Source organism: Megalops cyprinoides, chromosome 20 (genome assembly GCF_013368585.1).
Source record: "Megalops cyprinoides isolate fMegCyp1 chromosome 20, fMegCyp1.pri, whole genome shotgun sequence".
Lineage (NCBI taxonomy): Eukaryota > Metazoa > Chordata > Actinopteri > Elopiformes > Megalopidae > Megalops > Megalops cyprinoides.
Genome location: NC_050602.1, coordinates 7885603 through 7946550, shown reverse-complemented (window position 1 = coordinate 7946550; position 60948 = coordinate 7885603). Strand labels below are relative to the sequence as shown.

Sequence of the window (60948 nt, the reverse complement as noted above, 5' to 3'; positions counted from 1 at the left end):
CGCTTTGAATAAAAGTGTCTGCTAAATGAATAAATGTAAATGTACTGTCCATAAGCTGTTTGCTCCCCACAAAATCTGAATGATACTTTTATTTTGTGATCAAATTTATAATGATTTCTCACATTCAAACACATAACAATTTCACATTTTCAAAAAATGCAAGGTATACCAAAGTCATTATAAAAATAAACACAGGAAATATATCATGTATGTCTCCCCTTCTTCATGTGAAATTGTATGTGCATAGTGTGTACAGAGAAGGTACTTGAATACATAAACAGTGTAATATATCCTATTTTATGACATATTATAAACAATATGCTTGGAAATCACATGACTGCAGGACTGTGCTCACAAACTGCCTGACAAAATGCACAGCAGTGAAAAGACGCCAGTGAATCTATACTGATTTACCTGAAGTGCAGTAGCAACAGACCTCCCCCCACACCCCTCCAGTCTACATTTGGCCTTTGTAGAAAAATAGATTCAGTGGAAGCTGCCTGGTGACCTTTCACCCCTCCTCTGGGTTTTTACAAAGCCCCAGGGATAAGCAGAGGTCAGATCGCGTGTGATTAATGAGGTCCCTGAAAATATACAAGCCCTATATATCAAAAGAGGCCGCCCTGGAATTAAACAGCAGAGGAGCTGCACAACCTAATCTAGGACATACAACGATCCTACTAAACACTGGCATTCATGCTGACATCCAGGGGTGGTCCTGGGTTATCATTTGTTACGTAAAGAGCTTGCCTCCAAAACTGACCTTAGACCAATACCAATACCTCAGACCGATACACATTAGCCCTTGATGAAATCCTTTCACAGAACATCTACTGCCACTGGACCCTGTGAAGGCATGCAGCATGTATTCATTCCCCTTTGCAGCCTGATTTCTTTCCTCTTGGAAAGAGATGGAGATACATTCATATAATCTGGGACATTCTTTTTTGTTTGGTATAGTAACTGAACACAGGGAACTCTTAAATTACATTCCATATTTTATATGTCTAAATTATATCCTATATATTACATCTAATATTACATATATATATGCATTATATTCTATATATTACATGCTCAATTACAAATATACACATTGTATCTTATTTATTACATCAAATATTATACATAAACATTTTAACCTATGTATATTACATCCAATATTATGTACATACGTATTAAGCTCTATATACTACATCCATTATACCCTGCAAAGGGCTTTTGTGTGTTCTTAAGTGGATGATGCATAGTCTTCCTCAGGAGTCCTTTATCTGTATTGTATATTTGCCCCTGTTAATATGGAGTGCATCCTTGTTGAGTGTGTGCGTGTGTGTGTGTTTAGGTCTGATATGTGAGTGTGGTCTACATGTGCAGTGCCCTCCATATTTACCGTCTTATTTAGCCAGGGGTATAAATAAATATGGAGAGTGCTCTACATCTGTACATTTGTGAATGTGCATAATATGTGTGGTGTTTGTGTAAATGTGGATGTGCATATGTGTGTGCATATGTGAGTGTGTGTGTGGTGTGGTATGGTATGGTGTATGTGTGTGCATGTGTGTATGATTTGGTGTGGTGCGGTGTGTGTGTGTGTGTGTGTGGTGTGTGCATATGTATTTTTTATGTTGTGTGGTCTGTAAGCATATATCTGTGTGTGTGTGTGTGTGTGTGTGTGTGTGTGTGCACATGTGTGTGCATGTGTATATGCACGCATATGTGTGTGTGATGTGGTAGGTTGTGAATGTGTGTGTGCATGTGTGTATTGTGTGGTGTGCGTGTGTGCATCTGTATGCTTGTGTGCTTTGTGGTACGCTGTGAGTGTGTGTGTGTGTGCACGTCTGTGTGTGCTTGAGCGGATAGTGTGTGAGCATACATGTATACGTGTGCATATGTGTATGGTGTGGTGTGTGAACATACATGCATTGGTACATGTGTGTGTGAATGTACATACATGCACTGGTACGTGTGTGTGAGTGTACATACGTATGTAGGCATGCATGTATGGTGTGGTGTGTGAGCACACATTCATCGTTTGCATTTTGATGTTTCTTTGTGTGCTGGAGCTTACATCAGTACTGTGCTCAGTGGGAGATTCTCCCGCAAGGCTCATTGTCCTGATAAAGTGGAATGAAATTTCATCTTCCTCTCGAACCCCCCTCCCCTTACTCCCCCCCCCCAATCCGACCCCCCCCCCCCCCAAACAGCAAGTGGGTGGCTGGAATTCATCACTCAGGCGAGACGAGTGACTCACAGATTGAGTCTGATTCAGCTGATGAAAGAAACAGCGATGCTGCCTCTGAACCGGGCCGTCGCCGGCTTGAGCCTCCGCCTCACAGAGAGCGGAGCGACGTGCCAACGCGTCTCCATGGTGATGGTGCATTCGCCGCTCCGCGATCCTCACGAATTCTTACGCGGTCTCAGCTGAGCGTCCCCAAAACGGTGTGACTTACATCAAGGTAAAAATCCACCTCTTGGGACAAAAAAAATCACTGCATTAGTTAAAATGTATCTCTCAAAATCGGAGGAATTTTTGAGTGGAGAATTTATAACACATATCTAAAAATACTGCACATATTAGACACTGACATCATCACAGACACTGACATCATCAATGATTTTATGTAACTGTACAGGCATATTGTAAAATCAACAATATAGCCTTAAAAACTACATAATTGATCCATTTATATGTTACATGAAAGTGGCAAGAACTGATGTATTATAAATCATCAATTGATGATAACTGTTAATGATAAATACATAAAATTTTGACATAGATGTTAAAACCAGTTTACTGCATTTTGAATTTGACCTTTTCCGTTATAATGTAACATGTGTTACTGCTCCACATGGGCTCTTTTCTCCCTGGCCGTGTGTTCCTCCCACAGGAGTGACCAGGCGAGGGTTTTACAGCCAGCAGCACTGGGGTGTCGGGGGCCCAGGGGAAATTGGAGAGCTCCCACTTCTGACAACCACGATCCATCTGTGCCGTCGCACTAAAGCGGAAATAAATCACGAATTTTGTGTCCTTTTCCTGAGAGTTACGAGCCCAGGGGGGATTGCTGCGCAAACATGCCGATGTTAAAAATGTAGCAGGGCCTCCTAAAATATTGAGAGGGAGCTATGATCAAAAGCAGGTGGCACCACATTTAATAAAAACTGCACCCCCCCCCCCCCCCCACTGAATTCCCAATGTGATTTCCATAGCCTGATGAATGCTGGTGCCTTTTTTCAACCTGGGGGGGGGGTGCAAAACATGGGGGGCCCACGTGTCCCCGTTATGCAAGCTTGCCACCGATGACTCCAGAAATTTAATTAGTCATCCAGGAGGACCCGCGTGCATACAAAATTCATGTTCGCTACGGAATGAGCGAGGTCCTCTGCTGAAATTCGTGCCAGCGGAGTCTGCATCCTAAAAGAGCCGAATGCATTCTCTCCCGACGCGTGGTCTGCATTGCTCCCTAACGGACCCTTTTCATGTCGCCCGGGGGCACTAAAATCAACCTCCCATTTCTCACTGGGGACGTCACCCCCTGACGGACAAACGCCCCCGCGGGCCCCCTCTAGGAAGGTCGTTGCTGTCACGATAATTAATGGGGCACTTTTTTCTACCGAATCAAACGGCTGAATTAAAGGAGAAATCCACAGCACTGGAACCCCCACTCCCCCTCCCACCCCGCAGTCCCCCCAAGCATTGATCGAGAACTGAACAGGCGCTTCTTTGGACTTTTCACCACAAAGCAGTAAGATGCTGTTACTGTTATTCGCTGTTCAGTCAGTGAGTGGGGGGGGGAATCAATCAGTCACCAAATGTATTTGTTACAGGGTCTGTTTATAATTGTATTGCCTCAAAGGCATGGACGCTGGATAGAGTATGTTTTCCGGGGGGAAAAAAGAAAACCCAGGGAAAAAAATGGAAAACCATTCTCTGAAACCAGGGAAAAGCAGTCAAGACAGACTCCTGAAGAAGAATGAAAAAGAAAACAAACAGCCCAAGGGCTGGGCTGCAGGTGCATTTATCGCTCATATGGCACTAGGGAGAAGGAGAGAAATAGAAAAGGGAGGAGGAAGGAGTTGACAGAATAGGAGGCAAGGCAACTGACATTTCACCATTTATACGGATCCTTCAATCTGGTTGCATTAAAAAAAGTAAACCCCAATTTGAGAGGAAGTGCTCAGCATTCTGCAGGATTTTTTGGAATACGCCGCGGGGTGCTGTGTTGCTGGGCCGTCGGAATTTGTGGCATCAGTGAACTACAGACAGGCTAGCGCTAGCCCCTGCGAAAGGTGCTATACAGCCTGAAACCCGACTGAACCTTTCTCGTACAAAGAGCAGTTTGTGTATATTCATAGCTTGGGATGTGGAAAACCAAATTACAGATTGCAAACAAACTGCAATTGCAACAAATTACAGAAAGAGCCAAACAATTTGTTCTTTCTTTCGAAAAAGGTTTTTAATTGAAATCTATATGTGTCCGATTGGATGAGGGCAATCTGCACTCAGCCACCCACAGCATGCAACCTGGAAAAGTGGCTATATCTCCAACCCTCCACCAAACACTTTCAGATAACACATTCCTCTACTGACTAAACAGGATACAAGAATACACAGGCTTTAAATATAGCATATTGTTGCATGACTAAGGTGCACATCACAAAGTATTCAGTGCCTTCTGTTCATAACTTCAGCACTTTCAAAAATGGCAGTATACCCTGTTGGCAGGGATGATGCAATATTATTCATCTGAAAATGAAACTATTTCTCTGGTGTTGTATTAGGTGAAGAAGAATACTATTGGTTGTGATCTGTTGATGTTCATGATCCACTGTTAATGATATTTTCAGTTTATTGACAACATCATATTAATTAGGGTGACCATATGTCCTCTTTTTCCCGGACATGTCCTCTTTTTGGGACCTAAAAAATGTGTCCCAAAAAGTGGACATGTCTGGGAAAAAGAGGACATATGGTCACCCTGTTTAATGTTTTTTTTTTTTTTTTTTTTATGCACAACTATCCCCACAATATTCTAGAGGATTACCTAATATTGAGGTTAATGGGCAGATAACCCCCTGAACAAAACATAAGTTAATAATGCCACATAATCATTACAAAGTTTAAAATGCAGTATGTAATACACGCAACAAAAAGAGCAGTCACTATGATTATCATGAATCATTGTTAGCCATGTTAGCTCTAACGTGAATTGTTTCCTTGTGCGCTTTCTGCTCTGAGAACCTGATAATGGATCACAATACATTTTTACACTAACTTCTTGTTACCTTGTAGGTAATCTTATATGTATTGTTAAAGACGAAACGTACCCCAGGGCGCTTTCCACGGCCTATCTTGAGCCAAAATGGTTACCTTTTGTCTAATGAGATGCCTGCGTAAGACCTGAAGTTTCTTTCGCCGGTTTAAGTTGTCTGCTTATTTAAGACAAAGTATTAAGCTGGACTCATGAATCTTGAAAATATACATTCGATAAAATGAAGAGCAACGCGTTTCTCAGATTTATTTTTTTTTTCAACCGGCAAAACTAAACCACCCAAATCGTAGACGTAGGACCTCTCCGTATCTCCCAAACATGTCTGCCCTCGGAAGCGGGGAAGCCGGTTTTGGTAAGAGACAGTTTTATCATCCAAATGCATGATGTTTTGCATTTTCCACAGTGAGAGATATGGTACAAGGCTTGTTCATGTGTGTAAAGCCTTCAAGAGAAACAGCAAAATTTTGGTTTCACGTTGCTAAGTATCATGGTGTTATTTGTTTCACTTTCTTAAGCTTCCCAGGTAGCGACCATAGCTAGTTTCGTTTAACATATATTTCCTTCGTGTTATCTTACTTCTTTAAAGGGCTTCGTAGTATATTTGCTAGCTAACAACATTATCACTTAGGTAGCTAGTTGTTGTGGGGGAATCTATCTTGTTAGTGGGAGTGGAGACATCAGTAGCTAGCTAGCTACCTGGCGTCAGCAGGTTACTTAACTAGCTAGCCAGCTAGCTCGATGTCTTACCAAAACTGTTGGTTCAACACTGACACACGTTTAATATTGTTCTAGTGAGCTGGAAATTGCACACTTAATTTGAGCTAACGAGCCATCTCCGCTTTCTCAGTTTACCAACTAGTTAGCTTATTCATGTAAATCATGTCGCAATTCAGGATGTGCTGTCTTTGCGCTCATTGGATGAGCCCTCTACCAAAGAGCCACGCTGAAAGCGCTAATTGGTTAGGATTCACGCCATTATTTTTACTCTCAGGTCAAAGCAGGTGTGACACTTGACGGAGGGCGGAGATGACATGTACTTTACACAGCACGTCGCTAAAATAAATGTTGATACATGAAACTGATGATTTTGTGATGATATCTGGCGAAAGATCAGTTTCATGTTTAAGTTGACTGGAGGCTAATAATCTCCATCACAAAGTTAGTTGGTCGTAATGACGTGACCCTACCAGATATTCTGTTTGTGATGACTAGATATTCAGCTCTGTGTGCTTCACATTGAAAATTCTGTCTCTGCTGTTGTAGAATCCATATGAGAATCTATGTAAGTGTTCTAATTTTGCAGACCCCTTGTGAACGTTGGTCTAAAATGGGTGTGGTTTAAATCTATTGCTAGCCTATAAGAGCAGCAGACAGTGCCAGAACCTCCAGGATAAGGAAGTACAGAGGATTATGGGAACACAGAAGCTGAATACCTGGTCATAGTAAATTGATTATCAATACTTCTGCTGTGGTTGCCAGTGATTCTGTAGCTAGTAACCTCCCCATCAGGAGGAATATTTACTGTGAGAAAGGCAGTAACTCTTTCGAACTTGTGTCTCAGGCCCTGGTCATAGGATGTGGATCTTAACTGCAGTACTCCTGGCTGGGGTGTCTGTGGCCACAGTCAGCGGCGATTCAAAAGCCGTGACGACAACGCTCACCACAAAATGGCCGTCCACCCCTCTTCTCCTGGAGGCCAGGTAAGGCCCTTGGAATGCTGACACTGCCCTTCGCGCACAGCTGCTGTACTGTATTTTGATTCTGTGTTCTAGGGAATGTTGTATCGTAGTGTACTTGGTTTCTGTCAGATTGCACTAGTTAACATGTAGGGCTTCAATAGCGTTATGCTCACACTCACTGGTCTGGGAGTGTTGTAAGCCTGGTCTGTCAGTGTTGCTCATTTACATTAAATGGATACACTTATGTTCTATTGTGCTGGAAGTCACTCTGGATAAGAGTGCCTGCTAAATGCATGTAATGTAACGTAAATGTAAATGAATCCTGCAGTGGGTTCTGTTACCATGTGCTGTCAATCACTGACCCACATGAACCAATCAAAAGGTATTGCTCTCCATAACAGAGCATGAGGTTCGGTACAAATCAGTGACCAGTACATCCCTCACAATATGTGGTAGTGCTACCCATTTTGAGGTTCATGCAGCCTCTCTCCCTATCTGTGATATCGGGTGGCTTTTGAGGCAGCGGCGAAGGGCTGGGAGCTGCCACCGCTGTCATGATAAATCATACCAGCAGAGCGCAGCGATTGCGCTGTAGTAACATGCACAACGCTCATCTCTTTTGCCCTTGTCTTGCAGCGAGTTCTTTGCAGAGGAGAGCCAGGAGAAGTTCTGGGATTTCGTGAATCTCAACCAGGAGATTGGAATGGATCACGATGGTGAGATTTTATCATTTTTTAAATCATCACTGATTATTTGCATAGTCAGCACCCTTGTTGAGGGTGAAGTACATATTTAAATATTATGTATTATGCAGCTGGATGTTTGCTTAAGTTGTTCAGATTAAGCACGATACCCAAGGGCAGAAAACGTGTCCCACTAGGGAATCAAACCTGCAGCTCCCACAATGCCCAGCTGCTTAAACGCACCTCCGTAGCACCGTGTTGCTGTGCTGCTGTGTTTGTTATTTGTGTGTGTATCTGGGAGAAGCTCCCTGCCCGCTCATTCATATCATTAAAGTCACTCTTGCATGAAGGCATCTGCTTCCCGAAGCCTTACATCAGCTGTCATTGCACTCTGGAGGAAATCTGAGAGTCGGCAGCATTTCTCCACTGAGCAGATTTCGATTTTCCTCATCCGCTCATTATAATAAGACCGTTATGCTTATTTTCCTGGATTGGCAATTAAGAAGCGGCGTGTCTTTCAGCACCCAGTGGGGCTTCTCTGTTTCTCCATTGACATTTCGCAGTCGATTAAAGCACAGTTATGATTATTTAAAGGGCTTCGATTTGCCACTCACGACGACACGCCCTTACAGGTTTGTTGATTTGTAGTGTGCTGTCATTCCTTTCGGTGGCTTTAAATTAAGTCCAGCACCTGAGCTGAAGGATGTTTGCCTGATTTTGAGAGGGAAAGTGTGTGTGAGAGAGAGAGAGAGAGAGAGAGAGAGAGAGAGAGAGCGGATGTGTTTGTGCTCACGCCTGATGGCTGCCGCTGTCTAACAGCTTGACGTCTCCCCCTCCCCCGCAGACACGGATCTGTCCTACTACCATCTGATCCTGAAGAGGGCCAGCCAGCTCCTGAGCCCCGTGCAGCTCAACCTGCTCAAGTTCGCCCTGTCCCTGAGGGCCTACTCCGCCACCGTGCACTCCTTCCAGCAGGTCAGGTGACCCCCAGGTTACAGTGCTCATAGCATGAATGGCACAGTTTGCACTCCACGGTCACGCTTTTTAAGGGCCTAAAGCAGGTGAATGTGTTGCAGCGTATTACCCCTTTCACTCATATGCTCACACCGGTGTGATTAGCTGTTTAGTGCGTTCGGTAAAATTGGTGCAATTAGAACACTACATTGGAAAAATACTAGCTAATGTTAGCTTTGAGGAAACAGCGATTTAACGTTAAAAAATATAGCAAATGCGGCGGTGAAAACTATGAGAAGCTTAATAACGCTAATGAAAACATAACGAACCATGTAACCTAACACGTGTGCTACATAGCATAAAATAAGTTAGATGCGAAAGGGTTAATTAAGAGTGACTTTTTTAAACCAGTTAATAAACCGATAAAGATAGCTCTGGTACAGGCGTAGAGTCACAGCATATAGTTCAGACAGAAGGTCTTCTGTTCCAGATCTGCATGTTGACCCACCAGTCCGCTCCAGAGCACCGTGGGCGCTGTATGATAACGCTGTATGATAACACCTCTTGTCCTGTTTGTTGAAGAGGACTGCTTGATTGAGCGGTGAAGGTGAGCTAACGTGCACGGTGGCCATTCTGCGCTCTCTCTCTCTCTCCGTGGCAGATCGCGTCCAATGAGCCGCCCCCCGCGGGCTGTACCGCTTTCTTCACCGTGCATGGGGAGAGGTCCTGCAGCGCGGAGAGCCTGAAGGGCCTGCTGGAGAAGGCCTCCGAGAGGTAACCCCAAATCCCAAACGGCCACTTCACCCGTACTGATCAGCAAGGATCTCCATACTTTGTCAGGCCCCTGCTTAACTTGAATGCATTATATAACAGAAAAAATGCACATATTAGATTACATTTTGTAATATCTAAAACATTTGAAATGCAGTGTAAATATAAATGTAAGATAATATAAATGTAATATATGGAATATAATAAAAATGTGAGTGATGTATAAACGTAATAAACATTATATTTCAATCACAATAGGATTAATACATGACCAGTTTACATTAAATGAAGGCTTTTGAATAGGTTTGCTTTTGAATAGCTGTGGCTGAAGTTATTAGTTGGTTTCAATTTAATATTATTGATTATAGTGGCTATTTGTGAAATGTTTATACTGTCTTAAAAAAGTATTACGTGAGTAAGTTACTCAAACATGTACTATGTAGGAGTAAGCTTTTTGATATTTCATATATAGTGTGAATATTACATATAATACTACGTATGTGTTCTTATGTATAATTTGTTTAAGTGGGCTCTTGAACACCATTGCCTAACCTTTTTCCCCAGGCCAAAGCCCTACCTGTTCAAAGGAGATCACAAGTTTCCCGGCTCGAACCCGGACGCCCCGGTCGTAATCCTGTACGCCGAGGTGGGCAGCAGGGACTTCCCCAAGCTGCACCAGCTGATGCTGTCCAAAGCCAACAAGGGGGAGGTCACCTACGTCCTGCGCCACTACCTTGCGGTGAGTGTCGGCTCGCAGTGACGCGGCGGCCGCGGGCGTGTCGCCGCACCGCCACACCCAGCGTGCGTCCTTCTGAAAGACGGCTCAATAGTCAGCTGTTGCGCGCTTTTTCTGTTCCACCAGAATCCCAGCAGTAGCAAGGTGTACCTGTCGGGGTACGGGGTGGAGCTGGCCATCAAAAGCCAGGAGTACAAGGCCAAGGATGACACCCAGGTCCAAGGTAAATCCGATTTTCTTGGATCCCCCGCTCTCTCTCCGCTTTGATGTTTGGTCGTTGTTTTGTAACGTTGCCAGAAGCGAGATCCTCCAGAAGTCAGTCCGCTCTCTTGTGTCTCGCGGTCACTTTGAGACCACAGATGGCCCTCTGTTTACAACAGCCCAAATGACAAATGTTTCCTCTTGTGTGAAATGTAGCGTAGCAGACAACCTGAACGAATCTCTAGCAAATTTCAGATGCCCGCAGCACTTTTTGAGAACACAAGCCTTCCATAAATAGGAATTCAAGTAAACCACGCAGGCATTTGTGATTTATTATTTATGTTTGTATTTATTTTGAGGCTTTTCTGATTTCCTTTTGGTTCTTTTCAGGCGCTGATGTGAATGCGACCGTGATTGGAGAGAATGACCCAGTGGACGAGGTGCAGGGCTTTCTCTTTGGGAAGCTGAAGTGAGTGGCAGCTGTCTATCAGTTACTCTCTAACATCACGCATTCTGACCTTATATGCAAGTTTGGGCCTGTTTTGGGCCTTGGGTTTGACCTCTGCTATCATGCTATTGCTATACCTGTCTCAATTCTGTTTGAAACTTGAAGCTATCGTCTTTTCACCTGACCTGGAGAATGAATAATGGGTGGGAACTGCCAAACCGTATTGCAGAGTAACACAGGAATATAATCATGAGATTTTCCTGTGAATTCACTCCTGAGGAGGTTGCGTCCCTGTAACTGACTGACTGTCTCATTCTCTCTAACTCTTTCTCTGTCCCTGTCTCTCTCCGTTCTTTATCTCTGTCATTTTCCTTCTGCCTTCCCTCTTTATCTCTGGCACTCTCTCCCCTTTTTCTGTCACTCTCTGCCACATTACGTTCTATCTTTCTCTCCCAGGACCCTGTACTAGGAGCTTAAGGAGCGGTCTGCCACATTAAACTCTATCTTTCTCTCCCAGGACCCTGTACCCGGAGCTGAAGGAGCAGCTCAAAGAGCTGCGGAAACACCTGGTGGAGAGCACCAATGAGATGGCTCCGCTCAAGGTGTGGCAGATGCAAGGTGGGTCTGCAAGCTTCCTCAAAGTCCCCTCCAGCCTTACTACAGAGACCTGTGCCTTGGATAGAGCGGTGTGCATCTCTCCCTGGCATCCTCTGTGGGTAACAGTCATGGCGGTACCCATGGGCCTTTTACGCAACTGCAGGGTAGTCTGCCATTTTGGCGCATCCAGAGGACTGGTTGCTCACTCACGACTCCGATGCGCCTACATTGCTGGGAATTGACAGTGCCCAGGGACTGTTCCCCCGCTCTTAATTATCCTTGGCGATGTTTGCAGAGTGAGGAACTGGCACGGTTTATCAGGGGGCTCAGTGAGCGCAACATTTATTGCTAAGTAATTAGGGTTATTCATTTTCTTATTTCAGTGGTGCGCGTGAGGTGGACTTTAATGAGGTTAATTTCTCTAGCAGCTCACGCTGGCTGTGCTGCCCGCGTGACTGTGTAACTCTCTATCTTTCTGATTCTGTGTCTGATGATGTTTCTATGGGTCTTTGTGTCCCTGTGATTGTGTTTCTGAGTATGTCTCTGTGACTACTCTCTGAGTGTGTCTCTGACTCGGTGTCTCATTGTGTCTCTGTGAGTCTTTGTCTTTGTGATTCTCTTGGATGGTGTCTCTGTGAGTCTTTTGCCTCTCTCTCACTGTCTCCGATAGTCTTGAGTCTTTGTGTCTTTAATCCTGTGTCTCTGATTGTGTCTCTGTCTCTCTGTTGGTTACTGTGAGTCCCTGTCTGACTCTGCGTCTGTGCCCTGCCCCCTCCCCTCAGACCTGAGCTTCCAGACTGCCGCGCGCATCCTGGCCGCCCCTTCGGTAGACGCCCTCACGGTCATGAGGGACCTGAGCCAGAACTTCCCTACCAAGGCCAGGTACAGCCCCGCCCTCCCTCCACCCAACCAGACGAGTCTGTGCCTTTCCCACGCACCACAACTCCAGGAAAAGGGGGGGGGGACCAGCTGAAAGCAATGTGAAAACTAAACCTTTCTACGTTGTGAGCTAGTGGTTCGGAGAGGAATCTAATTGCAAAACGGTGGTGATAAAAAAAAAAAACTTAGAGTTTAATTAACACTGTGTGAAAAATGGCCTGTCAGAACTCCAGGGGATGTTACAATACTTCAGCTGCTTCTGGCCAAGGGAGAAAACCAGCACCCTGAGAATTGCGTCAAGTCTGTCTCTTAAAGGAACACAGAGTCCCTTCTCAAGCATGCATGCTGTGTGAGTCACTGCTGTAATGTTAATATGTTCATCCTCTGAAGAGAAGGTTGCAGGTCACATGTGCCCAGATGGTAGCTCCACCAACTGGAAAAAAAACCTCTCAGTGAAGTACAATTGTAGCGCGATAGTGTCTAGTGTTCACATCACCAGCTATGTTATAAATTTAAAATATGACTGCGAAATTCACAGACAAAGCCAATATTATCTTCAACTCATGTTTGTTAGTAATGTGTGCTCTCACCTGTGGTCAAACTTCATGTATTTGTTTATTTTCTGTGGAGGCCATTTGATTGACAGATCCCCGACCACCCCCCCCCCCCCCCCCCCACACCCAACTTTTTTCTTTTTCTTTAGGTCCATAACAAGGACTGTGGTGAACTCGGAGATTCGGAAGGAGATTGAGGAAAACCAGAAAGTAGGTGTTAGCTAAGCCTCTGATTGACTTGCAGGCACAGTTTCCAGAAGTGCTACCGGCTCACACATCGACACAGGGCTCAACTCCCGGTAGTCTCTGGAGTAGTCTTTGTCGTAATACCGAGCAGTGCCAATTTGCACAAAGTAAAAGGCAAATGTCAGTTCGGCAGGCACGGGAAATAATTCAACCTGAGAAATACGTAATAACTTTTTTTTCCCCCCTCTTTTCGCAAATTGTGAACAACATCAGCGCTGAAAAGGAAATTTGTTCCCGAAAAGAAACGTTTCGCCGTGAGGCATTAGCGAAATGAGTGATCACACTCCATTGTGTTTGCTTTTCTCTTATTTATTTATGTTTTTCACCCCCACCTCCCTCCCCGCCCTTCATTAGAAATCGCGCGAGCACGCATTAGCTTTGTTTGCCGGGGAAGCCTAATGGCGTAATTATGGTGTTTGCGATTCATTTTGTGTTTCTGTCGTCATCGCGCTTGTTGTTGCTGGTTATTGATTGGAGTAATTTCGCCGCGCCTAAATGAGAACGTGGCAATGTGTCCGTTTTTCATTTCGCGCCGTAATTGCGTGACCCGACACATGACAAATTGAGTGTTTTTTTTTTTTTATTCTTTCTTTCTCGTTTTGGGAAGGTTCACCTCGGTGCAACGTGGCGATATTGGAACAGACTGATAAATGAGAAAATAAGTAGGGAAGTATATTCAAATAGAGTCTTGGAGTATGTATGAATCATAGACCTTTCCGGCTTGCTTTTCGTATGCTGTTTACATATAGCTCCTTGGTAATGGTAATTTTTATTTTATATTATAATGGTTGCCTAGGTCTACATGCTCATAGGCTATGGAAATCGTGGTAGATTAGATTTATTGTGTCAGATCATTTGATTTTTCTGAAATGACCTCTTATACATAAAAAGAAATACAAATGGGTGTTCTATCACGAAACGTTTAACAACTGGAAGATCAGTTCCTTTTTTCTTGTCTGAAAAGAGTAGATGAAACTCGTGAGGTTTGCAGCATTGCGGTTCACTGTTATTGAGAGTAATCGTCTAGATGGCGGCGGGCTAAACTTGTGCTTGCATGTAGATGGAGACCAGTCTTTTTATGCTTTGCGGGGGGTAATAAGCATCAATCTGACACTGTTTGGTGATTGTGGAGTATGAGCATTGATGCCAGTAATTGCTCTGTAGGGCCAGTGATATCAGTGATTGTTGTGTGCGGGTGGTGATCTCCGTGATTGCAGTGTATAGGGGATGTCTGTGATTGTGGTGTATATGTTGCCGTATGCATAATGGTTTACCTGCATGGTCTCCCTCTCTTAGTTCTTCAAGGGGACTTTGGGCCTGCAGCCAGGAGACTCGGCCCTCTTCATCAACGGACTGCATGTCGACCTGGACGTACAGGATATCTTTAGGTCAGCACCGGAAAGAGAAAGGCTTTTATATTTTGTGTGTGTGTGTGTGTGCGCACGCGTGTGTATGTTTATGAATGTCTGTGTCTGTGTGTCTGCACATGTGCGTGTACGTGTATATATATGATGTGTGTGCCTGTGCGTATATACACTATATGGACAAAAGTATTTGGCCACACCTGTTTTTCAGGGTTTGGGCTAGGCCCCTTATCTCCAGTGAAGGGCAGTCTTAATGCTTCAGCATATTAAGACATTTTGGACAATACTATGCTTCCAACTTTGTGGCAACAGTTTGGGGAAGGCCCTTTTCTATTCCAACATGACTGTGCCCCAGTGCACAAAGCAAGGACTATAAAGATATGGTTTGATGAGTTCGGTGTGGAAGAACTTGACTGGCCCGCACAGAGCCCTGACCTCAACCCCATCGAGCACCTTTGGGATGAACGGAGATTGCGAGCCAGGCCTTCTCGTCCAACATCAGTGCCTGACCTCATAAATGCTCTACAGAATGAATGGACACAAATTCCCACAGAAACACTCCAAAATCTTGTGGAAAGCCTTCCAAGAAGAGTGGAAGCTGTTGTAGCTGCAAAAGGGGGACCGACTCCATACTAAAGAATATGTATTTGAATACAATGTCATTACAATGTAATGGTCCATATAGTGTATGTGCACATGGTTGTGTGTGTGTGTGACTGTGTAATTGTGTACATGTGTGTGCGTTTGTGTATGTGTGTACGCGTGCGCGTTGACTTCTCCCCTCTCCCCTCAGCGTGTTCGACATCCTGAGGAACGAGGCGCGGGTGATGGAGGGCCTCCGCAGCCTGCTCATCGAGACGCCCTTCATCCACGACATCCTCAAGCTCAACGTGCAGCCGTCCGACTCGGACTACGCCGTAGACATCCGCAGCCCCGCCATCAACGTGAGCCCCGCTCTCTGCCCTCCCGCTACCTCACACGCAGGGGCTGAGACTCTATCTCATCTCCTCCCTTTGCCTTTAAACACTCACACACAGGGTGCAGGTAGCTCTGTCTGTCTGCGATTGGCTCATTCAGAGCACCTGGAAGTGGCTCTGTCTACCTCTGATTGCTTCCCTCAGAGAGGCTGGGACTAGCCTGGTGTTGAACTGCGTGTGTATATGCACATGTGTTATATGCTGGTGGGAAGTTTATAAAGCTTTCATGTCGCTCTACAGTTACCCTGTGAAAGTTCTTATCGTTCTTAGTCAGGCACTTTCTTTTATATGAAATTGGGGAGGGTTTTCCTTGTCATCTTAATCTCTGTACATACACATATACACACTAGTATCAGGCTGGCTTTGTGCTTATCTTGCCACTATTTTTTTTTTTTTATCTCAGTGCTTTATCAGTCTTACTATCTCCTCTCTACCCATTCCCTTGTTCTTGCAGCCTTTATGATATGAACTATTTGCATGTTGCCATGAGTTTTATACATTGATAAGAGTGCCTGGCAAATGATTGAATAATAATAATTATCTCGCCCAAAATGAAGGAGCAGAGGCTACGTTTTTGTATTCAGGGAGTGATATTGGAGGAAGCAGCTCGGGGAAATGGAACATTATTGACAGTGTGACCTTCTTTAATCCTGGACTCTGTTCTGTCATAAGCCCTCTATTTCTTTGTTGTTACTCTGTATCCGTATCCATGGGAGTGATTTCCAAAGTAGCGCGCACCTTTTAGCAAGCGCGTTTTTAAATTGGTTGCCTGCCTGTGTAATTCGGCTGGAGTCGGCGATGGATGACAGAGACCGCAGTTCCTGCTGGCGTATGCCGTAGACAGACACTGTCCTGATTGGCTTGTGCGAATAGCTGGGGTTTGTGGGCGTGGGAAGTCAGGCTGTCTCCGCACCAGTCCTGACGAACACAAGCACCTACAGCACCTGAGCCAAGTGCAGGTGGGGCGGGGAGGGGTAGATTCTGGTCACTGTGGGTAACGGGGGGTTGCTTGTTTCCGTGGGTAACACGGCTGATTGACTCCCCCCCCCCCCCCCCCCCCCCCCCCCCGCCTCCCCCTCTTCCCCAAGTGGATCAACAACCTGGAGACGGACGGCCGCTACGCCTCCTGGCCCTCCAACGTGCAGGAGCTGCTGCGCCCCACCTTCCCGGGCGTCATCCGCCAGATCCGCAAGAACTTCCACAACTTTGTGAGTACCCTGAGGTTGCCAACTCCATTCCTAGGTGGAGCACTGCCATTATACCATTGAGCATAGTCCTTAACCAGTTCTTCAGTAAATATTTACCTGTGTAAATGGTCGATATGTAAGCTGTGCAAGTCCCTCTACTCAGTCAATCTAATATAATGGACGTGGTTTATTGTTATGTTATTGCTCAATATAATTATCTACTGCCTTTACACACTTTTATTCAGTTATACAGATGGGCTTTTGCTCGGAGCGTTTCAGTTTAACTGCTCGACTCAAGGGTACAGTACAGTGTGTCTCTTCTGGGAACCGAACACGCACCCATGTGGTTTGACAAGCTGGACGCCTTGTACACTTCGCTGGCTTTTTAATGTGCCTGTGGAGATTTGCAGTCGTGCAGATCTCTGCGTGATGCCGCACAGCTATAGGAGTGTGAAACTGCTGCACGCTCAGCAGCTTCGCGGTGCTGGGTGTTAAATATCGCTCTGGTTTATCGCCTCATTATTCTATGTGTGACTGCTTCGGTCTTATTATACCTCTGTAGGTAGCCTGCAAGCCTTTTTAACCATTTAATATATTAGGTTGTATTCGTGTAATCTTTGTTGAGATTGAGCTGTGTTCAGAATTATCCATAACTGATAGTAAAGGTGAGCAGCACGATTATTGTTGGGGACCCTGGTCTTCCAGTTTTGAAGGGAAAATTTGGTTCTGCAGAAATGGCAAATTATGTGGTCACATTTTCTGGGGTTTTTTTTGCCACTTTTTCAGTTCATTTACACCTGTATCAAAGTACAGTCAAATAGCCAGTGGAGTAATTGTGTTCATGTAGGCCTGTATCAGAGTGGAGTGACTGTGTTCATGTAGGCCTGTATCAGAGTGGAGTGACTGTGTTCATGGAGGCCTGTATCAGAGTGCAGTTGAATAGCCAGTGGAGTGACTGTGTTCATGTAGGCCTGTATCAGAGTGCAGTTGAATAGCCAGTGGAGTGACTGTGTTCATGTAGGCCTGTATCAGAGTGCAGTTGAATAGCCAGTGGAGTGACTGTGTTCATGTAGGCCTGTATCAGAGTGCAGTTGAATAGCCAGTGGAGTGACTGTGTTCATGTAGGCCTGTATCAGAGTGCAGTGCATTAGTCAGTGTAATGACTGTGTTTCAGGTGGTCATCGTGGACCCCACCCATGAGAACACTGCAGAGCTGCTGAGTGTGGCAGAGATGTTCTTCAGCAACAACATTCCGCTCAGGTGAGCCCGACGCACCTTCCAACCTGCCACGCGTTGCCCGTTGCACCGTCCCCGTCACGCTGCTGTCACCCTTCGCACATCTGTGACGTCTCTCACGTCCATCACCTGTCACTCGTCGCTTGTGGCCGTCACCTGTTGCACATCCATAGCCTGTTGCAAATCACCTGCCGTGCATCACCTGTTGCACTTTCCCTCACAGTAAGGCTACTAAAGCACTTTGTGGCTGTTGGAGGAGCAGCATCATTCAGTCGTGAGTGATTGCTGTTCCTCTGTTGTATGACTTAACAGCGTCTCACTCAGACGGGCAGAACAGACGAGGTAGCCCTGCTTTTGATGAGTCACCGGCAATTTTTCTTTTCACTTTCCGAGGAAGATAAACTGTGTTTTGGAGATAAAATTTGTCATTCCTAGCAACATCTACAGCTTCCAACTGTTCTTTCCACGAGAGACCAAATGCTCAGATCTTGTTCCAAGTCCCGTCTAACAGAAGTAACTATGATTCATTGTGAATGCGTTCCCCGTGCCCTGAGCGGTCGCTCACGCGTTCCCCGTGCCCTGAGCGGTCGCTCACGCGTTCCCCGTGCCCTGAGCGGTCGCTCACGCGTTCCCTTGTGTAAACGCCGGTCCGTTTGTGCCGGCAGGATCGGCGTGGTGTTTGTCGTCTCCGACGCCGAGGACGTGGACGGGAAAGACGACGCCGGCGTGGCCCTGCTGCGCGCTTTCAACTACATGGCCGATGAGGTGGACAACCAGCACGCCTTCGATGGCATCATTTCGGTAAGTGGCCCAGTGACCCCCAAAATCGTCCCACAGTGGGTAAAGCTGGCCGCACATCCCTGGGCCGAGGCCAACAAGAGCAAGAGTCCGTTTGGACAGGCTGCTCCGAACTGCGAGGCATGTTGCACCAGAGTGAGAAGTGGAGGGTCACGCCTATCTTCTTGCAGCCAGTGACCTTTACCCTTTGCCGCCCCCTGCCTTTTTTGGCCCGATTGGCTCTTTAGGCTGAAGGTCCACAGTCTGCAGACGGAAGAGGCACGGCTTATGACATTGCATCTCGGAGGTCTCGACAGTTTCCTTTTTTGCGTGCCTGCAGATGTTCAACAGGGTCCCGAGCGGGGGCAAGCTGAAGGTGGAGCACGTGGTGGGCGTCCTGGAGAAGAGGTACCCTTACGTGGAAGTCAGCAGCATTCTGGGATCTGACTCGGCCTACGACAAAAACAGGAAGGTGAGCGGAGGACCTCCTTCTTTCCCGTAGCTAGTCGCAAATCTGCCTGGAGGGGCCTGTCCACAAAGACAGTCTGTTCCATGTCTAGGCCTCCAGATGTGCCATCCCAAATCCCAAACCCAACCCTAAGCCTAAATAATTCTGCGAATGCGAGAGGTATTGCTTCATTCCACATGTGTGCCGGGTTTAATTTGGATGACTTCTCTAAATCATCCTTATTTAGAGGATTATTTTTACCATTGCTGACTGTACAACACACGCCAGTGCAGAGACTAGCTTGAAGTATGTCTTTTGTTCAGATGTCTTTGATGAGGCTGGCTTTTTGGACCGGGCAGTACTGCTGATGCCGCACTTTAGTTTATTATGGGAAGGGCGCTGTTTTGCCTTTCACTTTGACAGTCACTGCACCTTTCTCGGTTGGTGTACCATTCATTTAAGAAACAAATGTGTTATTTATTCATTCATTTCTTTACCCACCAGTACGCGTATATATTCGGTTTGGGTTTCGCTTGAAACTATTATCACATAAGGTCATTTTCTCTTCAGCTGTTTAACTTCCATGTGTGAATTGCTGAAAAAAGAGGTTTGCTTTCAGCAAAGGTCATATATGGTCATATAGGTCTCTGAGGATCACTGTTCAAACTGTGCTCTCTGGCGCCCTCTCAGGAGGGGAGGGCTTACTACGAGCAGACCGGGGTGGGGCCTCTGCCCGTGGTGCTGTACAACGGCATGCCGTACCAGAAGGAGCAGCTGGACCCGGACGAGCTGGAGACCGTCACCATGCACAAGATCCTGGACACCACCAGCTTCTTCCAGCGCGCTGTCTACCTGGTGAGTTCTGACCCTGTTTCCCACACCCCTCACCAAGAGCAGCAGCAATGACTTTCCCTGCAGGGGGGCTGTCTGAAAATGCCACGAAAATACAGCAGGAAATTGAATCATCACGACCAGCAGGGGCTGGGCTACAAACAAGTCATAAAATGGGCTCAAGTTGCCCCTCTGCATATATACAAGCACACATCCTGAGCTTGAGGATGTTGCGGGTGAAGGGTGTTTCTCTGAGCAGGTTGCAGACGCCCTCCAACATGTGCACTGAGGAGAGAGGAGAGTGTCTGTCAACACACACGTACACACACACACACACATATATGTAAACTTGCAACTCAGACACAGAGAATGTCATTAGTTTACAGGCACACAGACCCCAGGCTGTCCCCATTAGCATGTCTGTATGCAGAGTCCTCTTGTCTTGGGGTGCACCACCTCGTCAGGATGGCCTGACCGAGTCTCCTGTCCCCATGCCCAGGGTGAGCTGACCAGCGACCAGGACGTGGTGGACTTCATCATGAACCAGCCCAACGTGGTGCCCCGAATCAACTCCCGCATCCTGGCCACCAGCAGACAATACCTGGACCTGTCCAGCACAAGTGAGTGTCAGGCCTGGCACGGCCCGCTCTGGCAGCACCTTGTTCCCGGAACATTTTTACTGAATGAAAACTGCATGAAATTTTTACTAATGAAATTTCCCTCGCGTTACATCCATCTTAGCACACTTTGGCACGAAAGTCATTACATCACCCCCCCCCCCCCCCCCCTCCCCACACCCTTTCCCCACAAATTACCCCTCTCTCTCATCGGGAAAGATTGCATTTCATTATGAAAAGCGTGTTTATGACACAAATATAAAAGTGCTTTGTAACAGAGCGGGCTCCAGAGAATGCGAGACTCTCGCGCTGTTGACTTGATTCTAAATGCAGGCTGTCTTGTTATGTAAACCACTTCATTTACAAGGAGGGAGAACGATCACCAGCACTGAATAATATTCAAGGCTCATTACATCAGTTTCTCTCGGAAAACACAGCAAAGCGAACATTTTATTTTCTTCTGAACTAAGCCTGTAACTGAGCTCAAATTGCTGTTTAAAATTCTGTTGTACTTAATGTACGCAAAAATGCAAACGTAAGTGGTGATTGAACTGGACTAACTTCATTGCAGAGGGAGGGGAAAAAAAGTGCAGAAAAAGAAAATCAGCATCTGTGAATACAGACATAGAAACTCGCCTGCTTTCAGTAAGACCCGGAACGGCTCAAAGTGTTGTGCATTGGGAGGGCTGTTTCCATCCCTGAAATGTATGCCATTTTCAGAAACCTCAGGAAATTCGCCATCTTTTCCCCTAGAGTTCCTCATTTTGGCAGTGGTTAGATCTTTGACCTTGGTCTCCAACGCTGATTAGAGCATTCTACACTTGAACAGTAATTGGAAAAATGTCACATTTTTACTTTGTTGTGCTACCTTTTCATCATATATCTGTGGCTAGAGATCTGCTCTTGACATAAAAAGCCTCTGCAGTATTGATCCTGGCCAGACTGAAAGCTGATATCAGTGCTGATACATTATTTACAGTGTTAGACTTGGATCACCGTACTTTCATTAATTGCTTAGTTTTGCATATTTATAAGGGAAAGCATCTAGCTGTGGAAGACGATTTTAGCGAATACTGATTTGCCAGTCCCCTTAACGATCCCTCCCCTTTCTCCTCTCAGGCAATCACTTCGTCGACGACTACGCCCGCTTCCTCTTCCTGGACAGCAAAGAGAAGAGCACAGCCGTCGCCAACAGCATGAACTACATGACAAAGAAAGGTAGCAGCGCCGCCATTGCTAACACCCGCGAAATCTCTGGCGCTCGGCAGTGGCGGGCGTTATTTACTGCTGCTTACGCGAAAGCGGATGATCCCTGATTCCTCTAATCCCCGCGCAGCTGCAGGCGATATACGGCGGTAATGATGTGTTCAGACTCGGCACACTTAGGAAGTCACACCGAGCGAACAGCCCAGCCAAGTTTATCGCAGGGAAAACGGGAGCCGTCCTCAAACATCCACCCCCCCCCCCCCACCCCCCCCGTAGTGCCGCAAAAGGTTTGTGGCGCCCCCTGTCGTGCACGACAGGGGAGTCGAAAGGGAGGCGCGCTCTGATAAATGTCGCGCGTGAAAAAAACGTGTGAATATTTAACTGAAGTGCGAGTTTCAAATTTTCCCATTTTTTTCCCCCTTTTAGGATGGCTCCTCCGCTGCCTGTATTCTGTAATTAAACCTGTGAGAGCCCCTGATGCAGATTTTAGCACTCAATTTTCACATGCATATGAAGTTAGATTCCTCTTTAAGGAATAAGGTACATAACGTACACTGCGCTCTTCTGTAAACAAATGAAGTAAAATTAGCACAGTAAAGTCAAATTCTCTGAGATCCTTTGTAAGGCATTATACCTGGAAACACAGCCCTGGGAGAGTGAGGCTTCATGAAGGTCAGAGTGGCTATCTGTCTATGCTAGCTGATCCATGGCTCATCAACTTGAACCAATTACAGTGTTTTGCCACGGCAGACAGTATTTTTATTGGTGCGTACTGTACATGGAGGCTTCTGGCATTGAGGGGTTCATGAAGCTTCAGTTTCATCACTTTGTGTAACAGAGCTTCCTGTTTCCCTGGTCCTGGAATCTGCTATGTTTTGCGGTTTTCAGTCCAGGTTAGCTCTCAGTTAATGTGATTTAATGGAGCTGTTATTTATATAGTGATCTGTATTTGGCATATCTTAACAAGTGTAAGGCAGTACAAATATCTTACAAGTATGGGTTGTAGGTTGTGTTTGGTCTAAAAGAAGGATACAGGTAGAGGGGGTACTGTAACTTGTTTCCATTTATTTCAAACCCTTTAAAATGTCAGTTTGACTGGTATTCAACTTCTGGGGTTAAAGGTAATAAGTTGCCCGCTTGGACCTAGTACTACTAATTGATCAGCTAATTAAGTTAATTGAAACTGCCGTGGGGGTGTACAGTAACAAAAATGTTTGGACTAAACAGCCTCACTTTTTATTAGCACAAACAAACCTCCAACTTGTTTTTTCACAGAATATAAAGCAGAGTGACAAGAGGAATGTCAAATAAGAGCAGCCTTCTGTTAGCAGCTCAGTCAGACTGAAGCAGACTGGAGAGAGATCCAGTGTTCACTGTGGTGTGGAAACCATTCTGCCTGTCATTCCCAGCACTGGGATAATGAAGGGCTGAGGGTCTTATTTTTTCCTGATTCTCTCTTTAATCTTCTTTCCCTTAGCTTTGTGATTTAATATTTCCTTTTTTCCCTCCCTCTACAAACGTTCATTTCCTCCTGTCGTGTCCTCTCCGGCGCTGTTCCAGGAATGGCCACCAGGGACAGCATTGGTAATTCTCTGCCTGCTCCTCTGCTCTCATCTGTCAGCTCTGTCCTCCCCCTCCGCATTTCCCTCAACATGCGTGACAGCTTGTCTCTGTTAACAGTGTGTGTTAACTGTGTGTGTGTGTGTGTCTGTCTGTCTGTCTCTCTGTCTGTCTGGGTGCCAGAAGGGGAACTTTAGTGCCTACACTGGAGCCAGTGGGCCTCGGTCACTGTCCACCGTCATGTTTTTATCGGCAAAACAGGCCGACAGATGAGGTCTGTCACCCTTCACACGTTGACGGATAAATACGAACATACAAAAACAGCCCTGGCCGGTGGCAGAACGTGCAGTACATGTTCTCAGTGTTTCGGTAATCGTATCCTAACTACCGTAGCATGTTTCTCAGCGTGCTTCGGCGGCCAGACAGAATTCCCTGGCGAATATGAAGTGTGTGAATCATGAGAACAGCTTGCTGGTCTCCGTTAGCACACAGATGCTCGTCTGCCTTGGCTCCGACACATTTGGGACTCCTCCTCGCCCACCCCTCCCTCCCGGGGTGGGTTTTGGCGGGGGGGGCGGCAGCAGCCCCCTCTGTCGTGTGACTCATCCATCTCAATTGCATGGAGTTTTTGGCGCGGTCGAGCGCTCCGGGTCTCTGCCCCTGAGGCCCCGCCCTGATCCTTGTCCCCCTCTGCTCCCCTAATTAACAGATGACAGCTACATCCGTCCCGTGACGTTCTGGGTCGTGGGAGATTTCGACCATCCGTCTGGGCGACAGCTGCTGTATGACTCAATAAGACACATGGTATGAAGGAATTTCCGCACGAACATTAAACGGTCATTAGTGCATTTCTTCCTATCCATAATGCATTCATCTCAGCTGAATGGCATCTTCTCTTTTGCTGAACTATTACTCTAGCCTTTATTGTATCAATTATGCTATACTTGTCACGCTAATAATAAGAACAACATTGGCAAATAGAATGGATCCACATACAGCTGTGTACAACATGAGCTTTTATGGTGTCTGTCTGTGTAGGAGATGCTGTCAAGATGTGAAAAAAAAAACTTTGCTGGTTCTGTTTTTCCTCTCATGCAGAAAACCAGTAATAATGTCCGCCTTGGCATGATCAACAATCCGAGCGAGGCCCCCTCGAACGACACCAGCCGCATCGCGCGTGCCATCTGGTCGGCCATGCAGACCCAGACTGCCAACAACGCCAAGAACTTCATCACCAAAATGGCCAAGGAGGAGACGGCCCGGGCCCTGGCCTCGGGGGCCGACATCGCTGAATTCGCCGTCGGGGTGAGCGTCTTCGGGCAGCGATGCCTCTGTAGCCCTGCTGCTTTGTTGGCTCCTCTGTTCGCTGTCTTTGTCATGACCCGTTCTGCTCTTGGACCGATTCTCCCAGGGCATGGACGTCCCGCTGTTCAAGAGCGCGTACGATTCCCCCAAGGTGGACTTCCTGCTCTCCCACGCCGCCTTCTGCCGCGACGTGCTGAAGCTGAAGAAGGGCCAGAGGGCGGTCATCAGCAACGGCCGGGTGAGCGGCCTCCGGACAGACGGATGGACAGACTGCAGGAAGACGTGCGGTCAGACAGACAGACAGGCAGAACTCAGGAAGAAATGCAGACAGACAGACAGACCTAAGGAAGATATGTAATCAGACAGACAGGCAGAACTCAGGAAGAAATGCAGACAGACAGACAGACCTAAGGAAGATATGTAATCAGACAGACAGGCAGAACTCAGGAAGATATGCAGACAGACAGACAGACCTAAGGAAGATATGTAATCAGACAGATAGGCAGAAGTCAGCTATGTATGTAATCAGACAGACAGGCAGAAGTCAGGAAGATATGCAGACAGACAGACAGACAGGCAGAACTCAGGAAGACATGCCTTAGACAGACACATGTCAGTCAGACACAGCTCAGAATGTTAACATGAACTCCAGCAACTATTGTAACTTGGAAACCAGCTTTCCCCATACAAACTGTGTTGCCCTTCATCCTTGCAGATCATTGGTCCACTGGAGGAAGGGGAGGTCTTCAACCAGGATGACTTCCTGCTTCTGGAGAGCATCATCCTAAAGACGTCTGGCGAGCGAATCCGGAGCAAGGTCCAGCAGCTGGGTGTGGAGGAAGACCGGTAGGGTGCTCAATGCCGCCTTCCAAGTCATGTTCTCTTCCTGCAACAGACTCCAGGGGGCAACATTTCCCCTCCTGATGGAGCTAGGCACACCATGAGTCTGCTACAACAGCAATACACAAGGCTATAAATGACTCTGCGCTCCCAAGGAGCAACACCAGGGTGTGCTCTGGAAGTGTGATTACTAGCGGGAAACGGACACTTTGACCAAAGGACACATATATGAACCCCTTACTCTAAATAAAGTAGCAATTACATCGGTTATTAAGAGGGAGTAAGGCTCTAACTATATTCATAACTTCGGTTCAGTAAATTTTTGGAGGAGGGGTGTGCCTGGACATTTACACAATAGGAATCGCAGATGTGATATGTGGAGCAGCACTCACTGCAGGGTCGGGTGCTGGGCATTCTGGGAGATTCTGCATCTATTCTCCGGGGCAATCGCCAGTGAAAAGGTGCAAAAAGGGCTGTTAATTAGAGCACAGAGAAATCTGATTTTCGTGAAGGCTGGAGAAGTCCAGCGAGCTCTCTCGAAGCATACTCTGCAGTAATTACGCAGATTTAATGAAGTCTGTCAGTCTCTTTTTTTTTTTTTTTAAAAAAAGGGCCTTTATTAATTTTGCATTCCGTGTGCCGTTTCTGGAAGAGTGGGCTTGGAGCCCTGGTAAATGACATGCTAATTAGCCTCACGGTAAACTCTGCATGCAGTTAAAGTGCTGTCACGCCAGCAGAGTGTGATGCATGCCGATTACTGCCGCGGTGTCCCCACTGGACCCTCTCGTGATGCAGAAACCAGGGGCTCCGTCTGGACTCTCCTTGATTGTATGTATTTTTCATGTTACCACAGGGCCAGCGATCTGGTGATGAAGGTCGACGCTCTGCTGTCCTCTCAGCCCAAGGGGGAAGCCAGGATCGAGTACGCCTTCTTCGAGGACAGATACAGGTGCGCCCTCTAGTGGCCAAGAGTCACACCCGCACCAGACAACCACAGACCTACAGGACCTTTCTCTGAAGAACAATCAGTAGTTCACCTCACACTTATTTAATACATATTCCTAAGTGGTGCTTAGCTTTACACACAAAGCAGGCCTCACTAGGCTGATACATAAAAGTTTGGTAAACCCATCCAAGCGCTTTCTCTGGGTTTCATCTCAGAGAGCAACCCAGGTATGCACAAGTGGAGATCACAGACTGACCCATAGTGTCCTTTGTAGTGTTGCTCAAGTACTTGCAATTTCTCATTCGCTACGCCTCCTTTGCAGGTACATGTTAACAGATGATTTCCTGAAAAGAGCTGGGGTCAATTCCATTTCAGTTCAGTTGACTGGGGAAGTGAACTGTATTGCGTTTCCAGGTTTCCTCGCTCCCATTGTCATCATGGCATAAGCAGCCCTGGAGAATGAGGGAATGATTTTAACTCACTTTGACAGGAAGTAGAAGTAGTAGTAGTAATAATTTATCTCGGTCCTTAATAACAATTCTCCAAAATGAATGCACATAGAAATAAATAACAATAAGCCATTAAATTAAGAGTAAAACAAAGAATATTGAACGAAAAGGTGTAGGCTGAAGCTTTAGCTTATTACGCTTACCCTTTTTACATAACATATTCTGATAGGCAGCCCTTTCACTACTAAGTTTAGTCTATACAAAGACAAAACAAATAGAGGCAAAAACAAGAGTTCAGAACGTTTCACACGCAATAATGATCATACCTCAGTTATATATTTGTTTACCACTTTGGACATTTTTGTCTTTACCTTATTTATATGTGGTTTCCAACATAATTTATGATCAATTATCACGCCCAGTGTTTTTTAATGTGATGTGTTATGTCCCAAACGGGTAGCCCCGGTGTCTGTGGGTAACCGTGAGTCCTGTCCCCTCTCCCACAGCGCCGTGAAGATCAGGCCCACTGAGGGCGAGGTGTACTTCGACGTGGTGGCCGTGGTGGACCCCGTGACCCGGGACGCCCAGAAGCTGGCCCCCCTCCTTCTGGTGAGTGCGGCGGTACTTCTGTCTTCCCGGCCTCCCTTTTTCTGTACCTGTGAGAATGTGGCAGTGCTGTCATAGGAGGCGGGGTGAGTGCTGTAACTGAAGGCTAGGTCAGTGCGAGTGGGTGCTGTAATTGGAGGCGGGGTCAGTGCTGTAATTAGAAGCGGGGTCAGTATGATTCTGTCACTGTAAATAGAGGCGGGGTCTGCACTGTAATTGGAGACCGGATCTGTGTGTAATAAGCGCTGTAATTGCAGGTATCTTTGATTTAGTGCTGGCATCAGAGTCTGGTTATGTTGAAGAGAATGTTTCTCTCTCTGTCTCCCTGGGCAGGTCCTGAAGAAGCTGGTGAACGTCAACCTGCGGGTCTTTATGAACTGCCAGTCCAAGCTGTCCGACCTGCCTCTGAAAAGGTAAGGGCCCGCCTCAGAGGAGAGGAGACGAACACAGACACAGCAGGAAGAAAGGGCTGCATCTCAGAATGCCCAGGAACGCCCCTCTTCCGCTGACATCCATGCTGTAACAAGCCGTGCTCCAGCCCAGCTTGGCTTTGCTGGCGAAACTCGATTGGTTTCCTGTTGCGGTGCCTGGGCTGTAATACATGAATGTGAACACCAAGTGAAAAGCTTAGTCCTCAGTTGGCTTGACCAAAAGGAATAAAGATAAGCACTTGAGGACTCTCATTCTGTGGTTTAAAAACTCCACAGGTCTGAGTTAGGCCCACATACAGCCACTGGGAATGCAGAAGGGGTGAGGGGCTTTCACAGTGTAGGACTGTGCTAGGCCTGCAGCCACTGATACCACATAAACAGAGAGGGAGAAAGAGAGAGAGAGAGAGCTCTCGCAGTGCAGGACCGAGTGTGCATCTGCCTCACAGCCTCGCTGGCAAGGCCAGCCAGGGCAAGGCAATTCCCCTCATCCCACGCTTGACTGCCAGCCTGGTAAACACGGCAATTAAAAAGGCCAAACGCAACAAACCAGCCGGAAGAAATCAAAGCTGTCAAGCAAATGGAGAGAGAGAGAGAGGGAGAGGGACAGAGGGAGAGAGAGAGGGAATGCCGGTGGCTCTGTTTCACGATGGGGGACGTCGCCAGCCCGATTCAAAGGCCCTCTCCATGGAGGCGGCCCCTCTTCGCAATGAATGTAGGAGCACTTTCTTTCTGACAAAATTAGATTGGCTCCGAGCGCTCTCTCCTTTTTTTTTTTGGCTTGAGAGAACTGAGAACTAAATTGAAAAGTGGAGCAATAAAGCTGGGCCGCTGGTCAAAGCCATGCAGAAATAGGACTTCATATAATTACATAACTTTAATGAGTTGGCTTCTGCCTCGATGGCAAAAAAAAAAAAAGTTTTCGCCTGTATGTATATGTGAAGATCTGTTTTAATAACGTTGACTGTGGATTTTCTCTTTTGGAGAAAAGTGGTACTAAAGTTTGCCCTTTAGCCAAAGATGTCTGTCTGACATTCCAATATGGCCATAAACAAACTGTAGCATTGCCGTATACAATCACATTACTTCCATTGCTTTACATTATGTTACCTGCTTTAAAGGTGCTCTTAGCCATAGCAACGTGATAAACGTACATATTATCCATTTTATATAGTTGGGTATTAACAGGAACAAATTGAGTTAAATAAATTACTGAAGGGTATAATGGCAGCACTCTACCTGGGAATCAAACCGGAGACCTTTGGCTTTCGTGCTTTGCTCCTTGCTGCTAGTGCTAAGAATGGTGTTGGCCACAGTCACGTGAGGGAGTTTCCTCTCTCCTTAGCTTCTACCGCTACGTGCTGGAGCCAGAGATCACCTTCATGGCGGATAACAGCTTCGCCCTGGGACCTGTGGCCAAGTTCCTGGACATGCCCCACTCCCCCCTGTTCACCCTCAACCTCAACACCCCCGAGAGCTGGATGGTGGAGTCCGTGCGGACCCGCTACGACCTGGACAACATCTACCTGGAGGAGGTACGTGCGTGCCCTAGGAGAAAGGGCAGAGTGCACGCGTGTCTTCTTTCACCCTCGCTTGTGTGTGCGCTTTCTCATTCTCTCTGTGTATGTGTACTTTAGTTCTCGCTCCTAGTGTTAGTGTAGTTTCTCACGGTGTCCTGTGTACGTGTGTGTGTGTGTGTGTGTGTGTGTGTGTGTGCTCGTATTCCCTGTCCAATCAGTATAGTTTGACACAGTGTCTTGTGTGTGTGAGTAGTGGGGTGGTCTTTGTCTCTCTTTGTCCAGGTGCTGAGTGGTTTCTGTGAGTGTATTTTACAGTGATATGTCTCTTACAGTGAAACTCTCTCTCTCTCTCTCGCTCTCTCTCTCTCTCTCTCTCTCTCTCTCTTTCTCTCTCTCTAGGTGGAGAGCATTGTGGCGGCGGAGTACGAGCTGGAGTACCTGCTCCTGGAGGGTCACTGCTTCGACGTGACGACGGGGCAGCCCCCGCGGGGCCTGCAGTTCACCCTGGGCACCCCCTCCGACCCCGTCATCGTGGACACCATCGTCATGGCGAACCTGGTGAGACCCCAAGGCCACCTCTGCTTCGCCCGCCCTCAGTGGCGCCCCCTGTCTGCGCTCTCTGACCTCCTCCTCTCTCGCTCCCCCCCTCTCCCTCCTGCAGGGCTACTTCCAGCTGAAGGCCAACCCCGGTGCCTGGATCCTCAAACTGCGCAAGGGCCGCTCAGACGACATCTACAAGATCTACAGGTGCTAAGTGCTGCCCTGCCCCCAAACCATCCCCCAGAATGCACCTGTTCCAATGTCCCGGTGCCCTGCCAGTTCTGTTCCCTTTTGGTGATGTTCAGAGGCTTACACCGGGTAGCGCTTTGTCCTCAGCGGAATGACCAGCAGTTTGCTTCAATTAGATTTAATATGAATCTAACCGGAGCTTTAGTTTTCCTGAAAACAGTGGGTATTTGAGAGTAAACCCCGGGGGGGAGTGGTTTGTTAGATGTGCCAGGAAAATGCCAGCTCAGCCAACAGGCCCTTTTACTCTGTTTTATTTACTTTTATTCAATTTCTTTGCCAGATGCTCCTCTCCAAAGCAACTTGCAAGGCTCATATTGCCCCAGATACCTTAAATACCTGTCACAGCAACAACAACAGGCGCAGAGCAGCCAGATTTATAGTGGATTAGAACCAAGCTGAAAGAAAGTGCCCTGCCTGGAAACTCTCTCTAATGATTATTCTCAATTAGCATAATTACATCATACATCCAGAAGAACAACATTAATTGGCATCATACTCACAAAAAATGATCCAGCATAGAAACAGTAACTGGCATCATGCTACCATACGCAATAGTTATTATCAATGATCTGGAAGTGCAGCTGTATATCACAATTCCCACAAGCATTTGGCCATAGATGTTCTGTATTAGGACCAGATATTCAGCTCACTCTGCTTCACATTGGAGGTTCTGTCTCTGCCGCTGCTTAAGCTGTACGTGCTCAGATTGGCTGGCTCATTATGAATGTTCTTAAAGGAGCATGGTCTATAATATAACCTATTGGTAGCATAGAAACTGACCTAAGGCACCTCCTGTTACCAACCGGAACTTACATTTACAATTATTCATTTAGCAGACACTTTTATCCAAAGCGACTTACATAGGTTACAGTTCTTTACAATGTTATCCAGTTATACAGCTGGATATTTACTGAGGCAATAGTGGGTTAAGTACCTTGCCCAAGGGTACAGCAGCAGTGTCCCAGCAGGGATTGAACCGGCAACCTTTCGGTTACGAGTCCTGCTCCTTAACCACTATGCTACACTGCCGCCCCACGATAAGGAAGTGAGGAATGACGGAAGGAACACTGGAGTAGAACATCTGGCCGTGATGAAAAAGAGCATCTGTGATTTGACCTCTTCTCCGCCTCCTTGTCCCCGCTGCAGCCACGAAGGAACGGACTCGCCGACCGAAGCCGACGATGTCATCCTGGTCCTGAACAACTTCAAGAGCAAGATCATCAAAGTCAAGGTACCAATCGCCGTGCGCAGTCACAGCGAGCGTGTCTCCCTCAGACCCGAGGCGCCGTTCATCAAACTCGGCCACGCGGGCGGCGCGTATCGAATTCCTTTATAGATTCCATTTACATCACCCCGCTCCAGCCCCTCGGACCGGCCTGTCAAAGACTAATTACCAGTTTTCAATTACCACCTCCCTCGGCTCCTTCATATTTTCACATGAATATTGATGTCTAATGAGAGTGATATTTTATTTAAATTTGCAGACGTCTGTGACTGTCTGCCTGGTATTTCGTAATTATACAACCACATTTGACGTCTGATGTATTTCATGCCCGTGTCCACTGCAGTCTATACCCTTGTCAGACCATTGATTTTTTTTGAGTGCTTTCTCATTCAGTGTGGACACGGCACTGATCTCTCCATTCCACTGCTCAAATTCAAGCCACACAAATAATGTTAGTCTGTCCTTCCCCCATAATGCCGGTTAAAGTGACTAGAAAAGCACTAGGTTGTGAGAATGGGTCCGGACAGCTGGGCATACTACAGTTCATAAAGAGTAAGAGGGAACTTTCATGCAGGGGAGAGGCTGTCCTCACCAACAGGCTGCAGTTACGGGGCGGATTCTGCCTGCAGTGGAAGGACAAGGGCTCTTTTTGGGAGACTTGGGCTAGAAAGCTGTCTAGGAAACTTACCTTTCGTTTGGGAACGGACTCCACTTTGTCTCCCTGTATCTGCTTGTCTAAACAGCTTCAGTCTGTTCTTGTAACGCTCTGCATACACACTGCCCTGTGCCCCCAGCTTCAGTCTGTCCTTGTAACGCTCTGCATACATACCCTCAGCTTCAGTCTGTCCTTGTAATGCTCTGCATACATACCCTCAGCTTCAGTCTGTCCTGTAACGCTCTGCATACACACTGCCCTGTGCCCCCAGCTTCAGTCTGTCCTGTAACGCTCTGCATACATACCTTCAGCTTCAGTCTGTCCTGTAACGCTCTGCATACACACTGCCCTGTGTCCTCAGCTTCGGTCTGTCCTTGTAACGCTCTGCATACATACCTTCAGCTTCAGTCTGTCCTGTAACCCTCTGCATACTCACTGCCCTGTGCCCCCAGCTTCAGTCTGTCCTTGTAACGCTCTGCATACATACCCTCAGCTTCAGTCTGTCCTTGCATAGATAACCCCTGTGAGGAGTTACTTCTACTGCGTTTAGCTTCATCCTCTGCTTGCTTCTGCAGGTTCAGAAAAAGCCAGACAAAATGAACGAGGAGCTGCTTAGCGACGGCACCCATGAGAATGACTCGGGATTCTGGGAGTCGCTGACCAGGTGGCGTGTTTGTTCCCCTCCTGTGTGTGTGTGCGTGTGTGTGTGTGCGTGTGTGTGTGTGTACTCACGCCCCCTCTCCAGTCGGTGCAGTTTCTCACAGTGTGTTGTGTGTATTCTCTTCCTCTTGCCTCTGCAGAGGCTTCACCGGGGGGACAAAGACAGAGGAGACCAAGCAGGAGAAGGATGATGTCATCAACATCTTCTCTGTGGCCTCGGGGCACCTGTATGAGAGGTTCCTCAGGTGAGTCCTGAGGGACAGTCATCGCATTGAACTTTTTTCCCTCTCCTTCCATGACAAAATATTTCAGATGTCTTTCTTATTTTACGTATGTTGCAGTTTGAATCAACTCTTTACCACAGGGATGTATTTTTTCCCGTTTATTTGTAGGATAATGATGCTGTCAGTGTTGAAGCACACAAAAACACCCGTGAAGTTCTGGTTTCTGAAGAATTACCTGTCCCCAACATTCAAGGTAAAGAGCCCCGCTCGTGTCAGTTAAAGCAGCAACAGACTGTTATTCAGAAATGGATCCTGCTGAGAATGGGTTCTGCTGGAGAGAAAGATTGCATTGTTAAATTTCCTGAACTGTCTGGAGCAGCAGTTGGGGACTGTACTTATGATCAAAAGATTGCAGGTTTGAATTACTGTTAGGATGTTGTTGTTATGCGTTTGAGTTTTAAAAACGCTATTTTAAGAAAAAAAAAAAAACAGCTTTTTTTTTAAAAAGCTGGAGTAAACACTGTGGTGGATTTAAGTACGTGTACTTGCACATTGCCATGGAGACAGCGTAATGGTGACCAAAGCAAGTAATTTAATTCCCATTTTCTTTCAACAAGCAAATGGTGTTATCTATTATTGCAACTGCATTCAATCAATCATTGACTCATACTTACCAAGCAAATGACAAACGGCTTCCGTTTCACAAAAGTGAATAGCTGACCACACATGATGGCTCTGCTGATTTTGGTTAAAATTCAGCAAACCATTCATAGCACATGATAGCTCCACCCTTTTTGCTATCAGCCAGTGAGCTACTAATAACACACGATAGCCCCTCCTACTTTGGGATTCCGGGGAGCCCAGCTGTCCTATGGCTGCTGACGTGGGTGTGGCCCCCGCAGGAGTTCATCCCCTACATGGCGGCGGAGTACGGCTTCCAGTACGAGCTGGTCCAGTACAAGTGGCCGCGCTGGCTGCACCAGCAGACCGAGAAGCAGAGGATCATCTGGGGCTACAAGATCCTCTTCCTGGACGTGCTCTTCCCCCTGGCCGTGGACAAGTTCCTCTTCGTCGACGCAGACCAGGTAGAGCCTGCGTCCGTCCCAGCCAAATTCCAGCAGCGGTGGCATAGCGTCACGATTTGTTATTCAATTATCTTTTGTTAAAATGCAGTCTGTTCGGTATATCTGACAAAGAGCACAGATTGCCTCTGGGTTAATGTCCAACACCGTTGCTGATTGGCTGTTTATGTGAATGCTTCTAACAGCTTTGGAGTTCTTTCTCCCTAATTGACAGTGTGGTTTTCGTTTGACATTTTCTGATCGTAGTAATCTAGGGGACTGCCTAATATGTGGCTACAAGCGAACATACCTTCGCTCTCTCCCTTTTAATGTCATTTCGATTCGGCCTTTGAGGTAAATTTGAATGTAATTTTCAATGCATGTTAACTGTTCAGTTGTTTGCATTTGCATTCATATGACATGCATTCTCCTCTGTACGCTGCTGCCAGCTTATGTCCAATCACTTACACTGTCAGAGCACCAGTTCCATTAATCATCCAATCAGCAGGGGTGTCAGACAGCCAGCCTGTGAGAATGGCACTCTTTTTATGGGACGTGTAACCATTTCTTTTTTTAGAGAGCAGTAAATATTTTAACAACCGCACTGTTGAAACCTAGGGAATGTTTAAAAGCAGTCCTCTGCTGCCCCCTCTAGGCTACGGAGAGAAGGACAGCACTGGTAGTATTTCATCAGTCTTAGCCTGAGATTTTATGCTTTAAAGTGGGCCGGTCCATGAAAGATGAGCTGTTGAAGAACAGGAGCAAGCTGGCATGGGCAACATGTACGAAAAAAAAACCCTGGACTTTTCCAGGGAGCAGATTTGACCCGCTTTGTGTTCCCCTTCCCCAGATCGTCCGCACAGACCTGAAGGAACTACGCGATTTCGACCTGGAGGGGGCGCCCTACGGCTATACCCCATTCTGCGACAGCCGCAGGGAGATGGACGGGTACCGCTTTTGGAAGTCGGGGTACTGGGCCAGCCACCTCGCGGGCCGCAAGTACCACATCAGGTAATGGGCCCCGCGGGGTGAACCTCGCTGGGAAGGCAGCGGTGTAGTGTGAAGTTAGCAGAGCCTGGGCGTGTGGTTGGAGTTAGGTGGGGGGAGGTGAGGCTGTGTTGGGTGCTGTGTGCTTAAATATTCTAAACATCTGTCTTGTTTGGGATGTGGGAGCAGAGGCAGTGAGTGTCTCAGCTGGGTCCTGCCTCACAGAGCCCCCTCACCCATCCACCCACTCACAGACCTCCCCTCAGTCATGCACTCACTTATAGATCTCCCCTCAGTCATTCACTCATTCACAGACCTCCTGTAGCGAAGGGCGAGAGCCGTCACCCCGCCCGGCCTTGAACCCGGGTCTACGGGGTACCAAACATGCAACTTTGACCGCGACGCCAAAGAGCCAGGCTTGTTGGTATGGCAGTCAGAGCGCATACTCAACCGTAGTGACGGCACTCCGTCACACTGCCCTCCCCTTCGGGAAGCGCACCCATGCGCTTCACGCACCATGGCGTCCCTCACGCATTCTCGTGCTGTACTTCTCCCATCCCAGGGTGCCCCACTCACCAGTGCTTCACCCATCTCTGGGGTCCTTCACACCGGGGTCAACCTAACCTGGGGGTCCCTCATACGGCTCACACACCAGGCACGCTTCCGATGGCCTCGCAGCCAGCCATCCCACTTCTGACACCATTTGTAGCGAAGGGCGAGAGCAGTCACCCCGCCTGGCCTTGAACCCGGGTCTACGGGGTACCAAACATGCAACTTTGACCGCGACGCCAAAGAGCCAGGCTCGTTGGTATGGCAGTCAGAGCACATACTCAACCGTAGTGACGGCACTCCGTCACACCTCCCCTCATTCATTCACTCACTCACTCACTCACAGAGCCCCCCTCACTCATTCACTCGCTCACTGTGTGTGTGTGTGTGTGTGTGTGTGTGTGTGTGTATCTTGGCAGTGCGCTTTACGTGGTGGACCTGAAGAAGTTCCGCAAGATAGCAGCTGGAGACCGGCTGAGGGGGCAGTACCAGGGCCTGAGCCAGGACCCCAACAGCCTGTCCAACCTGGACCAGGTGAGTTCAGCTATTCGTTGAACATGTATAGGATTGGAGGAACTTAATTTTGTTGTTCAAATTTAATGCCAAAAATCAGCTTACAATACATAGGTATATGTATCTACTGTATATTGTGTCTATTTGCAGAATGTAAATTCATTAAAGAACATTGATAACAGTGGCTACAATATTTGTAAATTACATGCATCAAAGTGTCAAACTGAAAGCGCAACGCTAGAAATAAAAAAGATGACTAGGATCCTCAGAGACTTTCCAAAATGAGTTTCTCAGCTGTCTTCACTCTAAATGTCATTAACATTTCATATATAAGCTTACAGTCTAGCACCAGCAGACGCTTAAACTAAGCAAGAACCTGACGGCTGTAAACTGCAGAGTTTGAGTTTCTTCATGCCGCAGGTGGTCTGTCCAAATGTCAAACTGAGGTGTAAGAAGTTCAGTTGGTTTTTAAATGTTGAAGTTTATCAGGTGCTGTTTTCCGTTGGGTTGCGTGGAGTGTTGTCAAAACCTTTACCGATCTGTTTCGGATTCCACTGTGTTCTGGATTCTGTGATCTGGTGATTGTGATGTCTGGTAGTGTGTCTACTTAGTTTCCCTTAGTTTAGGCTGTCTAGGCAGGTTGCACAAGTTAGCTTGTGGTAGGGCTTGATTGGTTTTATGCTCACACTCACTTGTCTGGGAGTGTTGTTAGCCTTGTCTGACACTGTTGCAAGCCCCAGTGAATCCTGGGGAAAAACACTCTCCAATCTGTGAAAAGATAAGGCTGTCCAATAACTTTAGTGTTGGATGCTATCTCAAATACGTGTTAGAGGAGCTGGTCAGCCCTCAGCACCAGCGTTGTGAGAGTATTCAAGCTTGGCTTCTGTCCTCTTAAAGAGACTGTCCCCTTCATGCCAGGGTGTTTCTGTCCTTTTCTCCAGGATCTGCCCAACAACATGATCCACCAGGTGCCCATAAAGTCCCTCCCCCAGGAGTGGCTCTGGTGTGAGACCTGGTGTGACGACACATCCAAGAAGAAGGCCAAAACCATCGATCTGGTATGGCGGGCGGGGGGGCAAGGGGACTGCTGGGTATAGGCATATGCATGTGTGTGGGAGAGGTTTGCTATTTGAGGCTGTGCTGAAGCTGAGAATTCAGTGATGGTCTACGTCAGCTCAGATCCACAGTGATCTCTGTGAAATATGTACAGTACCAGGCAAAGCATTTGATTGGACATGCCAGGGGTTTATAAGGCTTTGTTAAACATCCAGTAGACGTGATGGGCAATGCTGGCATTTGTGTCCTTGAGAGAGATGTGGTCTGTGAAAATGTCACGAGAATTTGGTGACAGCAGGCTGCGTGACTGTCTTGTACACACCCCCCCCCACCCCCCCACAGTGTAATAACCCGCAGACCAAAGAGCCTAAGCTGCAGGCAGCCGTGCGCATCGTGGCCGAGTGGTCCGACTACGACCAGGAGATCAAGAGGATCTACAACAAGTTCCTAGAGGAGAAGGAGAAGGGCGCGGTCTCCGACAGCAACAAGACGACACAAGGGGACAGGACAGGTGAGCTTGCCGCCGCGCTGTGCCTTAACGACTGAGCCAAATGCTGACGTCTTCCTCTCAGGGTAGAAATGGATGTGACTGTCCCCGCTGTTAGAGTTACACGGAGGGGCCACCTTTGCATCAGGGGTCCCCCAATATCTGAGCTTGACTGACAGGTTAGGCAGCTGTCTATGACTGTGAGCTCCTGAGCTAGTAAATTACAGAGGAGAAGCAAGTGCACGCGCATCTTATCCGGGTATTCGCAGTGCCGTGGTGCACCCGGTCCTGTGATGGCTACAAACAGCTGGCTCATAGGCGTCATAAGCAAAGCTCAAAGGGCTTGTAGCCAGAGCCCAAAGGACTCTGGTGTGCGATGTGGTATCACTACCTTCAAGATAACCTGACATATCTAAATAGTATGAGAGGTTGTGTGTGTGTGTGTGTGTGTGTGTGTGTGTGTGTGTGTGTGTAGTGTGTTGTGTGCCAGAGATGCACCCAGCTTTTGACATGCCCACTCTTGTGTCTCCCTCTCTCCTCCAGATACTGTTAAACACTCAGAGCTGTGAGCTGCAGCCCTCCAGGAGAAGATAACATTCAGCTCTGTTTAAAGAGTTTATTTTTCGGGTTTTTTTTTTTTTTTTTTTTTAAAAAGGAGTCCCTTTTCCTGGAGCCCAGCCGACAGACCTGCTGAAAGACTTGACACAATGCTGAATGCAGATTCCACTTTTCTATGTGAGGGTGAGGGAGGGGGTATGGGAGGGGCAGTGGGAGGGCTAAGGGGAGGGGCATGGGCGGGGGGTGGTGCTGGTGCTGGTGGTAGTGGGGTTGGGTCAGCTTTAAGGCCGGATAAAATCAGATGGAAAAAGGACCTCTCTCCAGTCGTCTCCCTTGTCGAAGGCACTCCAGTTCATATAACAGTGTGATCCACAGTCCTGACAAAGTCCACACACAGTTGCCTGTTAGCATGCTGAGCTTCATAATGGGAGCCGTCTAGCAGGGCAAGACATTTAAATGGAGCTGTGTGTAAAAATTCTAAAGTGCAGTTTGAAGAATGTGCCTCATGTTTAGTAAAATCTCTTTTCTGTGTCCTTACTGGGGCCAAAAGGAGTCCTGGTTCAAACAAATATTCAGTAACCCCCACCCCACCCCCAGTTTCCAAATTTTGGGGTCGTGCTGATATTCACCTCCCACTCAGGTTGCATGCTATCAGTCTGCAATTGGTTACAGAAACAGTCACTTTTATGAATGTAAAATGAACTCCCCCCTTAAGTATTTTCCATGATTTTGTTCGAGCTGCGGAACGGGACACATATGCTGGAGGTTTGACCCCGTTTTCCCTCGGGGGAACCCCGCCCTTCGGATCAAACGGTGTATGTCTCAGGGAGGAAGGTCAAATGGCGAATTCAATGCTAAAGCCAAAAATTCAGGGGATTTCACTTAAGGTCCGCACTGAGGGCGCATGCTTGCATTAAACCAACGGCTTCAGTCCATCCAGCTGCACTTAAAATCCGTCCTTCGGTTGATTGCGCACAGGCTTGATGTCATATTTTTGGGTCGGCATAGCTTGAGTCAGTGTTTGGACGACAGCCGCATGAATCGGTAGTTGATATGGAATGTATCTAAAGTGCTAGCAGTTTTTTGGTAAGTTAAAGAATTCCAGTGATTGAATATTTAGCAGCTGAGACTGATTTTTCAATATGAAGTGTATGGGTTGATGTCTTGGCCGTATATAGAATCTTTATCAAACAGAATCTAGAATGTAATGAAACAGAGGTCCATGGCTGTGTAGCGAATCAAAGAAAGAAACACCATTGTGATGTCATCCAGGCCCACCCACACTTTAGGGTACAGCGTCATATCGGTATGGCTCTTGTGTTTCTGTGTTTTCGGTCATTTGAGCAGTCGTTTGATCATTTAAAACAGTGAAATAACATTGTCTAAACGTATCGCCTGTGGCTATTTTTTTTTTTTTCCCTCCTCCTTTCAGAGTAAACGGTCATGCCTAATCATGAAATGTGAATTATGCAGGATTGCCTACTGTCAGTCTGACTTGATTTTTCAACCATATTTTTTGCAATGGCTGTATTGAATCTTGGAGTCTCTCTTTGTAGTAGCCTGGTGGCGGACATGGCGCTCATGCAGACACAAACCATAGTCCGAATGTAATGAAGCACTTGACAGCCCTCAGTAAGGCTTCACAGGCCTTTCCTAGCAAGGGTTAAAGATGTCTCCACCTGTGGTCAGTTATTGTTTTTCCCAGTCGTACTTTTTATTGAATAAATATGATATATTTTCTGAGATCATTGAATGGCCTTAGTCATCCATGGATTTTTGGCTTGATGTACTGTTAACTGTGGAATATCAATATTTTTAATTAAAAACACCCCAGTACCAAATCCAGATGCGCTGTTGTCTCTTTATTATTTATGTGTGTTGTTGTATTCCATTTGCTTATTAATAATGACTTTCGCATGTTGCACGGACTGACAGTTTTCTGGCTGTTCTCCTGGAAGCCCATCGTGTGATTCTGTTCTCAAGTATTACAGGCTGTTGAAGTGCAGAAGTCCTCTTCATCGCATCATGGAAGACATGGAAACATTGAGAGACCAGCTCAAAACCATGTGTTAGCCTTGAGGAAAACGCCGTATAATGTAACGTTCCTTCCTACATGGTACTGTACGTTACCAGTTTCTCACAGCTTCTTGCTGTACTGTTTTGGAGACACAAGAGGGCAGCATAAGTCCATTTTTTTCTGGCTGTAGCCTCAAGTGAATCTGAATGTTTTAGCATCTGTTGCGTAATGTGGTATTTGAGCGAAATTCTACAGAAATGGTTGACTTCAGTGATCGAATTATTTAATATCAGTATCACCATTAACCTTTTTTATGTAAAACCTTCCCTTTCTCTGAAATGAAACATTCAGGTGTAATGGGATCGTGACGAATAGCGAGCTACCGGTAGTCTTTGCCATTTGCGTTTCGCTCGGATTTTTGCCGCTTTTTCGCTCATTCAAAGAGCAGTGCAGCGACCGTAAAGCTAGCAATGAGAATGTCATGTTCTGAGAATTTCTTTCTTCTCCTTGTGTCTCTGAAACGGTCATTCCTGCCTGATTGCAGTGTTCTCGTCCATGTTGCAGAGTTGTGTTCAGCCTCTGTTGCTGCCAGTGTTTCACACCAATAAAGAAGACATATTGGCCCGCTGACTTGACTTAATGTCCCAGGGTGCAGTGGGTGGGGAGGGGGGGCATTGTTGCAGGGGTGGGACCAATCGGGGACAGGGCACAGGACACGCCTCTCCTCCCTGTCTGTGCCATGGGCACATCCCTCAGTTCACAGCGGTTCATGGTGTGAACTGATAGATGGCTTAGTGCTCCAATGTGTGGGGTAAGTCATTGGAGGCTGCATCTTCCTATTGCCAGCTTTTACTATGTCTTATCTCTGCTGTCTTATATCATATACACACAGCTTATCTGAGCTATATCATGAAAGACATGCAACACATTTCAGGCATGTAGTTATATTTCCTTACTTTCCTCTTAGCAAAAGAAGAGCCAGTTTCAGCCAGAGAGGTATTCTGACTATTGTTTAGCATTGTTTGGTTGCCTGCTACACACAGGTGATGCATAGAACCTTCATACACCCTGCTGTTCATTTACATAGCCAAATATTTACTAACACAGTTCCAGGTAAATACCTTGGTCGAAGACACAGCGGCCAGTGCCCCACCTGCGGTTTGCACCTGCCGTGACCTGGTCATGTCCTCGTGTGCTGCAGTCCAGGTCGTGAACTGCAGCGCCATGCCGCCATCCTGCGAGGGGTTAAATGCTCACAGTGGGCTTTGTAATGGTTTGTCGATACTGCAGAGAGCGGGGCCACGGAGCCAGGAGGATCATTTACATGGAGATGATCGTTTCAGCCTGAATCCTCCCTTTCATCCCCCCCCCCCACTCTCTCACTTCACTGTTACCATGGCTACGTGCCTGCCGTTTGTCCCGGGTGTCGGGAGCGGTCTGGCCGTGCCCGTGTCATCAGATGCTTGTTTTTTTGCCTCTCGGAGGTGAGGTCAATTTGCATAGCGATGAGTTTGCCCCTTCTCCCTCTCCCTCTCTCTTTCTCTCTCTCTCTCCCTGTCTATCTCTCTCAGTCATGGGCTCTACCTCCCTGAAATCGGCGAAACCTGCAGTTTGTCTCAGCAAACTCCACAAAAAAAATATCCCCCAGAACGAAGAGATAAGGGCTCACTGGGATTGGTAGGCTCCATAAAGAGCTGCTGAGGCTGCGGGTGGACACAGACTGAACCCACACATCCTCGGCTGCCACTGCTCTCTCTTTGACCCGCTCTGCCAAGGCCTGGCTCAAACCATGCTGCGCTGGTATGGTGTCGCACCGCTGACCTGTCTGTTAACCCGGTGGGTGGCGGCAGTGTTTAGCTGCAGTCAGGGTGTTTAAGCTGAGGGTCATAGTGTGGGTTTGAGTCCCGTAGCTAGATGCTGCTCTTACCTTACTAAAAAAGTATGTATCACTGCCCCTGTAAAGCAGGAATGCTTGTTGGAGGTTGGCACAGGTTAGCTTAGGTGTGACGTGGAGACAGGCTGGAGACTTTTAACCAGAGAGTTACAAGGACTGGTAAATATCCGGTAGTGTAAATGGATGATTGCTCAAACGTAAGGTGTACGAGTCACCCAAGACAAGAGTATGTGCAAACCAAACAAAACAATGGGCTGAAGAGAAGGAAGCCAGCCCAGCCCTTCTCTCCAGTCCAGTCCTCCTCTCATCGTGAACTTCCCCTCATAAAGGCCACCTCTCCAGCACCTCCACGTTCACAACTTTGATCTTTTTTTTTTTTTTTCCACCCAGTCCTCGACTTCAAACGGAGGGGACGCCAACGAGCGATCGATCCCGAGTCTGAGGGAGATAAGACAGAGACCGCCTCTCTCCCTGTCTCCCTCTCTCTCTCTCTCTTGTTCTGTCTCTCTTTTATGTGTTAATCAGGGGCTGCCCTCACGAGAGAGGGCCGACTGGCACAGTGAGGTTCGTGGCCCTTGGGAAAGGCGCTGTGGCCCCCTCCGTCCCTCCGCCGTGTCCTCTCCTCCCCTTCCTTTCTGCCCTCTCTCTTCTCCCTTTCTCTCTGCCACGGAGCGAGGGACGCACTTCAAACCTGGGGACTCGTGTCTGCTGAAGATGATGTACGACGGCAGCCATCTATTAAGGCTGTAAAGGTCTCTTGACATTTAATCACAGATGCGCGGCATCTGCTTTGATCGTGTGCGCTCTGCCTCGCAACCTAATACAGCAAATGATTGATTCCCGGCAAAGTTTTGATGATGTATGGCATTTTTGCAGGGTAACCTGGATTTCTTACAGAGTAGGGCCAGCATTTCACAAAGTTATAATTCTGTCAATATTCACAGACGCAAAATCCTTCCGAAGAAAAGGAAAAATGTATGAAAGTTAAGATTTTGTCAACTTAAAATGCATTCCGTTTCTCTGTGAATGAATCGAGTGCTCATTCTGGTTTCAAGCGCTGGCATGCTCGTCCCATGCTTTCCACTTGATGGTGCTGTTTGTCCCCAGAAGCAATGGGCACTCCACTAACATTTATATATATCCTAAAATAAAAAACAACACTGATATTTGCATACATGACGTGCAGGTGAATTTGACGGGCAAGTGAATTTTTTTTGTTGTTTTTTTGTTGTTTATCACTGATAGGAATTTGGAAATAATTTAAAATTTTCTCTACCGCTCTGGCTGTGAGCCCAGCTCCAACCCAAAGCATTATAGCACATTTGGCAAATGCTAATTTTGGCACCAACCCTTCTATGATTTGGCACTGCTACGGGGGGGCGGAGGGGAGGAGGGGAAGGAGGGAAGAATCTCTCAAAGATGCACATAAATGACGTATTTCTTGTACATGCAATTAATTAATGTCTTTTCTCCTCTAGCATCCAGTTTTTTTACTAAAAAAGCCGTCATTCGGGCCTTGCGCATGAGAGTCCCAAGAATCACCATGTGTGAGGTCCAGTTCAAGTCTTCAGCTCCCTCTATTCCCTGCAGTAGCTTCCCTCTCTCATTCGCAGAATAACACGCAGGGTGTTGGGAGCCCGGCTTTGCTCCTGTAACTCAGCAAAACCCTTCATAGATAGACAAAACTGCGGACTGGAGACACTGATGTTTGAAAAAAAATCCCACATTTTTGCAGGGGATCGATAGACTGGCAGCTGTGCGTGAAATGGAGCCATCTCTGTGTGACGAGGTCAGGACTGGTCTGAACTGGAAACCGGACCTGAACGTTCTGTTCCCCTGCCAGGGTCCTCTCGCTGGTCTGTGTCCCTGCAAAGCCCTTATCTCTGCCGTGCTGCGAATCTGCAGGTGCACCTCGGTCGTGTTTGACCATGCTGCTTTAAGCCTGTCACCTGCAGTTACACTTGCGGTGCTAATTTGAGACAGAACATCTCACCAGGCTACAGAAGGGTGTGAATCTGTGTAGCCCAGCAGCGATGGATACAGCCTACACTACATGCTTTTGATAGCACCGTGTCCGGAAAGACCAGCACCTTCCAAAACTGAAAGGAGGGCGTCTCACACACACCTCCCAGCTCTCGCAGCCTCTGCTCAGTTTCCCCTGCCCCGATTCACTAAGCGGTTTCGCTTTTCTTTTCTCAGGAACATCCCTGCGACAGGTGGACAGAGAGCAAAACGAACGACGCTCGGAAAACGCTGCCTCCACGTCTTTTCGAGGCCTCGGCGAGAGAGAAAGGGAGGTCAGCTGGAGGGTTTGGCCCTTTGGCTGCGTTTGTCTCTCACACTCATGCCACCCCAGCATCTCTGCTCCATGACGCCAGCAACCATTTTCCCCTTTTTCTCAAGGCCTACCTGCCATCATGGTACGCCCACCAGAACAGGTTGGATAATGGTGTCCGAAGAGGTGCGTGCTCGAGCTGCAGCTGTCCTTCTCAGCTGACAGAAATCGTGCTATCGGTGTCATTCACACTGTTCTGCTCTAAAGGCAAGTGTGAAGCATGTGTATGGAACGATTCAATCTCTGTGGCTGTGTAACTTCACTTTGAATTCCTTTCCCAGGGCAGCGGTGGTGAATTTTATGTGCCATTCTTCTGAGGCTTCTCTGCAAAATGGCCCCCAATTATCCATGAATTTGATAAAAACCTACCATTTTGTCAGGCGCAGCTGATTGCTAGCTGTACCTTGCAGCGCGGTGCTTTGAGTTGCCGTTACTGTCAGTAGACTGATGTGTAGCGAACTGATGTGCTGTCACTAGACACGGTGGTACCTGTCTTGGGCACAACGTGCTTTCGGACACTATCCTTTGATCTCTGTCCTCAGTCGTTCTGTCAGAGATCAGTGTCCACACTGGCTCTTTTTTGTCCTTTCCGGATCTTTCACCTTTTGGCAGGTGTCCGAGTTATAGGAAGACTTTTACAATTGAAACAAAATTTGCTGCATCCTGGCTGATTTAATGGAGTTCCTATGACCTAAGACCCCGTTTCCTCCCGGGAGATCAGCTCCCCCCTGAGTGGGTCCGGCGCCTGGATATCTGGCCATTTCGCAGGGTCTGTGTTAACTGTAGTTAAGAAACTTCACCATCGTCCGTAAACACAGCTGTCTGTGGCTGCTGTTTCAGTGCGAGGTTCCTGCACGGGCAGCACTGAGGCAGAAAGCTCTCCCAGCTGCTCAGATGCACTCTCTCCCTCTGTTCTGCCCTGAGGATGTGAGTGGAATGGAGAGTATAGCTCATGTAGAATACTCTTCCTTCATTAACTCCCAGAGCCACTCCACTCTATATATATATATATATAGCCTATCTAATTATAAAATATAATCCAAAGGAAGCCCCACACTGTGGTTACCATTTCACAGTGTCAGTTTACAGATCACCCTTGATTAAAGGCGTGTTAGTTAGTTAGTGTCTCATTTCATTAGCCCTGCCAAGAAAAAAAATCTTGAACTACTAAAATAGACAAAAACACAATTGGCTGGTGTGGTTTCAACAGAAGGTGATGATTGGCTGAAGAGGGTGGGGTCATGACATAAACAGCTGCAGCATTCCGCAGGCAGTTGGCACATCTTCTAAGAGGAAGGCTTGTTTAGCTAATTTAGTTAAAACAGGTGAGGTCATGATCGTTCATTTCACTCCTGAGGTATTGCTGCTTGGACGCAGTTTTCTGGCCTCGGAAACTTTCCCAGTGCTGTCAATCGGGAGGTCTGGCCACGTGTCAGCTTTCATAAAGAGAGAGGAAAAGTCAGGGCTTTAAGGCTTTTATTGCAGCAACATCTAACCTTTCTTCTCAGCGCGGCGTTTAATACGGCGGTTTATTGCAGGCGTGATTCGCCCTTGGAAGGACGCAGGTGTGCCCCTGCTGTTCGGCGTTTCGGTGAGGAACCACACCTGAGTCACTTCAGCAAACACCAGGCTGCTAGCATGAATACAAACCAGGTGGTAAAACACCGGTCGCCCCAGAAACAAGCTCCTGGTTATTAAACCAGTGGTGCAAAGGGTCGCTCCGTGATGTCCTTGCTGCCATTGGCTGCCGAGTGCAGGTGGCAAAGCCGCAGGAGCGGAGAGGAGTGGACGGCCTCTCTCGGGCTACAGGTTGCGATGTATGCAGGGTGGGCGGGGCTGGACACAGGAGGCGTCAATCAGAAGTACGGCACTGATCAGACCACTCCCGAGTACAGGGCACAGGGAGAGAAGGGGGCTCACAACCAGATATTTTGTGAGTTCAAATCCCTGGTTGCGATGAGGCACAGGGAAGGCAGATTACCTAAACAGTTATTGCCTGGTTATATAAAAAATGAAAATAAAGGCTATAGAAAATTTAATGTAAATGTAACTGTGGATGAGAGGGCTTCTGAGGACTAAACAGTGAGAACTGGACAGATTGCCACCGTGAGGCAGGTCAAGTAGTAAACAGCATACATTGCTGAGCCTGACAGGCTGGTATGGGGAGAGAGCTCTCTCTGGCTGCTCTGAGGCCAGGCAGAACTGGACAGATTACCACCATGCGGCAGGAAAAGACCTGGCACTGACTGTGTGTGTGGCAGCATTACAGTGATACTTAACCCTCTCTCTCTGTCCAGGCTGAGAGTGGCATGTGCGTGTGTTTGCTAGAGAGATAGAAAATGTCACCAGGCCTGGGGGAGGCACAAGAGGAGTGCAATTTCAAGATACATGTCCCGCATGGCCGTCGTATGTCATATTATTGCCAAGTCCTGAATATCGCCTATTCTGTATTGCTTAGTTTCAATTGCAGTGTATGTACAGGCCATAGTAGAGTGTTTAGTTCATTGCTAAGGGGACATTTACCTCAGTACGCCCTGAAGACAAAACAGATCAAGCACCAGTGCTAAGCTTTGTTGAGCTGTTGCGCTGATCAAGTGAAGGACAGTTGCGTGAGTAATTTCTGAGTCGTCGAGCCACTTTTTTAAACAGGAGCACCATTAAAACCCTTACAAGGTGTGATTCTGATTGACATTAGCTTATTAGAATGGAGAAAGCTAATTACGGTGAGATGCATTAACTATATAAATAAATAAACAAATGAAATTAGCATTGATCCACACCCCCGAGAGACATGGACCGGTGAGAAATGCCAGAGGAGAGATGTGCGTGTTGTACTTGTTGAGTTCGCGCACGAGACCTACAGTTAGCTGAGGAACAGCCGCAGAACACTGGTCCCCAACCCAAAAGAACAGGCGCCTGACGGTGCATTCGATCGCTACCTGTGACAAAGACCTCAGACCGCGTTTGCTTCCCCCGCAGTTTACAGCTCCATATGACGGTCCCTCGGCCCCTCCCGCCCGCGATCAAAGACACCGCGGGTGTCACACTTAATGACAACCAGCGGCCCACCGGGCCACCAAACGTTCCAGCATCACAAATGAAATATGGATTTTTTTCTGTCATGTGTTTTCCCACAATCTGATGGATACTGGGAAGGAGATATTGTGTGAGATGCGCTTGTTTTTCTGATATTGGGTTGTTTTGGGGGATAAATTGAGACTGCGGGTTTTTTTCCTAAAGATTTGTTCATTTTTGCGAGGACATCAAGACGGCACAATTCTCCAGGCTCCTGGGGGAACGTGCAAGGTGTCAGTGCGTGAGATTGTGTGAGGTTCATGAAAGATATTGGCAAGTCGGTTTCTTCACCTCAGCAAAAATCCCTGGGCAAGAATGCTTAAGCTGTGAAACACACCTACACCCACACGCACAAACAAAAAAGTGCCACCAGTTGAACTCAAATATGTATTCAATTGTAATTACTTTATGGTAGTGAAGACCTGCAGCGACAAAAAAATTCTCTTCCATAGCATTATGCTGACTCCTGATGACAAGCGCTGTTGTATAGAGCATTTTTGCTAGCATATACATACGGACATCTACATCTACATCTACAATAAATATTCTTATATGAAGTTTAACATGGGATTAGCCACCAACTGCCATTTCAATCATTCTGAAATTTGGCACAAGCTGCAGGATGGACTATTTTTCCTTTTTTCTGCACATGCTACAGGAAGCACAAAGCAAAAGGTTGGGCTTATTCAAAACTATTTCAGTGTATGATTGAAACATGAATAAGGTAAAAATAACACAACATCTTGACGTTCTCATGCTGCACAGTGATTACAGTAGGCACTATTCAAAATAAAATAGTGGTGGCTGAATTTTTTTTTCTGATTAGCTGGTGCCTCAGGACTTAGCGACACGTCCGGCAATTGAAGAGCGTTACATCCTGAAAACACTTTTCTAATCATGGTTTTATTCAGATTAACTTAATGGATGTGTGTGTGTGTGTGTGTGTGTGTGTGTGTGTGTGTGTGTGTGTGTGTGTGTGTGTGTGTGTGTGTGTGTGTGTGTGTGTGTGTGTGTGTGTGTGTCATTTTTTCCTGGAGACGCCATATTGATTTAAGTGTTTCTCATTGCCGGGTGGTAAGTGGCTGCTTGCCGTTTTGCCCGTTAGATTGTCTTTATTTATTCCCCCATTTCAAAGCTCTTTCTTCATTTGTAATGAATTGCTTTTGGGTTTCCTAAGCTGCTTTTAAAGTGAGTGACGGATGGGTTCGCGGGGGCGGGGGGGAAGCGATCGGTTGTTCGTAAATCTACCGCCGAAGCAAAAAAAGCGTCTTTCAGGTGCCAATACCGCTGGGAAGAATTGATGGCGGCTTCTCCCAGGCTGACCGCAGGGCTGATGGAAGAGGCTGCTTCCGGGCCATCACCGTTTAGGCCGAGAACGAAGATCAGGGCCTGCTGGCTCGTTTCAGACAGAGATGATCTAAAAGCAGCAAAACACACCCACACACACAGTACCCCCTGAAGACCTCCTCATATTAAATGATAGACCAATTTAGCACCATGTTATTACTCATTTACCTTGCAGGCCCACTTCTCCAAGGTGTCTCACATAGCGTACATTTCAAATGATCGGCCTACACAACTGGATATTTACTGATGTAGTTCAGAGACTTTGCTCAAGGGTACAATGACAGTGTATCAAAGCTCCAGCCTTTGGGTTACAAATCCCAGATCCTTAACCGCCCTGCCACAGTGACAGGCTGCGCTCAAAGGGCTCTGAATGGCCGAGATCCCTCGCTAAGCGTCTGATGAATCATTCGCCCTGAATGTGAGCTTTACGGCTGTCGAATCTGCCCACCACCGCTGCCGGCAGCACATTCCTCCTCTCTAAAGGTTGTGCCAGCCAGGCTGAGCTTTAAATCTGAGCTCACAAGCAGGAGAGATCATTCATTCAGAGCACCAAATCATCCGGTCTCCCAAATGAAAAGACATATTAACTTCGTATTGTAATAGATTACAGCGTACAAGTCGATGTTTGGTTAAATACAAGGGCTACAATGTAGGGAATATATTTAATTTGTATGTGCAGCATATATGAGTCAATCAGTACCATATATGCAAGTTTATTAATATAGTATTACATCACTGTTGATGTAATTGTGAGTTATTCTATGGTATATGGAAAAAATCTCATGTATAGACATGATCATTTACATAATTTATTTTAATACATTTTAAGTGTAATCATTATATTAATTTGTTTTTCAAAGACTCTAGAAATGTTCATAGAGTTACCTCTATTGAGTAAGAGGAGCCCTGAGAGAAAGGGTTCAGAGTGACCTGAGGGGGGTCGGGATGCGCACCTTGCTTCTGGATTGGGCCGTGACGGTGCACCATCTAACGCAGCTGTCTCTCCCACACCGCCACGTCACCATGTCATCGCCTGCGGCCATTATCTCTGAGGAGCAACGCTCTCGAATTCTATATCTGATTTATCTAAACGCTTTAGGTGTGAGTGTGTGTCAGGTGGTAGCGGGGGGTGGTGTAATTTCACAGATACTGATTCACCTTGACCAGACATCTTGTTCCATTGTGTGATTCAGCCCCCGATAGCAACTAATCGAGGTCGATAAAACCCTCCATCGCCAGCTATTGTCATGCTTTTGTTTTGTAGCCGCTGGAAGAGAAGCGATGTTACCGTCACGGTCGGCCATTTCTCACCTCAGTCTGTTTTCATAGACTAGCATCTCTCATTTTATTTATTGGTTACTGTCTATTCATTTGGCTGAGGCCCTTATCCTCTAACAAGGACACCAAAGCAATATACATTACAATGCATATCACAGGCTCTGAGCAGACATTCACACGGTAAATGAACCTCAAGCTGCAAAGCTGATAAAATATAAGCACACTGTTATGCCTTAGCACACACATAGTGCCTAATAATTATCATTAAGAGCAATGCCCCTACATCATGCTAACATGGGCAGCCTATAAATGATGTATAAGAGTGACATTGCCTAATATCAGTGTGCGCACATGGTGCCTAACAATGAACCATAAAAGCTATGTTAGCTTGCATCATTGAGTACCACTGCACTGTACTCAGTAATCTGAAAGAGCCACATTGCTCTTTATCAGATTTCACGCAGGTGTTGGGAGTAAGAAGACGCCCGGAGCTTTGAGCTCTCCATAGGACACGGTGACATTACATTATGCTCTCCATGAACACCGTGCAGTGAGAGAGACTCTCAAGGGATAATATCGGATTTCAGAGACTGAGCAAAGTAATACCTGAAACATTGCACATTAATGCGTGCTAACACAGCGTTGCATTGCGCAGCATTTTATAATTATGTAAACGTACTTTGAGAGTGTGTGTGTTCCCATTGCTGGGTGGTCATCTGCAAATTCAGCACCTGCCATATAATAAACGTTTGAAGATGACAGGAAGAAGATCAATATTCTTGCCGGTCAATATGCCTGCCGATTGCCAGCTGGTTCGGTAGTTGTGTCAGGTCTGCATTGAATAAACGGTGATGGGAGAGGCGTCATTAACCCCATTATAGGTGGGAGCTACCATGTGCTGTCAATCATTGACTTTGAACCAATCAAAAGGCTTTGCCCAGCACAGCAGAACACCATGACTGGTTCAGATCAGTGAGTGGCAACACATGAGAGCTGCAGCCATTTTAGAGTTCCTGCAGTCTCGCTGCCCTATCATTCGGTTTGGTAATGGAGCAGTGTATGCGAGTTCTGGTGGTATTGCAACAGGCCAGTCGGCCAGAGAAGGTGGTACATTGTGAGTTGATTATGAAGACGATCATTATCAACAGAGGCTTGAGGCTTCTGTATTGTATAGCTAAAACAGTGACACTCCCATTCCTGTCTGCAAGGTTCCAACGGCCAACTGGCATGAGCAACGAGGTCTTGGTAGCAGGAGTGGGGTCATGAAAAAGGCACTAGGTCACTGTGATACACTCAAGCTGTGCTAACCCTTCCAGACAGTACGAACAGCCCTGCAGAAACATCACTATCTCCCTGACAACCCCTCCACTGCATCCTATAAAAAAGAGAATGAGACAAAAAACACTCATTCTCTCTGTCTCCTCTTGTGAAAAGGTGTGAGGAATGTTTATTTTCTCATGGATCAGATTTAATAGCAGGCAAGTATAAGAACGGTGACATACGATAGGGGTGGAGCCAGTGTAGCATGGTGAGGAATGCTGTGGCCTGCATCAGTTGTGCAGGATGTGGTGAAAAGGTCCAAAGGGTTCAGGATTTTGGAGCCCGGGACCAGCCTCTCAATGTCAGAATCACACACTTTCCTGTTGCCTCTCTGAAGCGCGTGCTAGCATCTTACCTTGGCTTCCTTTTTGTCGATTTGGTTGTTTTCTTTCAGTGAATGCCAGGAGAATAGTGTGCTCTACATTAGAGTATCAGTTAGGCTCTGCATCTATATCTTCTGTCTATATCTGCCAGTTTGCCTCTTGTATGTCTGTTTCTTTGCTTCTCTGTGGTTTTGTCTGCTTGACAGTAAGAATGTCACAGTCTGGAGCCCTGCAGGCAAATCGATTCAAAATACAGCCACACAAGGTCAGCTTGCACCAAGCCACTGAAGGGGAAAGAGATCATTTGTATTTACAATTCAATAATTAGGATGAAAGTGAAAATAATTAGAATACATTATTCATAGTTCCTGTAACTGTGATAAACAGTACTGAATGTTTAATAAGTACATGCATCTCATTTTCGATGCTGGAAAAAAAATCAACTTTAGCTGGTTTGGATGCAAATAGGGTAGCCCCTTATTCACAGCAGAATGGAATTTGGGAGTGAAATGAGAACTCTTCTGCCATGTTTCAAATAACCATACTGAGCAATGTCTGGCTGCAATACTGAATTATTCCCAATAGAGGGAGACACAGAGACACATTCAGTGTCAAAGGGTGTCTTGCTTTTCCTCATGTCTTCACTGTGTCACCAGGTCTGTAAGTTGATTAGTCTTGGCATACAATCCTGATGCAAGATATAACTAATGACTAGACAGCAGTTGAGAGAATGTTACATGAATTGACCTCCTCTGCAGTACGGTTGAGCAACTAAAATCTCCTAAAAACAGTCAGATCAGTAGATGGGCTTTTGTGAACACCAGCACCTGATTTCTCCTGAAAGCCAACATTTCACTTTCAGCATTGGGCAAAATGGAGGGATGGTGGGGAAGACACAGGGGAGCAGGGTGGGTTTTGTGGAATCACTACATCATTTTTGCATTTCAAGCTTTAATTAAGTCATTGTGTTTTATATATGTCTGTTTTGCGAGGTATGGCCCCAATGGGCTATGTATGTTCATGGGCATTGGGGCTTGTCAAATCCCCTTAGTTAAAAAGTCATTAACTGGAAGGCAGAAAGATTTGGAGATAGCTGTCATCTCAAATGGGACCATGGATGTAGCCCTGAGGGACGCCTAGCACCTGCCTGGCTCATGGTGCACAGAGACGATTAGCACCCCACCCTTTTTTTCAGTATGGTGGAGAGGTGGGTGGGCTTGGTCACTGCCAAAGGGTCACACTTAGATGGTTGAGTCCTCCATCATGGCTCCCACAGCCAATCAGAGCGGCTGGCCCACGCTGGTCAGAAGGGACCGTTAGTGCTGACACGGGTTTCCTTATCTCCAGGCCGGGTTATGCAGCAGCAAGCAGGGAGCGGACTGGGCCGCAGCCGTGTCTGTTTAACTGGCCTCATTTAGATTCGCAAGGTGCGTACTTGTTAAACTGTGAGTCAGTTCCCCCACCGTGTGTGCAAATACACGCGAAAGCGGTTATCTGAATCAGACACGGCCTCCACCAATTACCGCTTCCTTCCCCTCCGCCATTCAGGCCGACGCTGCAGAGGGCTGAAGGCAATCTGCCTCCTTCAAACGACGCCTTTATTTTTTTCCCCCTCTGCCGCTTTGTTTGTTTTTTTTTTCCCATCATTTCAAAATTGCTCCGCGGGCCCGGCTCGGCTCAGTCAATTCTGCCTTTTAAATGAACCCTTTCAGCGCGGTTTAATGAACAGGATGTTTGGCTCCGTGCGGCATGTGAGTCACATCCAGGCACTTGAAATCTGAGCATCGTGCTCGGATCGCAGCGGCTATCAAAGGTTGCAATACCGTACGCTTAGGGAGACGGGGAACAGAAACGACGGTGACCTGAGGACATTCTTGATCTGATAGATGCTGACTACGTGAAGGATTTCAAAGAGGGGGAAAAAACATCCTGTTCTTGTTCATTCGTGTTCCGGAGTCACGTTTTAAAATAGAGAATAATTTGCCAGTGCAAAAGGTCCATTTACATGGGTACACAAAGCTCAATATGTAGGCGATATGACCCAAATGACTGGGCTGAGCAGAACTACTGCGCTCACAAACACAGGAGTCGGTTCTCTCAGTAACAGCTGGCGTACAGGGGTCTGGGATATTTTGATGTGAGGAGGGACAAATGGCTATAGGTGTCATATGAAAGGAACTCATGGGGACGTACAGGAGTGTGTCAGCTACAATGGCGGGGTGCTCCAAGCTTTTTGTCCCCCCGCACCCCCTGCACCCCCATTGGGCCATGCCTCTGTCTCCTCAAGACAGAATTAATAGCCACTAAGCCACAACTACGCGATTCAATTTTTTGTCAGACGTGAAAATCCTCTTTTCTTATCTTCATCCCCTTATAAAAGAGTCCATCAGACCCTTCTTTCTGCTGCACCGGGAGCAGTGAACCATTGGGTCATAGGGTCACAGGGCCCTGGGGTGTCTGTGGGTGTTGTTACCCAGCTGCCTGTTAAACAGCAGGGATAAAAATTTATTACCCACAATCCCTCCTGGGAAAAAACGTCCCATTATTTCAGGCTTGCTCTACTATACGGCAACCCTGCTACACGGCACCCGTAAGTCTATCAGATAAGATTTGTTATGAAAACAATTTATTTAAAAAGTGTCTTCAAAACACAGTATCTGTGTAATTGGTGTCTTTCTGTTGATGCAAATCCTGGCCCTCCACCAGAATGATGACATTGTTTACTCATTAATGTATTGTTTGGACCCATTTGTACGGAGTTAGCACAAAGGTAAGCACACAGGGGTCAGAGGGATAACACATTAAACAGGAGAGAGAAAATGAGCACCAGCCTTCTATCTTGCAAGGGCGTAAATACTGAAAAACACCATAAAAGACACTTGGCATTTGCGATGCCTTGGAAATCATTAAATGAACCCTGATAGAATAAAAAGGAATTAATTAAATAACTCTCCACAGAGCTTAAGCAATACACTGAGGCAATTGAGCTTAGAAACACAACTCTGTGCCAAAATCTATATTATCACAGAGCCTACAGCTAAATTTATGGCAAGACCTCTCCAACAGCGCTGTTAATTTTCTGCTCTTTATGATTTTAATTAACTGAGTTTTAAAAAATTGTGGCCACCTGTCTCTTCTCCGTGCTGTTGCCAGAGTGGTGATTTTGTCTAGATCTAGAGATGTCTACAGCATACTAAGCAACACAACATTTACTTGCACAAGTTGGTAGGTTCAGCTTTTCTTACCTAGTCATGTACAAACTTTCACTTTCATGTCATGTGTTCATCACCAACGTAGCATGAAATTTAGGCAGCATGCATAAAAAGTTTAGTTTCCTTCTGCACAACCCTCAACCCTACTTGTAATGACCTCTGTCTATGAGAAGCAGCTTCAAGATTTGACAGCACTGCCCCTGTGGAGACAATGAAGGTCAGACTCATTTCCGTAGGCAAGTGAATAATGGGGACCTAAGCAAGCGTGGATTCGAAGTTCAGTGGGTTTTATGGGATTTGTAGTTCTGTTAAGTTATACCCACCTCTCATAGTGTCACAAGGTGCTCTGGAGGTCACCGGGAATTGATACTCAAAATTTATTATTATTTTTTATGTTATGGGAAACAGCGTTGTGCATTTTCAAAGGATGCCATAACTCACTTCATCACGAGGGCACCTCAGTAAATCAGGCCATTTTTCTGGGTGTCTGGGACAATAAATGCCATCTGTTGCTGGCAAACTCCTTTGAAACTCACTTTCTTGCTACACTTTTAATGGAGCGATGCCCCACTGCTGCTGGATCTCTAACAGCCACATCGCACGCGACTGTGGATTTTTCATTTTTAGAGGAAACGGAACCTGGGGATAAATAAATAAATACAGGGCTTACCAAAATCCCCAGGTGATATATGGATGTGGCTCTCTGGCTGTAAATGAAAGATATATCCATGCAAACTGCCATTTGCCTGACCTTTTCTGTCAGGCACCGCAAAGGTCAGCCTGTCAGCTTTGATTTAGTGGGCTAACACGAGGACCCTCATTCCAGCTAAACTAAATGAAATAGCTTGATACTTGACACCTTATTTGAAGTTTTTTTTTTTTCAAAAGCGTGTATCTCCCTCGCTGCTCTGATGAAGTCCGCTGAAGTGGCCACGCCACTGTATGTGAAGGGCCTGCAGTGCTAATGGAGATGGAATGACAGAGCCTCTTCGTTCATTAATCCTCCAGGGCTGAGATCGAGTGCATTCCAGCTTTGGATTATTTCTGTTGTAATGCAACCTCAAAAAGCAGAAAAGCAGAGGAATGTGTTACCAGTTCATAGTAGTTGTCGATGTCTTTTTTCCTTCATGTTTTTGCCATACTTAACAGCAGCATTAAACACAATCAATGAAGTGAATATATTGTTTGCCATTTCTTGCATTCCATTGATAACTGTCCAGCTTCAGTTTCTCCCAGGTAGAAAGGACAGTGAAGACCCTGGTTCTGAGCATAAGATGAACCATACAGCCCAAGACTTTGAGAGTTCAAGGCTAGGCTGTGTGTGTTGACAATGAGAAAGAGCCTGCAACAACAAAAAACACCTGGCTTTGTTCTGCCAGGGGTAGGGTGGGTCACACTGGCCAGGGTTCCCTAATCCTGTTGCTCATTAGCGCCCTCTGGTGACTGTCAGAAGAATCTGCACGTTACTCAGATAACGTCACAGGAGGAACAGCTCCCCTCCATTGTGGTGCACTATGGGACTTGTAGTGTGAAAAACACAAGGAAAATGAGTCAAAGTTAGGAACAAATGTTGATTCAATACAGGCCTTAGTGCTTTCTTCCAGACCATGCATTCATTTAAAATCACTCACAATACCAATCACAAACAAAATGCGAAACTGAAAATGCTAGGAAATTAACGCAGTCCATTGCAATCACAAATGTGCAACTTTCTATATTACATCCTCACTCCTGAGAACGCCTCGCTCACAAAACCGATGAGAAAAGAAAAGCAATATTGTACTGCCTCTAAAGCACAGGGCAAAGCTGTACCCCATTGAACAGTTCCTCCATTCCCCGTTCGGTTAAATTGTGCCATCTAACCGAAATCACATTACCTCAAACAGCTTATTGATGAGGATAAGAGGAGTTCAGAGTGGCGCCTTGCCGTGCAGGAATGCGCGCTCCAAAGCCAATTTATTTCTCATATCTCCATGGCCCGGGTGTGAAAGGACAATGTAATCTCGGCTGTCTAGACAACTGAGCATTGCGGAAAATCAAATAATGATATTACGGACATTTGTCTCTCTCAAAGCCAAGCATTCAAGGGGAGAAATGGACATTACTACGTGATGGATAATGCCATATCTGTATACTCTGCTGATGTCTGAAGAAAGGAGTGCTCATGGATATCTTTAATTTACACAAAACAAAAGAGAAAAATTGTCTCAAATGAATTAGGCCTGCAGTATTTGCAGACAGATTTATGAGGGGTGAAAATTCAGTCGCTGTAGCTTTGAACAGGCTTTAAACAGTTTAGACATTGAAGTATGGGCAGAGCTTGACAAATCTGAAAATTACCATGTATTTTGTTAATCTTATTACAGGTTCATAAGATGTCTGTTGCTGTAATCAGCCCTAGCTGTCTATATGAGATGTTTATTGGAAGCAGCTTGTGCTATAGAGAATCTAGCTTTTTTGCATGACAGGGAATGAGTAGTGTATTCTCTGTGTCACGTCCTTGTAAAGACTCTTGTCTCTCTGAGAAGCTTGTCATCAGCGCTGATAACCACCTAATCTAGAATTTATTGCACACATGGCTTACACTGGCTGCCTTATCTAGCTCCATCTCGCCAATAATGTAGCTCTGGTCCTCCCGCCATCCACCACCCCTACCCCCTCCCCAGGACCAACACGGGTTTGTTTTGTCAGCCATCTTGTTTGCATCTTTATCGATTCTATTTCAGAGCCGCGCAAAAGCAATTTGCCAGCAGGTGACCTTTGGTGCCTGCCAGTTTGGGGGGGGGGGGGGGGGGGGGGGAGCCCATTTAGGAGCGTTAATGGAGGGATAAAAGTGTGTGGGGGGGGTGATTTAGAAGCTTGGAAGATACATGCAGATGGAATAGGATTGATCTTCACCCTCCCAACACACACACACACACACACACACACACACACACGCAAATAGAGAGCGGGGAGCTTGTCTCATTTCGGGAGCGATAAACGTTCTGGGGCAAAATGGCCGGGGCGATGTCTCGGCTCCTCAGCGTCGCATCGGCGATATTTACAATGGCAGTGATTATTGGGGCTGAAGACGGTCTGTGCCGATTCCCTCTGCCACCTCGTGTTCAAGCTCATTAACAGCTGTACCGCACAGTGGCACCTTCAAGGCTCTCCATGTATGCAGCAGGGAGCCTGCTGGAAATAAAGCGATTCTGGAGACTTCTCTCTGCTTTTCAGTTCAGCCTTCTGGCTTCTTTTCTTTGGGCAGGGTGCTGTGCTGGTCCACTCCCCTCTTCCCTGGACTCATGACAGCACTATTTCTAATGTGACTACATTGATGGTTACAGTACCTAGCAATGTTCCTCTGCTCAAAATGCTTTCACCTTCCATTACATTGAACATTTTTGGAATTCAGCAGACACTCTCATCCAGAGTGATTTACCATAGGTCACATTTTTTAACATGTTACACATTTATACATCTCGATATTTACTGAGGCAATTCTGGGTCATGTACCTTGCCCGAGGGTACAGCTGCAGTGCCCCAGTGGGGAATCAAACTGGCATCCTCTTGGTTATGAGTCCTTCCCCTTACCATAATGTTGCCTGCCATAGACCTAGTTTCCCTGCTCCTCTGACTTGTCGCTGCACTCTTCTGTCATTCTTCATAATGTTATGTTTTGTCTGACAATTCATGTAAATTACATGACGACACCTCCGACCACTCTGTGCAGCACTTTGATGCTTAGAATCAGAGCCTTTATTTCACTTCACTGTGGTCTGCAGAGGTATCGGTCAAACCTGGAATTTGGAATTCCCTTTATGTGGGGGTTGGCGAAGTAATGGTCAAACCAGTATGAACATATACAAATATAGGTATATATTATGAGGTCAGACTGTATTATGAAATTAAAGACATTAAAATAATCTAAGCTCTAAGAAATAAATACATTGGAATTGCATTTTAAGATCGCACAAGTAACATTTGAAAGACTATTTCAATTCTACAAGTAGGTTGAAACATTTAGGTAAATGTAATTTTGGGTCATCATCCTATCTCATGTCTGTCTCATGTAACTGAAGCTGTATACCCCAGAATGCATTCTGACCTCCGTCTCTGAAGGACTGGATGATCTTGTTGCGCAGGCTTGGGGACTTGAAGCTGAGCTGAGCAATGCCGGAGGGATTTAATGTTGTTTTGCACTTCAGTATTGCTTTAACTAACTACAGATTTAACCATATTTATCCAACAAAACTGGGATATGATGTTTTGAATGCCTCTTGTTTTTTTGTCATTTTCTCAAAACTAGCCAGTGATGTTTAACCAAACTGGAAAACTAAACAGAACAAGAAAATTGGGAAAATGAGCCTATATTCATATATAGATGTTTAAACGTGTGGAGCAACAGCAATGTCATGTGACATACACGAGGCAGGCGATAGGCCCTTGTGTCCTAATCTGCTGAAGTAGACTCTTGCTGAATATTAGGGCCGTTTACTGAGGTACATGCAGCACTGTGAAGCAAAGAGGACTGGCGTGTGTGCAATCAGAGAGATCCATTGTGCTGGAGTGCTGTGCTGTTCAGGCGACGGCGGGCTCATATCCTCTCTGTCCTGATGAGCTTCTCCTAGGGGAGGAGACTGTTAACTCCCAGGGCCCTGTGTAATCTGCCGTTCCCTGATGATGGCTCAAATTGCACCGTCTCCACAATCTTCTTCTCTTCATGTTTTGAGGAGATTCTGTTCTGCGCAGATTTACCATTCTGTGAACAGAAGCGCCCGCATCTGTCCCATTCAGTGATAAACGTCTTCATCAGAAAGAACATCTTCACTGGGGAGTAATGAATAAGGGAGAGAGCGGAAGAAGGAAAGAGAGAAAGAGACAGATAGGGAGATGCACGATCACCAGATGTGTGTCAGGTCTGAAAACATCTGGAGACAACCGTGCTCTGAACTGAGATAACGCATACATAAAGGGCAGAGCAGCAGCTCAGTCAGCACATATTAGCTGTTCCTCGTTCACATTAAAACTTTGTCTGATTGGCTTGTTATTGGTTGGGAAAGTAAGGCGCAAACATGTCACAAGCAACTCCCCTCTCTGCAAATCAGGGGTGGTCTGTGCATACTTAAATTACTCAGCAGGCTGTCACCAGATGTATGCAAGGCTAGCTGAACACAGCAGGCATGACGTTAGGCAAGTAAGGTCAGGAGAAGGACGAGCACTGGAGAAATCTTATTCTCTTGCCATGCACAAGCTCCTTGATCCTACTTACAGTACCTCCAATAAGGATTCAGCTGCCTAAGAATGCATGACACAATCTACAACATGTAGCTTCTACGTGAGCCTAGAGACAAATGTCCACAAAATCAGAACCAGGAATATTCAAGAATTTAATTAATGTAGTAATGGAACCAATGCTGGCTTTGTTTCTGGACCAAGTCACTGGGACGTTCATAGTTCCACACTTTCAGACCACCACAAACAACAGTTTACAGTGAGTTATAAAATTATTAGACAGCAATGTTGCTATATGACAATATATTTGATATATTTGAACAAATAAGGAGTATGTTTTGTTCATAATATATTAAAAATGCAACAATTATTGGCGCTTTTAGAAAGAATGTATAATTTGATGTAAATATTACACAATGGATGTGTAATTTTACTCAGTGAAACACATACAATATGTCATATAACTGACATACTTGAGCTGTTGCTCATATACAGATAAACCCACTGATATCAATTTGCTTAATTTCATGTCCCTGTTTATGCCATTTTTAATTTTCCAAATCCTCTTGCCTTGCACCATTGGTTTCAATGTCAAATGGACTCAATATCACTGTTTATTGTCACCTTCAGAGTGGCAAAATATAGGTGTTTAGGCCTTTAGGTAGAATGTTTTAAATGATCAATTTACCCAATAGTAAAACGCCTGGCTGTTGAGACACTGTGAACACCCAATCAATGGTAGAATGGTTGGTTGGGCCACTGCAGTCTACACAATAGGCTATATTTTATATGTTCTGGAGTTAAATCCTAAGCGTAGATGTGCACTGTTAAGACTCGAGAGAGTTTTAAAC

General features: G+C 46.5%; 1 protein-coding gene across 2 annotated transcripts; it reads left to right on the top strand.

The window, feature by feature from the left end:
• The first annotated feature begins 5554 nt into the window (after nucleotides 1–5554).
• Nucleotides 5555–39907, top strand: uggt1 (UDP-glucose glycoprotein glucosyltransferase 1). Of its 2 annotated transcripts, XM_036554174.1 has the most exons (41): nucleotides 5555–5622; nucleotides 6832–6970; nucleotides 7586–7665; nucleotides 8477–8607; nucleotides 9248–9360; nucleotides 9922–10096; nucleotides 10220–10316; nucleotides 10685–10763; nucleotides 11260–11360; nucleotides 12122–12221; nucleotides 12922–12982; nucleotides 14315–14406; nucleotides 15176–15326; nucleotides 16448–16567; nucleotides 17721–17806; nucleotides 18448–18583; nucleotides 18900–19031; nucleotides 19698–19862; nucleotides 20338–20458; nucleotides 21575–21673; nucleotides 23222–23245; nucleotides 23931–24025; nucleotides 24320–24526; nucleotides 24633–24764; nucleotides 25242–25372; nucleotides 26220–26315; nucleotides 27268–27370; nucleotides 27701–27780; nucleotides 29141–29330; nucleotides 29715–29873; nucleotides 29977–30062; nucleotides 31251–31335; nucleotides 32560–32648; nucleotides 32785–32889; nucleotides 33037–33121; nucleotides 33771–33953; nucleotides 34780–34940; nucleotides 35885–35999; nucleotides 36920–37036; nucleotides 37377–37545; nucleotides 38065–39907. In XM_036554174.1, the coding sequence occupies exons 1-41, from the start codon at nucleotides 5589–5591 to the stop codon at nucleotides 38088–38090; spliced, it is 4650 nt and encodes a 1549-aa protein (XP_036410067.1). In that variant the 5' UTR covers nucleotides 5555–5588; the 3' UTR covers nucleotides 38091–39907. The 2 variants fall into 2 exon arrangements, with proteins under 2 accessions (XP_036410067.1, XP_036410069.1); XM_036554176.1 differs by lacking the exon at nucleotides 23222–23245.
• The last annotated feature ends 21041 nt before the right edge of the window (nucleotides 39908–60948 follow it).

Excerpts from the sequence above, each read along its gene's own strand:
- uggt1 (XM_036554174.1), top strand. The coding sequence starts at position 5,589 with ATGTCTGCCCTCGGAAGCGGGGAAGCCGGTTTTG. Across the intron at positions 10,097-10,219 it reads TCCTGCGCCACTACCTTGCG|AATCCCAGCAGTAGCAAGGT; the intron begins GTGAGTGTCGGC and ends CTGTTCCACCAG. Across the intron at positions 16,568-17,720 it reads GCAAGAACTTCCACAACTTT|GTGGTCATCGTGGACCCCAC; the intron begins GTGAGTACCCTG and ends ACTGTGTTTCAG.